The sequence below is a fragment of the Martes martes genome (assembly GCF_963455335.1).
Source record: "Martes martes genome assembly, chromosome: 8".
NCBI classification, from domain to species: Eukaryota; Metazoa; Chordata; class Mammalia; order Carnivora; family Mustelidae; genus Martes; species Martes martes.
Genome location: NC_137895.1, coordinates 34,198,333 through 34,270,421, shown reverse-complemented (window position 1 = coordinate 34,270,421; position 72,089 = coordinate 34,198,333). Strand labels below are relative to the sequence as shown.

General features: G+C 36.8%; 1 protein-coding gene across 1 annotated transcript; it reads right to left on the bottom strand.

Annotated features, from left to right (window-relative positions):
* Nucleotides 1–11,975: 11,975 nt before the first annotated feature.
* On the bottom strand, nucleotides 11,976–55,239 carry SLC6A15 (solute carrier family 6 member 15). The gene is made up of 12 exons (XM_080812200.1): nucleotides 54,982–55,239; nucleotides 35,761–36,234; nucleotides 30,770–30,927; nucleotides 30,284–30,410; nucleotides 28,763–28,944; nucleotides 27,231–27,341; nucleotides 23,529–23,770; nucleotides 23,228–23,420; nucleotides 21,802–21,994; nucleotides 18,787–18,946; nucleotides 14,638–14,800; nucleotides 11,976–13,331 (listed from the first exon to the last, which is right to left on the bottom strand). Exons 2-12 carry the CDS (start codon nucleotides 36,047–36,049, stop codon nucleotides 12,960–12,962), a joined length of 2,190 nt encoding a protein of 729 aa, XP_080668326.1. The 5' UTR covers nucleotides 36,050–36,234; nucleotides 54,982–55,239; the 3' UTR covers nucleotides 11,976–12,959.
* Nucleotides 55,240–72,089: the final 16,850 nt, after the last annotated feature.

Genomic DNA, 72,089 nt, shown 5'->3' with positions numbered 1-72,089 from the left:
TGGTCAGTGGAAAGAATTGGGAAATACATATGTGTATATACATACACACACACACACATATGTGAGCATATATTTGTACACCTACTTCTCTACAATTTATTTTTTAAAAAGCATAATTTCACACTACAATTCTATCCTCCCCTTTCTATGCTGGTAACTCCATTTTTTTAACAGTGTGGAACTTTATTCCCATTATCCTTGATTTAGTTGCTCATTTCTCCTCCCCACTGTACCGTATCTACCTGTCTTCCAGCAGTGTTGGCAAAAGCTCAATGCTTATGAGGGGGAAAAAGGAGGGTGGGGGGAAGAAAGAAAGAGGAAACCTCACCATATCTTTTAACCATTTCTGTATCGTTCTTAGGTCTATAGTTCAAATCCAGCCACCATTTACAATGGTCCTTTTCACACAGGGGCACACTGGTCACAAGTAAAAATATAAAAAGATGGCCTATCTAGTTTTTGTAATCTCTTACTTTTTTTTTTAAAATGCGTAACTTTTTCATGCTTTATTCCAGCCAACTGGTTAAAGTCTCAGGTTCTTGAGATCTGATCTGCCATTTACTAGCATTGTGAACTTGGGCAACCGGTTTTAATCCTTAAGTAGAAAAAGGTGATCATAGTATTAGGATGGCTAACTCAAACAGATATCATGAAGAATAAATGAGATCAGAACTGTAAAATTCTGCTGTGAGCTCTACTTGGCATGTAGCAAGCACTTCATCAAAAAACGCTAGTTATTGTTGCTGAAATATATTTTGGGTAGGATTATTATTGATATTAACTTCAATTCATCTTAATACTAGCATTAACACTCCAGATTTATGTTCTTCAAGAATGTATGTGTCCCTCAAATCATATCATACACAGCCACCATTGAACTATCTATACATTTTTAAAGAAACATTATAAATGTATATCAACATTGCATACTTATCAGCACATTATACAAAATAATGAGAATAGGTTTATTTTCTAGACTATTACAAAGAGGTACTATTTATTTTCAAAGATGTTTCATGGCATTTTACACACTAACACACACACACACGAGTAAATATCCAAACAAGGATGGAAATTGTCTAGTATATTTTAACTAATATTTTGATTTAAAAAAAGTGTTTTCAAGGGGCACCTGGGTGGCTCAGTGGGTTAAGCCGCTGCCTTCGGCTCAGGTCATGATCTCGGGGTCCTGGGATCGAGTCCCGCATCGGGCTCTCTGCTCAGTGGGGAGCCTGCTTCCCTCTCTCTCTCTCTCTCTCTCTGCCTGCCTCTCTGCCTACTTGTGATCTCTCTGTCAAATAAATAAATAAAATCTTTAAAAAAAAAAAAGAATTGTCCCATTAAAAAAAAAAGTGTTTTCAAATATTTTATTAATATCCAGAATTGTTATTGGAATATCAATACATTATGTCAGTTTTCTTGATAGTTTGCTTTCATTGAGGAAAACAAGATTTTTTAATGATTGTTTGTATTTTGTTTTTAAGAATCAATTATGTTGGTCTTTTTATATTTTTAAAAAAGGTTTTATTTCTACATAGAAATAAAAAATATTTTTTTCTTTTAGGTTTACAAGGTAATAGAGGTGTAAAACATAAAGCTTCAAGCCATAAAAAGAAGATTTTTACATAAACATACACCTTCCAAAGCACCAATTATTACTGTCAATTTACGGGGACATAATGTGAATGAAAATATTTGAAACCTATTGATATGGAAATGTACTACTGCCCTCTTATGGAATATCCTTGAATGACAGTCAGTGATTTTACACCTCTCTTGAAGTAGAAATAAAAGATATTTTAAAAATATGATTCAATTCATTATATTCCATTCTACTCATGTAGCGTTTTGTTAGTTTCCTGACCACAACACGTTTCAAAAACTTTATTTGTATGATTTTCTTTTCCCCTAATCAATACAGAATTTCTACAAATTTCCTTCTCACATAGTATCCTTTGAGTTTGTATCAGAATTAGGCTAGTATATTTAATGCAAAACTGAAATATAATACTTGACCATCTAATTTTGAGGGTGGCTGAAAATACTCATTTTAATGTTTAAATCCTAGCTGGTCAAGATGGCTAGTTAATCCAGTTGGAAAATCTGGCACAGTTTTTGTTGAAAATAATAATTATCACTATATAACACATACTGTTTGATATGTATTTTTCTAGGTACAAACCATTCTAAATGTATTAACTCACTGAATTCTCACATCAACCTTGTGAGTTAGTGCTATTGTCATCTGTAATTTACAGGTAAAGAAAAGGATGCAAGGAGATGTGAATTATTCAAGGTCACTTGGGGACTAAGTAACAGGGCTGGCATCTAAACACTGGCAACTTGCTTCCCTGTGTTGAATTTCAAAACTCTACTGGTTCTCTGTGATCAAGATAATTTATATGAAGATCTGATACATTTATCAATGATCCCTGAAATCACCCAGAAATCGTCAGCTCATCTCTGTTTAGATCATTTTAATGAGCTTGAACAAACTGAATGGGTCAATGAGTTGATCCTATTTAATAAGCGTGAGGGCATTCAGGTATGTGTTTATTCTCCTCTAATGCTTCTTCCTCTTTCAATTTCTCCTCCTCTCCTATTCCTCTTTCCTTTAAAAAGGAAAAAAAAATGTGCATGTCGTTTCTGTGCCAAGCACTGTGTAGCTCCAGGAAATATAATTCTAAATAAAACAAACGTCTAGCCTCTGGGAATTTGTAAGCTAATGTGGGAAACAGAGAATTTGAATATAATGTCATGAGCGCTGTTCCAAGGGTAAGCAGAGCACGCAAACAGGGCAAACAAATCCACAAAGGAAAACGCTTTTTCACTGGGAACTGAGATATGTAGACGCTAGCCAAAGACAAAGGGAGAATGGGGAGGAGTGGAGAGCAATCTGGATACACAGAACAATATGTGCAAAGAACTGGGTTCAAAGGGATTTAGAAGACTCAAAGAAGCACAACTATAGCGATTGTATGTGACCACAGGGTAGAATGTGCTAGGGAAGAGACGAGCCAGGGGTAAGGCAGAAACTTATTATGGAAAATCGGGTCTACCATCTTAAGCAGTTTGTAATCTGTCCCAAGTATCCTAAGTACAGAGCCTTAGAAGGATTTTTAAGAGAGTCATCAGACCAGAATCGCACATTAAATGTTCTAGTTATCTGCATTTTTCCCCCAAAATATGAAGGAATATAGTGAAACCTATATTTTAGTATTACTCACAGCCGTGTTAGACTTACATTTCACCTGGGAGGCTGGACCTAAATGAACACCGTTCCACCTTCTCTGTCGTGGACTGAACTGTGTCTCCCGAAAAGGTATGTTGAAGTACTAACCCATGGTACCCATAAATGAGACCTTATTTGGAAATGGGGTTTTCGAAGATCAAATCAAGTTAAGATGATGAATCAGGGTGGGCCTGAATCCAATAGGACTGGTGTCTTTATAAGAAGAGAAGATACACAGACACATGAAGACAGAACATCCTGTGATGGCCGAGATCTCGATGACGCGTCTTTGTCAAGGAGCACCAAGCATTGCCCAACACCACCAGAAAAAGCGTGGGACGGACTCTCCTCTAGAACCGTCAGACTCGGAGCTTCCAGAACTATGAGAGAATACATTTCTGTTGTTTTAAGCCACCCAGTCTGTGGTACTTTGTTTTGGCAGCCCTGGAAAATGAACATACTCTCCTTCCTAGCTCTGCCTTTATACTGACTTCATTCCAGGAGCACACAGAGCCCTACAGAATTCACCAAGGGATAGGCCGTTGACTTAGGAGAAAAGACCCTCGTTGTATCTTGCGAGGCATTTTTACATAGTATTTTCCCTTCTCTGAATTTTCTTTTAAAACTCTAGCTCTTTGACTTTTCCTACCACCAAGCCAGAGGGTTTTTTTGTTTTTGTTTTTGTTTTTTTTTTTTTTAAAGATTCTATTCACTCATCTGACATAAAGAGATCACAAGCAGGCAGAGAGGCAGGCAGAGAGGAGGAAGCAGGCTCCCTGAGCAGAGAGCCCGATGCGGGGCTCGATCCCAGGACCCCGGGACCACGACCTGAGCCGAAGGCAGAGGCTTTAACCCACTGAGCCACCCAGGCGCCCCCTTTCTCTGAATTTTCTATACAGTTTTCTATTTAGGTAAATGCAATTATCCAAGCACTCCTGTTTCATAAGTCTAGTGTCTTCTCATTTGCCTGCAAAGATAATAATAGTGTACAAAGAAGTATTCCCTGGTCATATGATTCTCAAGAGTCTGGAAGGACACAGATGAGATATTGTGGATGGGCGATGTTGCACACTGGCAGCCTGTTTGCGGAATCTGGCGCCCAGACACGTTATTCCATTAACACGTGTGAATCTTATTTTTTTTTAAACAATCCTTTGGAATGAATTTAGACAAGTAGTCCAGTCCCTAGCATTCCCTCCTACTCTCTAGGTTAAAAAATTTGCTTAATTTGAAGTTTCTGAGTTTGTCACCATCCACCTTGCTTTCCATAGATGTATCTGTCATCTGGCTATACTTATGCTAATAGAAGGCAGAGAGGGTTGGCATGGATCTGGTTTTAAGCCATTGCAAAGATGCCATTGTTACTTCCATATGAAGGAGATTTGGTATCCCCGTTCACAAAGTTTTGATCCCTCGGACCTCATTGTCTCCTTTGAGTCTTAGCTCCCGTTTCTTCCCTGGATCTCTGACCTCTATTCAACTTTGAGGCCACATCTCCCATACCCAGCCCTGCATTCATTGGTTGGATCTTATAACTTATTCTGTACCTATAATTTGGTGGTAATTTACACATGGCATAGGCTTGGAAAATGTATTTGGAATGGAATAGAAGTATGTAATGCCTTGGCCATCTCTAAATAAAGAGGCGTAATTTGTTTTGGCATCTCAAGTCTAGTATCAGACATAAGAAAAATAGAGGAAAATGTAATATATGGCTTGATTCTTAAGGATTTTCCAAAGCTTCAAGTTTATAAGGATCATCTTCAGCCTTTGAAGAATGCCTGAGTTCTAAGGCTTGCTGCATCCGGGCCGGCAGGGGTGCTGAACATTGATCTCATTACCTTCTTTCAGTTTCATAATAGCCATATGTGGTGGATATTGTTATCAATCCCACTTTACAGATAAGGGAACTGAGGCTCAAGAATGGCTTGGTAAGCTGTTCAGAGTTATATAACAATAAGTGGTAGAGCTTATAATAAGAAAAAAATTAATCTGACTCCAGGACCAAAGTGTTCTTATTGTGTGTGTGTGTGTGTGTGTGTGTGTGTGTGTGTGAGAGAGAGAGTATCCATCTATCTATCTATATCTATATAAGTATCTATATATCTATATAAATATCTATTATCTATATTACATATAGAGAGAGAGAATTTGCATATAGCCTCTTGTAAACTCGGAATTCATTTTTTTAAAGGAAATGTTACCCAACCTAAAAACAGAAAAAAAGTGGAGCTGCTTTAGTTGAATAGAAGAGGGGGATGGGGTTGAGTAGAAGCTCTATCTACTCCCTCCCTAGGCACTAGGGGCTCCATGGATTAAAAGTGGAACTGATTTAAGACTGTACTCGCCAGTGGAAGCACCTGAGTGGCTCAGTTGGCTAAGTGCCACACTCTTGGTCTCAGTTCAGCTCTTGATCTCAAAGTCATGAGTTCAGCCCTGTGTTGTGCTTCCTGCTGGGCATGGCACCTACGAAAGAAAGAAAGAAAGAAAGAAAGAGGGGAGGGAGGGAGGGAGGGAAGGGAAGGGAAGGGAAGGAAGGAAAGAAAGAAAGGGCTGTATTTTCTAGCAGCTGCCCCTGGGGGTGGAGCTAAAACCTAAAACTTTTCTAATTATTTATTCACTGACTGATGATAAGAGTTAAGGAAAAGAGGACAGAAAAGTGCAGGAGTTCACTACGGCCTCAAAGTGGACAAAGTAAGAGGAAAGACCCTGGGAAAACTTGGTCGGCTTTAAACCTCAGTTAAAACTATACAGATAGTCCCAGAATTATGATGGTTTGACTTATGAGGGTTCAGCTTATGATGGTTCGACTTTATGATGTTGCAAAAGCCATATGCAGTCAGTAGAAACCACACCTCTACTTCTGAGCTTTCTTCAAGCTAGTGATACATAGTATGACACTGTCTCTTGTGATGCTAGGCCGTCACTGTCAGCCACAGCTCCTGGTCAGCCACGTGATCATGAGGGTAAACAGCTGACACACGACCACTCTATACCCCTACAACGGTGTTGTTTTTCAGTTTCAGTGCAGTATTCAATAAACTACATCAGATATTCAAAAGCTTATTGTAAAATAGACTGTGTTAGAAGATTTTGCCCAACTGTAAGTAAATGTAAGTTTAAGTTAGGCTAGGCTTAGCTATGATGTTCAGTAGGTTAGATTTATTAAATGCATTTTTGCCATGATATTTTCAACTTACAATGGGTTTATCAGGATGTAATCCCTTCATAAGTCCATTCATAAATATCTGTAACTACCCAGCTTAAATGGTGTTCATAGAGATTAGGATGCAATAGGTAAGTTCTCTCTACCTAGCTGCCCAGGTCTCTCTATATTAGTGCTCTTACCTGAAATGTTTACACTTCACTGTTCCAAAAGCCTGAACTATAATTTTCAGTAGCTAAGTCTCTAGACTTTCAAATCCATATTACCTAAAATACATTGTGCTTCATGGGACGCCTGGGTGGCTCAGTTAGTTAAGCGGCTGCCTTCGGCTCAGGTCATGATCCCAGTGTCCTGGGATGGAGTCCCACATCGGGCTCCTTGCTTGGTGGGGAGCCTGCTTCTCCCTCTGCCTCTGCCTACCACTCTGTCTGCCTGTGCTCGCTCGCTCTCTCTCTCTAACAAATGAATAAATTTAAAAAAAAATATTGTGCTTCATAAAACATGAGTAATGGGTGGGAGCTACTTTCCCAGAATTCCATAGGTTCTGCTAAGCACTAACCCTGCTCTCAATTAGTTCCCATGTGGTTTTTAAGACGAGGCTGCTGTTAGGGCTACATTCTAATGTGACAGCTCCTAGTTTTCCTTTGTGTGAAACCAGCTGGACAAATCTGAAACCTGGACAGCACAAGGCTCCAAGTCACCTTGAGAGTTAATCAATAAGAGCAGGCAAGGCTGCCATGCCTGGCTGATCAGTGAAGGGTATCACAGCATGGAAAAGGAAAGCAAAGCCCCACAGTCTGTTCATCCATCTAGTGCGCACCAGGAAGCTCTTCTGCCGGAAACATTTCCCTCTTTTCTCTGAAAAGATCAGAGTTGACTGACTTGTCTTTCTTTAATGATATCACATAGGAAATACTTTTTTTCCTATTAAAAGACAAAGACTCATTCACAGATAAATTACTGTTCGCTCTGATGACCGGAACAGTGATATAAAGACAGATTCAGAATTTTCAGACTATTGTCAGATAATTATCGGCATTATTTTTATTCAGAAATAGGACCGTTTAATGCCAAAAAATATTTCCTCCCCATTACAAGAACTTCCTTTGTGCCCTTGACGTCAAGTCCCTGAAATTATGTAATTATAATAACGAAACATTTGTGTCTTAATCATATACAGCTATTGAATTCCCATGAGACAAGCTACTTGTGAAATTCCAAGTACTTTTTCATCTCAATAGTGGCAAAATCTCTCAACCAGAGCTTGTCAGCACTATATGCATTACAAAGTTTACTTCTGTGATAAGAATTAAAAAAAAAAAAATGATGCTTCTGTCCATCCCATTCTGGAGGTGTTTTGCTTACTCTGTCTCAAAATAGAGAAACGAGCAGCAGCTCTTCCTGCCCATGGGTCCTGTCCCCGTGCTTTAATAAACCACCATTTTGCACCCCCCCAAAAATAAATAAATAAATAAATAATAAAAAATAAATAAAAAATAAAAATAGAGAAACGGTCTTAAAAGTCTTATCTGGAAAAGTTAGAAATGCAAAAACTTAAAAAACTTTGAAAAATTCAAGTTTAGGATGTGGACTACTGTATTTTCTAAAACAATACAGAAGGTAAATTAACCACAAAGTGATGGCAAAAAGCGTGTGCTGTTTTGCTGTTGTAATTCACCTGTAAAACTCAAGAGGAAGGCAGCTTCATCTACTTGTTTTGGTTGGGGTTTGTTTGAATATATTTTATGAAGAAGTGGGAAACAATGAAAAGTGGAAGAGTTTGGGATGAGAAAACGCTGTCTATTTTTAATGGATGTGAGTTACAAGCTAAAAAGTAAAAATAAAATAGATAATAAGTTCTGTATCATGATAAAGTATGCATTATGTAAATAATTAGGTTTATCCTGTTAAATCTAAGTCTCGGATTCCGTTATCAGTGACCTCACTTGGCTAAAGTAATGGGGAGTAGACAGTCTTTTCTGGAATGGCTGGTTGGTTGGCTGTTTGGTTGTCCTCATTGACATAGCGCTACTTCATACAGTAACCCAGAAAAAAGGATTGAGGCAATTCAATCTCATATGATTATAAAAGGCTGAACTGAATGGCTGATTCTACCTAAAATTGTATTTAAAAACTATATAATGAATAAACTTTGATTTGATTAGTTAAGCAGAGAGATTGGGCCATCCAGGTCCCCTCTTGCTTAGAGAGGGTATCTTCTTTGTTCAGTTCTGTCAGGTATTGACTTAACTGACCCTAAATGATCTCAGATTGATCCTTTTAATATTTATTCAAATTAAAGCAGAGCTTTAAAATGAAGGGGCGGGGGACATAATCCTGACAAGAGATACCGGCGCTCTAGGGAAAGCGAATCTAGGCCAGGCATCTGCACGCACGAATTCTGTTGACCTGGTCAGTAATGTGGGTGGAAGCCAGTAATGAGCAGATCAAGTGAACACATGGCTGCTATGCTTGAAAATGTTAAGCTTTTCTCAATCTTTACAAATTAGTGTACACTAGAGTATTGTGTTCTGCCTTTTTGCTTTTCATAAGCATCCCCTTAAAGAACAGTAAAATGACATATTTTTGCAACTCTTTGAATGGCTTTTTCTAAAGAAAATTGTATTCTCAGAAACATAAATGCCACTCTCTTCTACAATCTTTATCTTCCTTATGATGTGACGTAAGAATATATTCTGAAAAGGCCACGGGGCGGGGTAGGGACGGGAAGGGAGAGCAGCTGGGCTACCACCACTAATCTCCAGGGCCTGGTTCCTTATACTGACATGGCACCACAGTCCTCATTGCATGGGTCCTACAGCGCATGGTTTTTGCTATTCATGGTGTTTTTATTTTTGTTGCTATTGGTGGTTGTGGTGGAAGTCTGGGTGTGTATCTGAAGGTGGCTCTAGGAATGACAGGGGTGTTAAAGCAAGAGCAGAACCCAGAGGTCACTGACTTTAGGACAAGGTAACATCCCGGTCTTTTTTTCTTCTTTTTACCTCCACATGATAGGCATTCCATAAGCAATGTTTTAGGTGGGAACATATGTCTGAATAAGCAGACAATCAGCCAATTTTGAAGTCAGTCATTTGATGAAAAACAACATATGAAACACTTTACTTCAGTGCTAGTGATGAAAGTAATATGTTATACTCAGTAATGACTAGCTTATGGAAAGTGTTATCTTAAATATTTCCAGTAGTTTTCTAGAGTTTAATGGGGTTTTTTTTTCTGTCAAAACTTTATAGCTTAAAAAATTTACAACTAAAATTTATGGGAAAACCCATATAATTGGTATTATTTTATTCATATTTAATCGACACAGATATGGGTCTTTTGGGGGGAGTGTTCAGGAAGCAGTGACCTGAATAGTCTCAAAAGGAGAAAGATATTTCACTCTTCAAAGCATTTTTTAAATTATGATTTCCAACTTCTATCCACCTAAATTATTTTTCTCCCCAGTTATCACAATTGCAGCATCTTCATTTTCATTCTTCTTGATTGAAGACAATTAGAGTTCATATTTACTTGTCCTTCTTTTCATCTCCTTCATAACCACGGTTCCTAACCAATAATGCACATTAGAATAAGTTAAAAAAAAAAAAAAGTCATGTCCTGCGTCCAATCCCAAAAGAATTCACATTTACTAGGTTGGAAATACGTCTCTAAAAAGGTCACAAGAAACTCTAAAGCATAATTATAGTTAAGAAACACTGCATTTTAATCTAAAACAGTCTGGATCACTTGTCCATCTGAAGATTCAATAATGAAAGTAACTCTTTCCTTTAAAAAATGCACATACACATAAACACATGGAAATGAAAAAATGCTTTCATAAAATCATATCCTAAGACTTTGTTGCCTGAAACTACTAGACTCCCACCTTATGATTCGAATACCTACCAGTGAGTACTTCTTCTCCCCTTACTTTGACCCACTGTGAACACTCTGTTAGCCCTACTGTCACACTCCCCAGCCTCCTTTCCATTTGAAGGTAGACATTGACTATGTTATATCCAGGTACAATTTAGGCCAGAGTTTACAAAAGAAGTGGAAAGTAATACAAAAACAGGGATAGCTCATGTGCACTGCTGTTTATTGATTAAATACTACACTGCCTGGGAAAGGGCGGAAGAGGGGTCTCCCTAACAAAGAGGAGAAAAATAGGGTAAAAATGAATGGTTCATACTAATTACAATAGTGCCCTGGCTTAGTACTCAGAATAGGGTAAATTCTTGGTGGAGAGATACTCAAAGAAAGGGGAGCAAACGAGTGAATGAGTGAAGAGCTGAAGAAATGACTAAGTAAGCAGAAAGGAGAGAAGACCTTGTTCTTTTCACTGTCTCATCCCATTGGCCACGTAAGGGCATTAGAAACAATTTGGCTTCTCTTCCATCACACAGGATTCCTGCATGCTTCACATTACTGTGTGAACAGAAGGAAGGAGATCCATTTGCCAGTGGAGGGCAGGTATCCAATCTGTAGATTAAGAGCCCATGGTGAGAAGGAGCCAAGAGAGATAGTGCTATTTGATAGTCCTTAGACATGATTAGCTAAAGACCAGCGGGTAAAGTAAGTATTTGCTACAGACTTTTTAATATTGGGGAAACTTATAAAAAATATTGCTTCAACCCCAAAATAAAATTTATTCCTTCAACTTCTGAAATAATGAGGCAGATCTATGTGCCTTCACATGAAACAATGTCCAGGATACAGAGATAATAAGTTAGATCCAGAAGACAGAACACAGAATGCCGTTATTTGTGTGATGCGTATACACAGAACATTGCCAAAAGGATACATAAGATACTGGTAATGGTGGTTGCCTTTAAGGATGGAATTGGGTGGCTAGGAGAAATGTTGGGAGGGAAATTCACTCTACACCAAATTGTTATAATTTCTGAGCTTTGTGAAATGTACACACATTGCCTATCAATGAATATTTTTTAATCTTAAATGATACAAAATATAATATTAATATGTAAAAACAAAACCAAAAGTTTTAGTCACCAGTGGAATTATATTTTAAATGCTGTGATGTAGTCTGTTAACATATGTCTCTAGCAGACCAAACATATTTGGCCAAAAACATATTAATGGATATGGTGTGTGTACTACCTCCCCTATTTTGCTGCTGTATTCATTGTGATTTTTTAAATGTGACTAATATAGCAATAGGACAGTTATAAATAAAAGCCTTTTACTGAGATGGGAGTCAGTTGGAGTTCTGCTTCATCCACTTTCATAGATGCCAACAGTTTCATAAAAAAGAAATCATCATAATTTCTTACACTTCAGACACAATACTGACGCCACAAGCAGTCAACTGTACACATAGTCTCCTAGGAGATAACTTTTTCAGGAACTGTGAGACTACGTTAGAACACCATTCAATCACAGTACTCTATTTCCCTTTTGTCTCTGAAGTGGTGGTAACTCTATTAATCAATCTATTAATCCCTCTTGGAATGCGATGATTAATTATTACGCAATGCCTAAGTGCTGGCTGAAATGAAAGATAATCCAACTCAGGTGATACAAGAAAAATCAGTGTGGAAAACAAACATCATTTTTAACTTCATTTATTTGTAGCTTAAAATGTAATGCCATACAATCTTAACAATCACTTAAAAAAGGATTTATATTTGCATAAAACAGAAGCAAAACAGAAAGATATGAAATAAAATGCCATCTTGCTTCAAGTTTTCAAATCAGTACTTAGAGTACTAATATACATCTATATACATTGCAAGTATATATAAATATACTATGAGTAATCTTGAAACCACAATAAATATCAAGTAGGTTTTTAGGCACATGGCATAGGAAAATGCAGAATCTGCATAATTCTTGAGAGTGCTGAGTGACTCATTCTTAGATCATTTTCACACATATATTTTACACAAAATATACAACCATCGCGCACATGATCCCCAGTCACCTTTGAATCTAAACTGTCATCCAGCATTAGTGCCTCCTTATTCTTTGATACTATTGCTCTATACAGCTATTACATAAGAAAATATTTTGCAGTTTTCTTCAGTTAATTGCCTAAGAAGGTATCAATGCTACCAAAATAAGTACAGCCTATCTACACAATATATTCACGGAAGTGTGCTTAGAGGCACCAACTTACAGAACTGTTCATTGTAATACTGGGAGTTACCCTCAAGGCAAACGTAAATTTTAAGTTATGCCATTTTTGAATTGCCAATATTATTAAATCAGAAATTATTAGAAACTGAGGTAACACCTGTTTTTTTTTTTTTCTTTTGAGATAGAAATGCTTGAAAAAACACCAGAAGTATTTTTAAAAATTCTGACAAGCCTGGACCTCAGTCACTATAAGCTCTGTCTGCAACTCTTTCTGCGCAAATGTAAACCGAAGAATCCGAAGGGATGCTCTAGTTGAATGTACATGTACTTAGGATTAAAGATCACAGCCAAGGAACACCTGAGATCGCCCTCTGGTAAGTGAAGCCTAATGCTTCTCTTAGTAGAGCCAATGTTCATTGATAAAAATGAACCAAATAGAGCCCACTGATATTTTCCTCCCAGCTACAAGTCAGATTCTGGCATATCCGGCATATCTGCCATCAAGTACCCTATACCATATCGTCCATTGGGAGCAGTATCCAGAGTAGGTGATCCACTCTGTTTTCGGTAAATATTTTTACCAAAATTTGGAGATGACATCTCGCTGGATATCTTCCCATGAATGAGGCTTGCATCATCTCCCTCTAAGTTTACAGGCTCTTTCAGGACCCTTCCTCTCTTATAGGTCACAGATGCTAAATTACCAGAACTATTGTCTATTAGGTTGCAGTGACGAATGACAAAGACGGCTGGGACAGGGAGTATTGCCAGGACCATCAGCAAGATACAGACAACTAGTCCCCATGTTGGATAGCTCAGAAATTCTTCAGATGCCTGTGAAAGCAAAAAAAAAATATATATATATATATATATGTATATATATTATTGATATATAATATCTATGTATATTATATACATATATATTTTATATATATGTATATATATATTATTGACAATCTTGCTCTGTAAGTACATGAAAAAAATTATATTTGTCTCAGGTCTATAAGCAAAGAGTCTTGTGACATGCTCTGACCAACAGAATGCTGTGAAAGTGACATCAATCAACTTTAAAGGCGAGGCTTTACAGGCCTTATGAGTTCTGCCTCTATTCCGTGGGATGTTGCCCTGAGTCCATTATGCTAGGAAGAAGCCTAGAATGAAAGATTACATAGAGAGTGACCAGCCCTCTAAGTTCAGTCAACTGTAGGAGTTAGCTCAGGTAAAGCCTAGAAAAGAACGATCCAGTTCACCTGCAGAACGCTGAGAAATATAAATGAGCACTGCTCTCAGTCATTAAATTACATGGGCCACGCTGTCTTTCTAAAAATCTGAAAATCCAACACTTGAAGCACACCTCACCCCAAGGGCTATAGTAGGGGTTAACAGACTTGCTAATGCCCCAGTCATGATTTTAGTTGTTATATAGAGTTATTGACCATAGAACAGTTCAAGGTCAGAGATATCTCTGAAAAATAAGCATTCTGGAGGAATGGGGTGGCTGGGTGATGGACACTGGGGAGGGTATGTGCTATGATGAATGCTGTGAATTGTGTGAGACTGATGAATCACAGAGCTGTACCCTGAAACAAATAATACACTGTATGTTAATAAAAATAAATAATTTTTTAAAAATATAAGCATTCTGATTTTATAACAATTAATATGTGTCTTTATTATGATGTAGCTAATGCATCTTGAAAACAGAAATTGAAATCGTCATCGCTAATATATTTTCTTCAATATTTATTTCAGTTATGCCTTCATGGCTAATGCATATGTTCTTGTTATATAGTATCTAGGATATGATTTCATAAGTTTATATAGGAAAAATATTCCTGGTGGTTTGTGCAATATGTTTTCTAGGGTCAAAGGCCCCATAATTATTAGTTCATCTATGGTGACATAAACACAGCTACTTTGGTGAGAACCAAGTCCATGTTTCTCACATATTAAGAAAAAATCTTCAATCTGTAACAAAATCATACATGTCTGGGGCCAAACAAAATATAAATCTCCAGATCTTTGCATTAAAAACAACACCATTCATTAAGCAGCAAAATATAGTGTGAAGAAAGCAAAAGACCCCTAAAATAATATTTTACATATATTTTTCATCTAACTTCCTTATTTTCTATTTTACCTTATCTTCAATCCACGCATTATAGCCAGGAGGACTTAATCCCATATTCACAACACTGGCTATTAGCAGTGATAATAGCATTAGAGGAGAAATATATTTCCACATATAGTAGTAATATCTATTGGGAGCAAAGCCCAGCATATCTTTCAGGTCTTCCACAAATCTAAATAAAAAGAAAGCACTTAATTATGCCTCGAGTCAATTTTTCTATACCTTAAAAATGTGCATTATATCAACAGTTTGACAAGGGTTTAGCTAAGATACTCTACGACATTGTATACAGAATCAAAAAATCATATTGGGAGATGACTTATAAATTAAGAACACTTATAAAGTAAAATGTAAACAGTTAAGTATTGTGAATTTTGTTCAGTGAAAGCCCTCTTAAACCAATTCCTAAAGGGTGTCTGGGTGGCTCAGTGGGTTAAGTGCCTGCTTTCGGTTCAGGTCATGATCCCAGAGTCCTGGGATCGAGTCCTGCATCGGGCCGCCTGCTCAGCAGGAGGTCCTGCTTCTCCCCCTGCCCCTTCCCCACCTCTTGCATCTATGGTCTCTCTCACACAAAAAATAAAATCTTTAAACCAATTTCTGAAAAGCCTCCCACTGATGACTTTCTACTCTATAAACACAATATTTGCAATACATTAAAAATCCCTTGTGTCGGGGCGCCTGGGTGGCTCAGTCATTGGGCGTCTGCCTTGGGCTCAGGTCATGATCCCAGGGTGCTGGGATCAAGCCCTGCATCGGGCTCCCTGCTTGGTGGGAAGCCTGCTTCTCCGTCTCCCACTCCCCCTGCTTGTGTTCCCTCTCTTGCTGTGTCTCTCTCTGTCAAATAAATAAATAAATTCTTTTTAAAAAATTCCTTGTGTCTTTTTTTTTTTTTACTTAGCAATAATTACTTCAAGTCATCCAGTATCCAATCAGTGCTTACATAATGTAAACTTTCACTCCTTGTCATAGTCTGTTTGAATTGAAAGAAAGTCCACACACTGCAACTAACTGATGTATTTCTCAAACTCCTTGTTCATCTCTACGTTCCTTCCACATGTCTTTTTTGTTCCTTCCAATTTTTTTTTTGTTCAGTCGGCTGGACACTTTATACCATAGGAATCCCACAGTCTGGATTTTGCTATTACATCCACAGTGTTGCTTCACAAGCGCATCTGATCCTCCTACTTCTGTAGATTAGTACTTAGACCTAGTAACCGTTGGGCTTATGTTGTTGTTTTAAGTAAGGTTATTATGGTGTTATTTACATGAAATAAAGCTCACCCTTTCAGGTATATTACGTTAATGCTGACAAGGCATAGTCATTACATAGTGGTCTATACCCCCTCATTGTCTAGAGATGATCACCGTCCACCCACCAGTGCTTGCACCAATGTTCCAGTAGATTATTTGGTTGTGTAAAGACAGTTCTCTAGCAGAGACTTCCAAGAGAGCTCATATTAACTATATTTCCTAATTTCTTGTATGTTCATAATTGTCTGTCTCTGGTCACTATACTTGAACGTGGGAGTTGCTGGTTGAAAAGCCTGTGGCTTATATTTCTTTCCTTGAGAGTTATAAACATTTCTAACTACCTAATATTGTTACACAAAGTTTGTTGACTATCAGATTGTTCTCTCATAAATAATTTTGACTGTTTTGTTAGTTAGCATTTTTGCTTGGATGGCCTTTTTTCTTTTTTTTTTGCCTTTTTCTTTTTTCTTTCTTTCTTTCTTTTTTTTTTTTTGTCTTGAAATAAGAGCCTAGACTACATCCTGGTGTTGGCTTATGTCTATTTTACAAAGTGTATCGTGTGCCCTTTCAACATTCAGGTTGTCACTTATTTCAGGCAAGTTTTTCAACTACAGCATTTAGTATTGCTCTGGCCACTGTTTTTAGAGAACTTCACATGTGCAGTCACCTTTAACTCCTGTTCCTATTCCTTTTCTTAGCTCCTTTGTTATTTCTCCTCCTTTTTTAAGATTTTATTTATTTGAGAGAGAGGTAGATAGTGAGAGAGTGTGAGCAAGGGGGAATGGGAGAAGCAGACTCCCTGCTGAGCAGGAAGACTGAGGCGGGACTTGATCCCAGGACTCCGGGCTCACAACCTGAGCCCAAGGCAGACGCCCAACGACTGAGCCACCCAGGCGCCCCTGGTATTTCTTCTTAATTAAAAAAAGTATTTTTTGATTAAAAATTATTCCTCCTTTCTAGCTTCTAATTCTTGTGGAACTAGCCATTGTGCTTATTGTTGTTGTGTTTTTAATCTGATCATCATTTCCGAATATTAGTATTCACATTCTTATTCACATTTCCTGAGTTCTGTCACTTGTTTTCAAATCTTCCTTTTCTCTAATTCTCATATTTCTTGACTTTTAAACAACTGATATATGCTATTCTTTTTCTTCTTGAAAAATATTTTTCAACTCATTTTTGAAATATGGTTTTCCATCTATTTTGCTTGTGTGCTTTTGTTGTCTGCAGGGATCTATTCTGCTCCTTTCCTCTTTTCAAAAAAATTTTTTCTTAAGATTTGACCACATTCAAGGAAAATAAATTTTCCTGTATTTTTAGACACTAAGATATACAATAAAAAATGGCAGAGCAATTTTTTGGCATTTTCAAAAAAGAGATTTCTATCATGGAAGGTTATTGTTAGGCTCATAGGCAATGTATGCAGAGTACATTACCTCACATACAGTAGGAATTTAATAGGTGCACAGATAGTAGGAATTTAATAGATATCAGTTTAATAACTACCATTAGTAGTGGTATCACTTCTGCTGTTGTTAACTGTTATTATTTAGGGACATTAGCTACTAAAAAGAAATAATTTGTACTATGCCTATTGTAAATGACAAACTGTGTAAATGGAAATCTAAATTAGACCTTATTGATCCACAGATCAGTTCAATAATAATATCAAATTCCAACACAGTGCAGGTTAGGAGTTAGGGATATCTTGGTAGAGTATAGAGATACCTAATTTTGAAATTAATATCTAAATTACAATCCTGGCTCTATAACTAATACACTTGTTCTCCTGTACAAGCAAGGCCAATTTTCCACCTATAATATGGGTGATATTAGTTACCACAGGGTATTTTTATGAGGATTCAGATTTAATGTAGGTCAAATAGCTATTACTTCTATTGCCAGATAGTACATGATTATTAAAAGTAAGTCTCCCTCCCCTTCCTTGCCTGGAGCTTTTGACACTAATAAAAACATTCACCAACCTTGTCATGAAGCTCATTCAATACCAGTGACATTCTCTATGTTGTTTAAGAGAACTCTGGTCTCCATGCAACACATTCCTCCTTCACACAGACCTCTAATAAGCTTGCCAATCTTATTGCCTTAGTCCATATATGTTAACTAAAGACAACAATTTTAAAAAATATTGTACAAAACCTCCAGTAACATTTTTCTTCTGAGATTACTCTAATGCCTCATTTCACTCCAAGTATATATACTTTTCACATCAAGCAGGTGTGTAATTTAGAGGTTTAGGTATCTAGTTGTTCAAGTAATGACTCCACATGAACATGAAGTTTGTGCATACTAAATGCCACACATGCCTCAGAGCAGGATAGATCATTTCCCAAAACTGACCTGCTACATAGGATGTTATGCAGCATAATAAAATAAGACATTATGTATCATAATAAAATAAAATTCCTCCCATAAAACAGATTAGCAAAGTAATTAGGAAGGCAGGCTTTAAAGTTAAGCAGAGACAGGGTTCATAAATCCCAGGTGTGCCTCTGACTTGATGAGCAAGTCACACGGGGTGTCTCATAAGCCTGAGAAATGTGAAATATGGACAATAATAATAACCTAAAACAATTTAACAAGGTTTTTGGAGCATAGCCATTACTCACTAGATCCTGGAAGTTACTATTTGATAACAAGGATTAAATCAAAGCTCCAGAATCCTAGATTATATTGCCATCTGCACAATTCTATCTAATCACCTAATAGGGGAATATACTTTATTAAAAAGGATTGAACAAAGAAGAGCATACAAAAGATTTGATTTTGTTGTGAAGATTTTTTCCCTCTAGTCATTTACCTCCTCTTCTAAATGAAAAAGATATTAACAATTGGTCTTCCCAATATAGAGATGAAAAATGAATGCCTAAAAGCAAATATACTTACTTATCTATGCCATAAACAAAGGATACAGCAATATTCTCCAAAATAACTACAATTAGCAGAGGCAGTGTAGCAGAATAATCATCAAACATTGTAACGAAGTAATTTCCAGAGCGTTGCACAAATATCAGGCCGATACAAAATGCCAGAAGACAACAGATAACTGTACAAAAGAAATAGATGAAAAAATTAAGTTTTTATTCAGTCCAGTCTTTTAAATTTAATTATGAGTTATTATATGCAATCATTGTGGTCTTCACTTTTATTACTTGTAATGATGAAAACAGGCAACACCTTTCCTGATACTATGCAATATAATACATTGGGAGTTTCCTGGATTTAGCCCCATATTTACTATGAATCCACTGTAAGAGAGTGACCTTTGACCAGCTACTATTACTGTAATACCTTAAAGAGATTTCTGGGATCCATATAATATTCCCATATTTATATCAGACTCTGTTCTCTCACACACTTTAGTAGAGAAGCTTTCAAAAATAAAAGATTAGGGGTGTCTGGGTGGCTTAGTTGTTGGGCATCTGCCTTTGGTTCAGGTCATGATCCCAGGGTTCTGGGATTGAGCCCCATATCGGGCTCCTTGCTTAGCAGGAAGCCTGCTTTGCCCTCTCCCGCTCCCCCTGTTTGTGTTCCCTCTCTCGCCTTGTCTCTCTCTGTCAAATAAATAAGTAAAATGTTTTTTTTTAAATAAATAAATACAAAATACAAAATGACTGTGTTCCATTTCTCAGCCACCTTCAAGCAGAGATATAAAAGTAGCGGAGCAGGTACTGGCTGTTGGGAGGGGAGAAAACAGACATCCTTGGGTTCAATCACGTGGCGGTTCCCTAATAGTCTCCGTAAGTATGGGTTAAGTGAAGTTATCACCTCCATCTCTTAAGCACAATGCTAGTAGTATGAGTTGCATCATACATAAATGGATGTTATACATAAACATACAATGTAGAGAAGGAAAAGTAACAGTTACTTGGAGTCTGTCACATGTGGAAATATTTAAATGCTTGTCCCAGTATATTGCACGTGAAGTCTCAGGATAGAAGCAGCAGGGCTTGAACCATAGGCTTGTGTTATGTTCACTCTCGCCTACTTACACTGTGGCACATGGTGAACATGAAGAAAGCATATTCTAGGTGGCACAGATAGTAAGAGATTTGCTGGAGATTTGAGAGTAAAAGGTTGTTAAGTAAGTTACTTTATCTAAGTCCTACTGTACTATCAAAGAAGAAAGCACATCTGGCCAGGGTGATGGGGGAACGTTTCATTACAGCGAAATATGACTTTAAGTATAGGCATGATCCCAGAAGACAGATAATGGGAAAAGAGAGGACATTCCCCTTTGCTCTGACCAAACAGGTTCTCCAGTGGGGTTCACCAAATACTACCTTGTGTGTTTTTTCCCACTATGCTGTCGCTGTTCCCTTACTTTTGCAAGCCCTATTATTATAGGAGGGTTTAGATATGGGGCAAAGATGAGGAAAGCAGCAAAGATGTTATGTAGTACACACATCAGGCGGGATACTGGTAGCCTTGCATTCAATAGGAACTTCAGAAGTGGAGACTGCCTTTTTGGGAAGAAGATAAGGAAGTTTCTCATTTATGTCCTGCTGAGTAGAGGATATTAAGACATAAGTATTCAACAAACTGCTGAAATTGTTTTACACATACATGGACAAACTTAGCAGAGTGGTAATTAATAAAGATATGTATTTTGAAGGTTATTTACATAAAATTTACATAAATTTACATAAAATATATTTACATTTATTTATTTAGTAATTTATTACTAAATCTTTCAGAGCTAAAAATAGAACTTTGAGGAGCTATATACTACTGCCTAGCATTCAATATCATAAAGATATAGATACAGATATAGAAATATTTCCCAATTTGTTTTTGCATCACTTGCCAACACTATGCCTGCACTCTGGTCTGGCTGGCTTCCTTAGCTGTTCCCTTTATCTTTGCTTATATATGTTAAACTAAAGCTATTACTAAAGCTCTCCTCTGACCTCTGCAAGACTCTTCCCCTTTCCAATTCAACTGCCATCCTGTTCACTGATAGTTCCATCACATATTCAGATGACCCTCACAGCATCTTAATTCCTGTAACATGTTAAATCGCTACTATGCCATCTATCAGTATATTACATAGTGTAAGTCTTATGTACCAGATTCGGTTTTATTATCAGTACTATTATTTTTGGAGACAAGGCTCTCCTATATCTCTATCTCTTTTATAATTTCTCTTATAATCTTCAAAAGCAAGGGTGGTGCAATACAAAACGGGAACTTCATTTTTTTTTTTTTTAAGATTTTATTTATTTGACAGAGAGAGAGAGAGAGCACAAGCAGGGGGAGCGGCAGGCTGTGGGAGAGGGAGAAGTAGGCTCCCCTGCAGAGCAGGGAGCCTAAAGTGGGGCTTGATCCCAGAACTCTGGGATCATGGCCCAAGCTAAAGGCAGTCACCCAACCAACTGAGCCACGCAGGAGCCCCCCAAACTGGTACTTTAATAATTGCTTCCAGATTGGACTTATAATAACTGTCAATATGGATTATTTTATTTTCTTTCCTACTTAGAGATATTAACTACTAGTAGGCTACAAGAGCTATTTTATATGACAACTGAACTTGGGTTTATCAATTTCAATGATGCACTTTTTGGAAAAGGAATATTGCATCTGAACTTTTAAAAATAATTACTTGTTTCATTTACAAAAGTAGATATGAACATTCTGTGACTTCATTCTATTCATGATAGATTCATGATAGTGACATTACTATTAATAAAAAATAATATAAGTCATCACCAAAAAATAATACAGTCTACCTTGAATCTATCATTTGCATTGTATATAACATAGAAATAAAATAAGAAATAATAATAATACATATTAATAACTGGGCATTAACAAAACACTTTCCATTTCCATCTGTGACCTCTCACCAAGAGAAAATGGCCTGTATCAGTTCAATGAGAAGTCAAATACTTAAAAACTCACCAGTAAGAATTTCTTTTCTCACTTTGAAAGTGTCCACAACAGGCGTGATGATCCCTTCAATGGTTCCAAACATGCTGCCAAGCCCTAGATTTACCAGCATGAGGAAGAACATCACTGACCAGAAGGGGGAGGCAGGGAAATGTGTCATGGCTTCTGTAAAGGCAATGAAAGCTAAACCAGTCCCTTGAACAGCCTGTAAATTACACAAAACAGCAACATTAGTACTGAGCAATATTAAGGGATGGCCATATATATCAGTTACAGAGGGGAGGGAATACTCAGAACAATGCTTGGCAGTTACTGGAAATAGACTGATATCATGCTGTCTCCTGAGAAACTGCCTCTAAAGAAAGGTTGCTTGTGTTATTTCATAAAAACAACAGAGACCAGAATTTAAAAAGGAAAAAAACAAAAACTTTAAAGGCTAAGTTAATAAGTAAATTTTTCTTCACTGAATTCAAAATTTTTATGATAGCTCCATCCATAACTTCCTGCACGTGAGTCTTTATGTTTTGTCTTATGTATAGTGTACGCTATCTTACTGCAAGTGATCAACGGTCGATTTCTCCATTATATTTCCCTTTTTGGCAATAGAGCAAAAGGGCAACAACCAATACAGTAACACTTATTAATGTTCACCTGCTTCATGTTTATTAAAGTAAATTAAAATAAAATTTTTTTAGCTAAAGAAAAGGAGTTAACCGTGACTCCTCAAACATAAATATTAAAATGGCTAAATATCAGTTATGTGTCCGAATAATTGTGCAATATATAAATGATAGTCATAATTTAAATTTTGTATTAAAGATCAGACTAGGGATGCCTGGGTGGCTTAGTCGGTTAAGCGGCTACCTTCGGCTCGTGTCATGATCCCAGCATCCTGGGATCAAGTCCCATATCCGGCTCCTTGCTCGGCAAAGAGCCTGCTTCTCCCTCTGCCTCTGCCTGCCACTCTGCCTGCCTGTCCACTAGCTCCCTCTCTCTCTCTCTCTCTCTCTGACAAATAAATAAATAAATAAATCTTAAAAAAAAAAAAAAAAGATCAGACCAGGAAAAGTATCAGACTAATTTCATTTTCTATGACAAAAATCAATTTATATTCGTATTTTACATTTTTGCAGCTGAATCAGTAAGAAGGCTTTTTAAAGTAAAGCAAATATTTATAATTTAAGTACATTCTTTTGATTTCTCTCATTTTTTCCTCTTTACTTGTTTGTTCTGTTCCTTAAATTCACCACATGTTAACTAACTGGAATTGAAATAAAAACTTTAAAAGTATGTTCTCTGAAATAAAAAAATGTGAATTTTGAAACAGCATAAACTTCCACCAGCATTTGAAAGGTCATTTTCCTAAAAGAAGTCTTCTGGATAATGCGTATTTTACCCGAGTGATAATTACTGTATTGCTTAAACAGAGGCTACTCACTTTATTTAGCTCATCCTCGATTTGACAGGAATTGAGATGAAGAGCAGGAAATTCTTCTTCTTTCACTTTTTGAATGATGTCATAAACTAAATGATAATCTTCTGCAGTAATGGATGAAAGGTTGATATGATGAGGAATAATATCCTTACTAATATTGCCCATTTTCAAAAATTTTACGATCATTTTGGAATTTCTGAAAAATAGAACAACATAATGAATGAACATCTATGGGTCCGGGGAGGGGGGTCATACTTTTTATATAATTATACCATCAAAAGCTAAAGGAAATTAATATCCATACTCTGCTATGCATTTCTCATTTATGACATTTGCTTTAAAGCCCAGAACTGCAAACACCACCAATGTTGCCAGGACGGATGTAAAAAAATTAATGAAGGACACCAGAACAGCATCAAAGTGGCAGTTGTTGTCTCTTTTGTTGTAGCTTGAAAAGGCGATGACGCCACCAAATCCCAGACCTAAGGCAAAGAACACCTGAGTAGCAGCTTCTCTCCAGACCTTGGGTTCCAGCATCATTTCAAGCTGTTTAAAATTAAACATAATAGAAGTCAGCTGCAAAATAGTACTTCAGAAAAATCTATACGGAATTAGTTCTACTGTCTAAATATATCATAATGATATTTATGCACCCAAAGTTTATTTAAACTGGGGGAATAATCCATTCTTAGTAAAAATAACAAAGTTTTCACTTAATAGTGAGACAAGAAATATGAGTAAGAAAAACTAAAGACAATCGTGTAGATGGAGATTTTTCTCAAATGGAGACTTTCTACTTCTATAGGAATTTTTAAGTTATCTTTAAGACAAATCAAAAGGACTATTTTAAAATTAACTATCTTCAAATCATTTCCCATTTAAGTCTTTGTTTTCTTTCCAAAGCAAAATAAGTTAATTACCAATAAAATCTAATTATTTACCTAACAACCTAAGTTTTGTGTTTTCTGGGGGTAGTCTAATAGTCAAGGCAGATAATAAGCAGATTATAAGCTTGGGAGAGTTGACTATTTGTACTTCGCATATTCACATATGTATTAGGCATTCCTTTCAATAGTTTTCTGAAAGCTTTTTCTTTGAAAATTGAAGCACTTCAACTACATCATCTCTAAGACCCTTTTGGAGTCAAACATCTACAGTTCTGAACCTGTGCTGAACATATATCTCAGGGAACTATGCTTTACTTCTTGGACAATTATCACTGTACATAATCCAACTCTTTAAACGGAACAATTAATATTAGCCATATCTGACCCAGATGTCAGTAAACAGGTTTGATTTGAGTAAGTAAGTGTTTAAATTGGCATTTTATCTCTTTTTACTATTGCAACAAGATTGTCTTCACTGGGGGCAATGTCAAATGTGGCTAAGAAGATGAGTTCCACAGTTTCCGATCCTGAGTCTGCCATTTAATTATCTGTAAATGGTGTAATCTCGGATAAGGGGCAGCTCTCCCTGAGTTTCAGCTTCTTCAACTGAAGATGGGCACTCCCAAGCCATATGGCACTCTATCGCATTCTCTACCACACTCTAAGTGCTCAATAATTGTTGATGTATATGGACTGTACTGGTAGGAACACTGATAACCACTTTGTATGGATTATTTCATTTAGTCTTCAAAACAATCAATGAAATTTGTTGCTACCATTATCTGAATCTTAAAAAGGTTAAGTAACCTGCTTAAAGTTACACAACAGTTCTGGGGTAGAGAAGGAAATATGAACCAAAGTGGACTCCAAAATGCACATTTTCTCAAATGTTAGGATTTTTTTTGTTCAAATTTAGTTACTAGGATTTAATTATTTCTGTTACTAGTTACTAGGATATATTGCCCAATTTCAGTTCAATTTATCAATTTTAGTGACTATTACCGACATAGAATATAATAGAATATTATATAATATTATAATAGTGTTATTATAGGCAGACATCAAACATAATCACAACTGTATTTATAATTTCTTAAAATTTAACTGAAATATGCATACTGTTTGTTGATCGCGTTGCTACATTACCATTCTATCATTAATACTGATCTCAAATACACTCAACTATCTATCACTACTTTAACCACTAGATGGCAGGCAACACCCATTTACTAAAGACATTACTCGGCTTCTTTCCAATTTGGGAACTAAATCTCCATTTGCTTTTGGGGATAGTTTGTGTGCTTTACTCTCTCTCTTGGACAAACAATGTAAATTAAAAAGTAATTGATAACTTATCATTATTATGACCTAACACAGAATTTTATCTATAGTCCATGAAAAGTGAGCTGAGGAACGAATTAACTTTAATAGTGATTCCTAGTCCCAAGTTAAAATTTCAATAATGCCACAGTTTTAAATATGGAGCCATGTAAAAGTGTCATATCAAAGTAGCTGAATCCTAAGATAGCTATTTAAATCAAATATTTAGAATTATGTCACAAGCAATTGCCAACTTATATAAGGTGATATTCCGGAAGTTCATACCAAAGCTGGTTGTTTTAAAATCAGCAATCTTTTAGATATTACAATATAAATATTTTTCATCCATAAATATGGCCCATTTGAAGCCAATTTAAATTCCAATGCAAGCTGAAGTCTATATATCTTAACTAGCTATTCACTGAGGAGTTTCAACAACTCTAAAGGCTAACCAGGACTTTTGAATTAGTCAAGAAAATCAGATACCAGTGGTGGCATTTTTGCTACTAGAGAATGAACGCTAAGCTGAAACCTGATACCCAAAGAACACAGCCTCTTTTACATAGTATCCAGGCAGCTGCTAGGAGTGACGAAGAATTCCAGGAAAGCTAATTTCTGCCCAAATCCCACAGCACGATGCTGGCTGCACATTCACCCTTCAGGTAACTTCCAGTTTTCTGAACTAATTTTGAAATCTTATCTTTATAACTCCATGTCTGCCTATAATAGTGTTAGTGAACTAATGAGGTGTTAACTTCATTTCAGTGAGTAACTAAATGTATCTATACCTCAAAACTTGTTTTTGTTTCCAGCCAAATCACTATACCAAGTCCAGGAGGACTGATTAATAAGCAGGTTCAAGGTGCCCAGCATTGAGTTCAGCTCTAAGATGGATGAGAGAACATAAACTCTGAACCTTTTGTGGAGCCTAATGAGAACTTTTCTGAATTGTATATGCATTTACAAAGATTACAAAACTTCCGAAACTCATCACTGTAATTATTATTCTAGGAGGCACAAAACCTCAAAACAAGAACATGGATATTCTCTGAGACAGGATTTAGAGTACAGAAGCCTTCTTAGCCTGGGTTCATGGCTCTTAGGCGTTCTGTCAACCTTCTGAGACATTAAACAAATTAATACGTTCATCATGTTTCTCTGGTAAGAAGATCTTATTATCGTTTTTTTTTCAAAGGGGTCAGTTACTAAAAGTTAAGAACCACTGACATTGAGAAGGAAGCAGAGGAAAGATGGAAAAGTCCTGGGGCTCCTGGGTGGCTCAGTCAGTTAAGTGTCCAACTCTTGATTTGGGCTCACGTCATGATCTCAGGGTTGTGGGACTAAGCATCATGGCGGGCTCCCTGCTCAGCGCTGAGTAGGCTTGTCCCTCACCCTCTGCTACCCCCGCCCCCAGCTCATGTTCTCTCACTCCCTCTCAAATAAATAAAATCAATCAATCAATCAAAAAAAAATCTTTTTTAAAAAGATGGAAAAGTCCTAAAATTTATCAATGTAAAAAATCAGAAGTTAATTTACTATAAAAGGAATTTTTAAAGTTCACATAGTGACTGTCTCACTCTAGAACTAAAATGGGGACATTTAAAATTGGAAATGGATGGATATAATTATGGATATTTAAAAGCCCTGGTTTTTCTAGGCTGGTTAACATAACAGCTATAATTTAAGAGGCTAGTATACATATGTTAGAACGATTATGCTTTAAATCTAACTGTGGGAACATTTGAACAGTAAACAATGCTTTTATGATCATAACCCTTAAACAGAAATGCAGTACATACCTTAGGGGTAAACATGTGGCGGATGCCATCAATTGAACCATTTAAAAGGAGTGCTCTGATTAGGAAGCATATAAGTACCACATATGGGAACAGAGAACTAAAGTACATGATCTACAAAGAAAAAAAAATAGTAAATATAGGTGAGACACACTAACAACTGTATTCCTTTCGATAGTTAAGATTATGTTTTATTCTATATTTTGACAGTCTCTGTTTTCATAGCATGACTAATAGTACTATTAATATGTTGTATGGCCATCATATTAGAGTGGCTTATTAGTCTAAATGGAATGTGACTTATTTAAGATCTTATTTAAGATATAATGAGAAATAGGGAACCTCTGTTACTTACACTGCTTTAAAATAGTCCACAGGTATGATGTAACTTGAACAGTGTTTATATCTTATAGTTCACAAAACAAGCAAAATTTAAGAGAAATAATGGTTACTTTCTCCCTAATTCGTACTTTTGTTTTAGGTAACAGCAACAGCCAAAAAAAAAAAAAAAAAGAGAGTCCTTTTTTTTTCATTAATCAAAATTCCATTATAATTCTGTAAAACTTCTGGAGTAGAGAGCGGCCCCTGTTAAGACTCCTAAGACTCTGAATAATTAACAATGTCAAGATTTAACTTCCTGCTTCACAAGTGTTCATGCTCAAAGTTGCGGGAACGTTTATCATAGAAAAGTAGTTGTCCTGACCAGATATTTACTGCTTCCTTGATATCTCCGCGTGGAAGCCTAACAGGTCTCTAAAACTTTTCAGGTCCAGAAAAAGAACTTCTGACTTTCCCCCAAAGATGTCCCCACCTGTCTCTGTCTCAGCAAATGGCGTGACCATCCATCTAGGTGCTAAAGTCAAACATCCAGACGTAGTCCTGCCCTACTGGTAAAACTCTCTGAGTTTCCAGGCTACCACTCGGGTTATCTTATTCCTGCGTCACGCACTCCAGGGATTTTTAACACAATTGCAATAAAATGTGAATTCCTTTCTCTTAAGCTGCAAAGCCTCTCATTAGAGTGCCTCCCTGTCCACCCCTCCACCCCTCCCCCCAACTGAGCTCTGTCCCCAGGGCCTTGCCAGTGGCCTCAGACCCAGCTCTGCCGCTTCAGGACCCAGCAGGGCTGCACCCTTAATCTGAGGCTCTCATCTCCTGATCTGTAGGACTCGCTCTCCTGCTATTTGTGTCTCACCTTCATCACCAGTGAACTGAAACACGGGGGTCAACAGAATGAACAGCAAAAATACAGGTCTTTTAGGTACTGACATAAAATTTCAAAAAAATTTCTTTGATGAAATAAGGAAAGATTATGAGTGACTTTAGCTTTCACTATAAAACACATCTTTATGTTCCTTCTTTTAATTTAAACACATTTTTTAAAGCACTACTTTTCACCGATCGTTATTTAACTCCCTAGAATGACATGGTCCTTGTAGTTTGCCCACAGACATTTCTAGTGGAGCCTGAGGTGGGTACCACACGCAGGAGTGGTGATTAGCAGAAGCAGGAGGGTCTCCATCTAGCATACTAACTTTGCCAGAAGACTGAATGCCTTTGATCATAGCCAAGCAAACCACAACCCAGGCAGCCAGCAAGCAGACGGTCATCTTCCAGTTTAAGCCCCCACTTTCAGAAATGGAACTGGAAATATTCAGGGCTTCCCTGTACCAGTAATAGGTGGTGGCAGAACTTTTTTCACATTCTGGCTCTACAACTGTAGAAAGAAAGATATTACAATCATTTCAGAGGAGGAAGAGTAATGGCATTTTTCTTCTCCCCAGTAAGCCTATAAATCAGTCCTTAACATTTCCTAGGAAAGTACTATTATTCTAGAGATGCATTTAAATTCACAGTGAAAACTCAATTGAGCAAAGTTGTGAAAAATCTACAGACATATATTCTTGCTGGTGGTTTTTATTACACATTTCTGAAATAAGAATGTGTAAGCTTTTTTTTTTTTTATCAAAGTAAGTGAAGCGCATCAGGTTTATTGCCCCTTCCATGCCCAGAATTATTTGACTGACTTCCTGTGACAGAGCTGTCAGATATGTAGCTGCTGGTCATACGCGACTCATGAAATAAAGCTAGTCTAAAGTGGTATGTGCTGTAAATACAAACTGCGAAGAAGATTTTAGAGACTTAGTCCAAGAAAAATAATGTAAATGAGTACATCAATAATTTTTATATTAACTATTTGTTGAAATGTTAATATTTTAGAAAAACATCTCCCCTACTTCTTACTTGTTTCAATGTGGCTACTAGTAAATTTTAGGCTATATTTGTGAGTTGCATTCTATATTTACCGGATGTCACTACTATAGGGAATTGTCCTTTATTCATATTCTAGGATTTAAAAATAAATGATGGGAAAACTATGAAACAACGGAACTAAAGGCATAAAAACAATTACTTCAATCCAAATTCTTTTTGCCTTATTTTTTATGTTATTTTTATTTTTTTATCTCCTTTATGATTACTTGCAGGTCCTTTAAAAAAAACAAACAAACTTGTGTTACTGAAATATAGTTGACATAGAATGTTATATGCATTTCAGGTGTAAGACATAGTGATTCCACAGTTCTGTACATGACGTTATGCTCACCACAATAAGTATAGTTACTACCTGTCACCATACAATTATTGCAGTATTACTATCTTCCTTATGCTGTACTTTGCATCTCCACGACTTACTTATTTTATAACTGAAAGTTATATTTTATTTATTTTAACCAAAATGTAAGGCATCAAGAAAGATGTACAAAATAAAAACTGTCAAAGTTAACAACTGAAGGGTTATGATATTTTACCCTAATGTCACGCGGCATGATAAAATAACTTAGGAAGAGCTAGTAAAATTAGATTGTGGCATCAGTCTTCACTCTAAGTATGCCAATTCTAAAAGTGAGGAAAGCTTGTTATGACAATTTTGGAAAGATTTTTCCACTTCATGTTTTTTCCCACCTTATTTTTAAAAAAGAAAAAAAAAAACTCAAAATCTCATTAGCAACTTTATGATCATTCTATACCAAAACACTACAAGATACACGTCTTACAAGTGTGTGAAGCATTTTTCACCAAAGGACATTGATCCCAAGGAAGAGGTTGTTGAAAAGACTGAGAAAAATAAAACAGACTCCAGCCAATGATGACATTGTAGTAGAGAGCCACAAAAAAGCACACCTGCAAAACAAAATAGTGAGATTACATTACACCTCCCATGCCCCTTCCTTTGAGACAAGATGAAATGCATAAAACCCCATTTAACCTATTAAAAACCCTCCTCATTTCATTTTTATTTGGGACACATTATTTTTTTCTAAATAGATGTCCCTGTTAGATCTTAACATGCATTATCAAGATGAACTGTATTAATATTTACAGCTTGGTTAGTCTATTAGTGCAAACTCCAATGGTGTTTTTTAAAAACATGATTAAAGCATTGAATGGAAATATACACTCAAAGGTTTCATTTAAATGCAAACTACACAATTACAAACCCTGTAAAAGTTATATGGTATATACCATACTAGGAAACTTACTACACAACTTGCAAATCCAATGCCACCCAGTTTAGGGCTTATGTAATTCCACACACCAATGCTTCCTCGCCGAATTCTTTGACCCACAGAGAGTTCCAGGAAAAAAAGGGGAATACCTATTACCAGTAGCAGTATTAAATATGGCAAAAGATATGCACCTACAGAGACAAGAACAAATAAAATAGATGCTATTTTCAACAGTCACAGTAAAGAATACACTAATTTTGAATATTTCATAAAATATTTGAACTTCTATATAGTATAATTATAAAAGACTTTAAAGAAAATGCAACTTCACTGTTTTAACCTTTCTAGTATTTGAAACCTGAATTTGACTGCTACATAGAATTTCTGATAAAAAATAACTATGATAAAAGTGAAAATATAGGAGCGCCTGGGTGGCTCAGTGGGTTAAAGCCTCTGCCTTCAGCTCAGGTCATGATCCCAAGGTCCTGGGATCGAGCCCCGAATGGGGCCCTCTGTTCGGTAGAGAGCCTCATTCCCTTCCTGTCTCTCTGCCTGCCTCTCCTCCTACTTGTGATCTTTGTCAAAAAAATGAATAAAATCTTTTTTAAAAAAGTGAAAATATAAAGTTTCAATTCCATTTTATTGAAAGGGTAAAATAACTTCATATTCCATTAAAAAAAAAAAAGCCTGATTCCTTAAAATTAATTATTTTCTCAAGTAGGTTCCACAAACTCCTGGAATTCTTACTCACACAATGCTCATGAAGTCATTTATTAAATATTATTCAAACTCACCTAAACATGCATTCCAAACCAGATAAATTAGAATGAATGAGATTTTATAATATTAAAGTTTACTTTTTCCCCTAAATAATAATAGGGGAGAAAAAAATGGCTGCCTAGATTGAAAAAGAAAAAAAAAATAGGAAAAGAAAAAGAATTTCTGCCTCAGACAAATGTAATTTTTTTCCTATATATACTTCATTTAAAAAATACATTTCAGGATTTTTTTTTTTTTTTTTAAAGAGAGAGACAGAGAGCTTGTTTGCATTCTGAGGGGTGCTGAGGGGTTGGGAGGGCAGAGGGAGAAGAAGAGAGTCTTAAGCAGAATCCATGCCCAGTGTGGAGCCTGTCACATGGCTGGATCTCACAACCCTGAGATCATGACCTGAGCCAAAATCAAGAGTCAGAAGCTTAACAGACCAAGCTACCCAGGCACCCCAAAAGGAATTTTTTTAATTTTCAAAAATTCTGCGAAGGGGCAGTGAGGCTGAGTGAGACACTAAATATTTAATAACTATTGTAAAATATATGTGCAAATATATATACCAATGTAGTAAGATTTACATACGTAAGAAAATTATCTTGTAGCCAAATCTCAAATTAAGACCTATGACTAATTATTTTAAAGTGGTTTGACAATGTTAATATTAGGCTCTCTTAACTGATAAAGTTAAATGTGAAATGTATTAATTCCTACATAAGAATACATATGCAAGTTATTCATTAAGTAACCACTAGAATGGACTTCCTACATTCAAATTTCTTATCTGGAGCTTTGTCCAACCAGGGACTGTCAAGTCAGTCATACAACTGATGGTGTCAATGCCCTTTTCAAATAAGAGGCCATTATTGTATTTTCCCATTTTATTTTATTTTATTTTATTTTATTTTATTTTATTTTATTTTATTTTATTTTTTAAAGATTTTATTTATTTATTTGACAGAGAAAACCATAGCAAGAGAGGGAACAGAAGCACGGGGAGTGAGAGAGGGAGAAACAGGCTTCCCACTGAGCAGAGAGTCTGATGTGGGGCTCCATCCCAGGATCTCAGGATTATGATCTGAGCTGAAGGCAGATGTCCAATGACTGAGCCACCCGGGTGCCCCTATTTTTCCATTTTAAAAAAGTGTTTAATGGTATTGAATAGATTTTGGAAGCTGTTCAAATTTTTCTGGTAGTTATTATGTTAAAGAAGTAAACTTTTTTTTTCAAGATATTTATCTCAGTTTCTCTATATAGCTCTGAAATAATGACCACATACAAGAATTTCCCTAATATAATGATCCATAGAAAATCTCTACTTTCTTGCAGTCCTTTGGACTTGAGTTGATTCTACAGATGGGTATGTAATGTAAAGCATGGATGCATGAACTCATAAAACAGAATGATAAAATACCTCATTCTAAAAAGATTAGGAACGTTGGTACTAATGACCTAAAAATGTTTCCCAAAGGAATGAAAGTGCATTTTAATACATGCACCTAATCCTAGAATGTGAATGAGTTTACGTATGTGTGAATGACTAGAGATAGAATGAATTAAAACTGGACTCACTGGGAATCTTTCCTCAGTTATGTGTGCATGGCCTGCTGTTAGATGCTTAGCTTTCTCTTCTAACTCAAATTACTGTTAGCCCCCATATTAAAATAGTCATAATTAAATAATTAAACTAAATAAATAAAAACATCATAAATAAGATATAACTGAGCATTTACTATTTGCCACTCGTATTTCTAAGGATGTTACATGTACTTACAAGAATCCAGTGGGGTAAGTACCATTATTATCACTTTACAGGTGTGGGAACTAAACCGAAAGAAGTAAGTTAACTTGTGAAAGGTCACATGGCTATTGTTGGGAAGAACCAGGCTTCAAGGCCAAATTGAATTCAAAACCTGGGCTGGTGGCTTCTATATTACACTACTTATTAAGTTTAGCCATTGTACTTTTAAGTTTAATATCTTCGGACAAATCAACTCATGTTTGGTCTATCACTTTTTTTTTTTTTTTTTTTTACTTTATTTATTTGAGAAAGAGAGAAAGAGAGCATGAGCCAGGGGGAGGGGTAGAGGGAGACGCAGACCATGCTGAGGAGGTATCCCGAATTGGGACTCAATCCTAGGACCCTGGGATCATGACCTGAGCTGAAGGCAGACCCCCAACTGACTGGACCACTCAGGCGCCTGGGTCTACCACTTTTTAGTTGTATTATTCATGAAGTGCCTCAAGTGACAAATAAGTGAGATTCAAGTTAGTCCGAGGCTATCTGACTAAACAGCCAGAAAACACTACTCAAATACCTGGAAGGCTCAATGCTATACTGCATGTTGGGTAGAGACTTTTGTTCCCTGATGCCATTTTGAAACAATGAATTCTATTAGCATCTTATAACATCACTGTCTAGTATTTGTGATTATAAGGGAGGAAACAATAGTAGGAAGAACATTTTGACTCTTTCTACATATGAAAATGAGGAGGAGCAATTTTTGTCAACGACTACCATTTTAAATATGAAATCCTTTGAGTTCTCCCCAGACAAGAATGGTATGAAATGGAAGGCAAGGTCACTTCAGCCAAGACAGCCTTCTTCCTTAACAGTCTGGCCAGTAAGGCTCATGAGGTGAAAGGCTTAAAAATCAGAATTCATCTTCTGCTAGTCTTGGCAAATGGGCTGGCCCCTGAGAAACAAAAAGCAGGGTAGTACGTAGCTGCTTATTGCTGATTTGATAAATAATTCATACGTAGTGTTAATGACTAGCTAAGGAGCTTCCAGTGTCGGTGGAGGGATGTGTAGCGTATCACAGACTTCCTGTATTGATTTTCACCTCTCAGACAGATTCATCAAACAGGCAACTTTTTCCAAACCTGCTGTTTTGTGCCTGACTGAATAAACTCAACAAGATCTTTAACATAGTTTGTCATCAGAACACCTCACTTTTTATCTCATACTCTAAAAAGAATTTCCACGTATGATTATATTTATTTCATTTGATTTGTACATCAAATATAAAACCATATTTTTGGCCAGTCAACAAAACTATCACAAACTGGAATCAAATACCAAAATATTCTTTCTACCCTTTGTGTGCTGAAATGCAGTTAATATAATACTTAGTTTTTGACGACATTTATTTTAATAGTTTCCATGTATATAGGTAACAAAGTTCAACCCAAATGTTAGTTAACATTACTTGACTTTGGTGTACTATAGAGCCTGTGTCCTACCTGAACAATCCATTCCTTTGTAGATGCTTTTTTTCTGATATTTAAGATAATTTTTGCTAAATAACCGTTACTGGTTATAGGCGAAAATCCAAAAAACTAGTATGTTATGTTAATGGGAGATATTTTTGTTTAAAATTAAGGGTGGGGGTGCCTGGGTGGCTCAGTGTGTTAAGCATCTGCCTATGGCACAGGTTGTAATCCCAGTCCTGGGATGGAGCCTCCGCATGGATTTGGGCTCTCTGTCTGTTTCTCCCTCTCTCTCAGTCCCACCCCCTCGCTCTCTCCTGCTTTTTCTCTCTCCCTCAAATAAATAAATAAAATCTTTAAAACAAATGAAATTAAGGATGCTAACTTCTTTGAAGTTTTCTTTGAAACTAAGCACTGTCCCCAAATACTGCAGCATTAGAAATCAAATATATATTATATGTAAGGATGAAGAATGTCTGGCATTACATTAATTATCTGGTTAAATCCCTTCTCCTGGGATCTACAAAGTTCTGGTCAGCACTTCAACACCATAATTATTCTAAATTATATGTAATTTTTGTTTTTGAAAAGTGAAATATTTAAAATTCAGAGTTAATAAATTGTGGAGAGAACACTCTTTCTGACTTCTTTCGCCAGTACTGACTTATAACGGAAACTTTGGGTTTTTCTCCAAAGAGAATAACTGACAGGCACAAGAGATGCCTCTAACATTTTTGTTAGAAAGGTCAGCAATTTAGCAATGTTTAATAGCATCCACAGAAAGAATCTGAGAATGTATTACCCTCAAGCAATCTTTGAGTATTCATAACAAGCCATCTGCTCCTACGGAAACCTAATCTGAAAACAGAATTGCGCTCACTTCCAACAAAGGAATCTCCCTGGGTTTACAGTGGAATTCGTGGCTTCTGAAATAATGAGGCTGCAGAAACAACACGAGCTATTCAAGACAGTCAATTACGATTTATTCAGCAATGTATCACTTAACAACAGAAACAAAAAACCAAAACAAAAACAGCCCCAAAACTTACCGCCTCCATTCTTCTGACATAGGTATGGGAATCGCCACACGTTTCCTAAACCTACGGAAAATCCAACTTGGGCCAAGATGTACTGTAGCTTACTGTTCCAAGCTGGCCGTTCATCCTCGACTTCGGACTCTTCTTCAACATCTGTATCTTTCTCTTCTTGAACATCAACAATTAGTTCACTCTTCTTAAAAGCATCATCAGCTGAGTCTTCATTGGAAAGAAGGTCTTTAACAGACTCAATAACGTCATCATCTAATTCTCTTTTTACCACCTTGCTATTCTTCGGCATTGGAAAGTGTGGGTAGAACAATTTTTGTTTTAAATTCCCTGATGGTAAATGTGTTAATTCTTTTTTTGAAATATGTTAATTGATATGAATAAAAGATGGACAGGGATATCAAATAAATCCTTGGCTCAAGGTGACAGAGTCTTAATGGATCCTGGATCCCTGTATGTCCAATATCTTAGGGGTACCTGTAAAATTTTAAGTTGAAAAACAATAATATTTAATGAGGAAAAACACTTAAAATACTGAAAACTCTTTATTATTAATTTTTATGACAAAAACTCTTTCTACGGAGTATAACATCTGATCGTCCTTTGCTCTTCAGAGCTTGATATGACCAGAAGTGTAAACAGTAAAAAGTACACATGTGCTTCAGACACACTTTCTTTTAACTAATGTCTTCCTTCTTGCATAAGTCTAATTTGATCTCAGGTATATTCTAATGTCTAATAGATGCTATTTGTCAGTAATTAAAATTTTCTGACTCTTTTTTTCTTAATTCTTCCTTTTTACCTCTGACTAAAACATATCCCACATTTTATTCCTTCTAGAATTATATATACAATTGCATGCCATCCTGTAAATCTGTCTTACACAGAATCTCTTCTGTCCACATATTCATCATTCACTCACTTGATAGTATTTGTAATATGGATAAAATTCAGAGATATAAACAGTAATGCATCATATGCGATCAGCTTTAAAGGAGCTTATCTCTACTGGGGAGAAAGGCACTCCCCAAATAACTACACCACATTACATAATTTATGTGGCCCAACATCATTACAATGCGAGAGATGAGGAAGGGTGGATAAAAGCGGCATTACTGTTGGGCAGGGATGGAGTGGGGCCCCACCAAACATAAATACCATAAACTGAAGCAGGACGTGGTAACCGTTATTATTTGTGTAAACATTCTCTCACACGACCCTGAAAAACCCACTGCCACCACTTTGGCATTTTCCCCTTTCTTTATATCTTTGTATGTTATATCTCATATCCTTTTCTCTGTTCAAATACAGACCAAGTAAGGGTATGTATAGGGTATGTCTACAAGCCAGTGACATTGTCTATTTTAAAAAGTGTTCAAACATATGAATTTTTCTCTTCAAAGCTGGCTTGGGAGCTTTAGGACTAATATCCTAAGAATTCTGTCACTTATGGCTAGAAAAAAAATGGAATTCTTTGATAGAACTGTGTTAGATTTATATTCAAAGTCAGAGAAATAGCCCATCATACTTTAATTCACAATCTTAATGAACAAAACAGGGTGCTGAGTAACTCAATGCAAAAGAAAAAAGGAATTCATTAACTTGACCATGTAGCTTATTTGTTGCTTTTAGGCTTAGAAGTGTTTAGTTGTTTCCAAATTAAAATACATACCCTAAGAGCAAACCCTCATTTTGGATTTGGTGAAGATTAAGAGGTAGGCTGTAAAGGAAATTCTGAAAAAGTAGCACTGCAAAATTCTTAAATAATAGACCCATCTCTAGAATAATGGAACAACTTCTCACAGTGACTACTGTGAAGAGATCACCAAGTTTTTGATGTGGAAATAGTTTCAAGAGGTTAGGGATTATGTCTGTTTAATTTGCTTTCTTTTCCCTGAGAGCTCAGTAAATATTAGTTGAGTAAATGAATAAATACAACCATTGAAAGACTGAAATAAGCTAACTTTCCAAGTAATTTTTACTGTAAGAAAACAATCTGGCATATAGGAAACTGTAATTTGTGAGACATGAATTATGTAAAGATCCACACTTATTCAATTATCTAAAGATAAACTGTTGGCACAGTAATTTAACTGATACATAGATAAGAGCATTGGCTTTAATCTGACAAACTTGGAGCTGTGTCCTAGTTCTTCTATTTATTAGTTGCATAACTTCTGGTAGTTATATCATTCTAAACCTTAGTTTCCTCAATAAGCTAAGGTTATTAGCTATTCTTTTTGCTTTTTCCATACAAATAGAAAGGTAAGGAATGTATCAAACTTTAGAAATGCTTTTACAGTAAAAACACCCACCATTTCATAAGGAAAAAAATTTAAAAAGACAGGGTTACTCATGAGCCTCCCCCAAATTATCTCATAAACTACAGTATTTCTTCTATAAATGTCTAGTCTTTGCAGAAAAAAAAAAAAAAAAACAACACCCAAACAAAAAAAATGAAATGAAAAGTAACAACTGTGGACACTGTGGAATGTTTTATTACATATTTAATGAATAATCGTACAATTGTATGTATGATACCTTTTGGCAAAGTTTACATTTAAAAGTTCCTTTCTATCAGACTGGGGTGCCTGGATGGCACAGCTGATTAAGTGTCCAACTCTTGGTTTCAGCTCAGGTCATGATCTCAGCGTCATAAGATCGAGCCCCATGTGGGGCTCTGGGCTCTAGGCACAGAGTCTACTTAAAACTCCCTCTGGCCCTCCCCACCCTGCACTCATGCTCTCTCTCTCTCAAATCAATAAATAAATCCAAAAAAAAAAAAAAAAAACTTTCTACCAAACTACCCAGATTTTGTATTTTCCACAAAAAAGTGCCAAATGTAAACAAAATTTAAATGCAATGATACAAATGCCTGAAATATACCTAGTATATAAAACATATCTATATATACATATTATATAATGTAATAATCCTAGGTAACATTTATAAAATTAAACATATTTAAAAAGATGGCTAAGTATGTTGTTGCATTTATTTAGAGCTGTCTTCTTAACTAGGCCATAAACTCTGCCTGGAAAAGGACTTTATTTCACTCATTTCACATTTTCAAGGTTTAAAGTTGTTGTCATATGAATGAACCCCAAAAAGAAGGACAGAATAATATTGTATGATATCTACAAGTATTCTGCACTATTGCTTGTTTGGTTGTTTGGGGATTTTTTATTTATTTATTTTTTTATCCTAAGTCCCTATAACTTATTGAGTCAGAGACCTTCCTTTCAGAGGCTGCATAAAGCCAACAGTAAAGTAACTTGTAAAAAGTTAGTAGACAAGACAACAATTTGGAAACCCAATTAATTTCACATCTTCAAGACCCAACTTTTCTAAAAGATGACATTTTTTTTTTATGATGCCAAAAGCTTTCTTGAAGGACTTAGTTCATAAAAGTAGACTATAAGATAAAAAGCGAGGCTGACCATTGCCAAAAATATATTAATCATTGCTACATTTGAGAAAAGAAGAAATGAAGCAGGAATGTCCAGAAAACAAGCGAGGTGGAAAACATCAGTACTCTACAGGTCACAGGCAGTAGGATAATCAGTTTCAAGTTGACTGCACAGCCAAGTTAGCACCCACCATTCCTGCAACAGAAGTAAGCGATCGTCTCCTGCACTTCAGCTGCACCTAGCGGTTGCATCAGCAGTTGACATCATGACCTGGTAAAGTCCTCCTGTCTACCCCTGAGCAACAGACAGTCAAGATCAAGGGTCAACAAAATATTACCCATGGGTTAAATATAACCCATCATGTGATTTTATAAATAAAATTCCATTGGAACATAGCCATGCCCACACATTTACATATATCTATAGCTAATTTTGTGCTGCAACAGCAGAGTCACTTTGTACAGACAGCAAAGCCTAAAATATTTACTGACTGTATTGAAAAAAAATTGACAACCACTGTTCCAGAGAGTATATCTGAACAGAAGATGTGGAGTTCCTCAGACCACTTCATCTAGGCTCCATTTTCATGGCACTAATTTCTTTATCAAACAGTATGACAAGATAAAACTCTCCCCATTTAATGATAATTACTAAGAATGACAAGGTTCTATAGAACTAGGGAGATGGAGTGGTCGTAGTTGAAAGGGGAAGAAACAGAAGCAAAAGACAAATGTAGAAAACAGCTTTAGAGTTTCAAGAGGATTACTTATTTAAGAAAACTCAGATACAATAAAATCAAGATTAAAAAAAAAAGTGCCCCTTTTAAAAAAAAAAACCTCAAAGAAAAGATATAAAAGATGATTGGGAAGAAAAAAGTTAGGTGGATGAATACAGAATACAGATAAGAAATGGGAAAATTCAGTATAGGAATAAAAGGCACATAGAAACAAAGTTTGCTACAAGTACATCCATAGACATGGAGAACAGACCTCAGGAAACTTCTTAAAAAGAATAAGAAGAGTCAAATATCTTAATTCAGAAAAAAAGCTAATGGAAATAGAAGTCAGATAAAGGTGATCCAACAAACTTAGAATTGGATTTTACAAATCCATTGAGAAACTAAATTTATATCTACACTTTTGGCTTTATGCAGCCTCTGAAAGGAAGGCAAGAAAATAGAATTAATATGACACAAAATTCTGAAAGATAAATTAACAGAAGTTTTGCCTAGATTCATATTTTCAAATAATAGTAATATAGAGGGGTGAATACTGAAAAAAAAACTGGGATAAATATTCTTAGGGATTTCAAGCAGAAGTAGAAAGGGGAAATAACAGGACTTCTCAGGATGTTTAATAACCTCTAAAAAAAAAACAGAGAGAGACGCAGCAAGAGCAGGAACAGAAGTGGTGGGGGGCGGGGGGGAGCAGGCTTCCCGCTGAGCTGGGATCCTGATGTGGGGCCTGATCTCAGGACCCTGGGATCTTGATCTGAGCTGAAAGCAGATGCTGAGCCACCCAGGTACACCCTCACTCTCCAATTTTTATACTCAATTATTTTGTATTCCAATTATAAATGCCACAGGCAAATAATCTTATCTGTGAGAGATCTGATGATCCCTTTGAGGAGGGAGAGGAACAGGTTACATTATCATGAAATGTGGCTAACCAAGAGAGAAAACAAAGTACGGACTTCAGTAACAGAGGAGTCATGTTAAAGGATAAAAGTGAACATTAATTTAAACAGGAAATAAGCTTTAAAATCTAAATGAATTATGTTTAAGGGAAAAATATAAGTCAAAAAATGAAATAACTAACAAAATCAGGAATTGAAATGGAAGAAGATAGAAATAAAAGTATGAGAATATCCTCATCTTTCATATGAGGAAGTAATTTAGGATACCAGCTAAATATAAAACTCATAGTCAAAAAAGGGATAATGACCCCAACCTCTTCACGTTTTTGTATAATCTTTCTTATTTACTTTTTATGAGATCTTGTAGAAATTTGTATTTATTGCTGGGAAGAGACATGTATTGATGCCACACACTCTATCTAGTTTCTAGAAACAGAATGAGTTCAAATCCTAGCTCTATCACTTATGGTTTTACGACCTTGGCTAAGTTACTTTGTTATCTAATAATAAAGTGCTTAGATAAATGCCAGCACATCGACAGAACTCAATGTATGTCCTCTTTTGTTATTATAATTATTATCCATCTTATAGTTGTACACTATTACAACTGGTTCATTGCAAATTATTAAGGATAATGTAGGTCTAGAGCCAATGTTATATGTTTAAATTGTTTTAACATCACTTTTTTTCCTGATACTAATTTTCTCTTGCTGCATAACAAATTTACCTCAAAACTTAGTGGCTTAACAAACAAATGTTTTATTTGCTTATGATTCTGTGGGTTTGCAATTTGAACTAGGCTTAGATGATCGGTTGTTTTGCTGGTCTTGACTCAAGTCCCTTCTCCACTAGTCATCTGTCAACTCAACTGGGTATGGATGGGCTAAGATGGTCTTACTCACATTCTGGCAGGAGGCAGCCTATCAGCCAGAGCACTTTTATTCTCCCAAATGTAGTCTCTGCAAATGCTAGCTTCAACTTGTTGACATTATAAGCTCAAGAGTTCCAACCCTACCCAAAGGAAGTAAGCCCAAGATGCAAATGCTAGTAAAGCCTCAGTGTAACATTTGTTAACGTTTCAGTGGCCAAAGCAAGTCACAGCTAAGTCCAGACTGATTTGAGTGGGTAAACTCTACCTTTTGATAGAAGAAGCAACAAAGTCAAATTGCAAAAGGTGTACGTAGAGAGAAAAGAAAAATATTGCCACCACCTTTGAAAATAATCTTCTACACTTGTCCAGTTAGAATTCCCCTCTCTGGATTCTGAATCTTGGGACAGGAACAAAGAGATCAAAAGGTTGGCATCTCACTCAATTCCAAAGGCACTATGCCCAGGCTGTAACTACTACTGTGGTCATGGATTCTGGTTCTTAGTTTTAAGAACTGTTTTCATTCTTGCCCTTTCCATCTCATTGCCAAGCACCCCATTGTTCTTTAGAGCCCCTGAGCCTTGCCAATATTTCTTCTTTTTTTATTTTATCTTATTTTTTATTTTATTTTTCCTCTTAGCCAGCATCAGTTTCTACAGCTTTCAAACAAAGAACCCTAAATAATACAGCTATCATAAATTTACAATAATTGGTGTCCTTCCACTCATTTACTGTGTAAGGACTTATATAAGAAATGTTGGGAACATTACCTTACTTAATTTAGACTTATATTTACATTTTTCTCATTCTCCCATTTTTGTATTGCTTTAATTATCTTCATATGCAACTTTTCAGAAAAAAATCCATTTTAAAGCACTTAAAACTAGATTCAAAACATTTTTAAATCAACATAATAAATTTCTAACTCAGTGTTTCTCATTCCTAACCATTTTTAATGGTTTTTTCTTTTTTGAGACTTTTTTCCTTCCCTTTCCACATAAATTTTGAAGTCAGCTTAATTTCTTTTTTTAATTCTTAATTTTTTAAATTTTGTTTATTTGGAAGAGAAAAAGAGAGAGAGAGTCAAGCATGAGCAGGGGGAGGGGCAGATGGAGAAGCAGACTGCCCACTGAATGGGTAGCCCAATGTGGGGCTTAATCCCAAGACCCCAGGATCATGACTTAAGCTGAAGGCAGATGCTTAACCAACAGAGCCACCAGGTACCCCTAGTTTGTTCATTTCTACCCCAAAAAACCCAGGCCTGTTAGAATTTCGACTGGGATTACATTGATTCTATAACCCCATTTGGAGAACACTGACATCTTCAAACTTTGAGCTTTCCATTCTGTGAACTTGGTATCTTCTTTAAACTGTCTCTGGGAAAAGTTGATTTTTTAATACAAGCTTCCCATCCTGCAACAGTGCTAATTCAAGTTGATGTTGTTTTAGGACACAAAGTATGTCAAAGGTAAATAAAGATAGTTTAAGATTTCTCTAGTTGTTTTGTTTTGTTTTGTTTTAATTTATGAAGTCAACTTCTAATGAGAGACTACCTACAGGTTTTTATGTAAACAGTGTTTACATAAATTTTCTTAAAAATTTCTTTAAAAATTTTCTTAATTTTCTTAAAAAAAATTTCTCTAATTGTTTACCTTTAATTTCTTTTTCTTGACTTACCACACTGGCTTGGACATCCACTAAAATTTTGGACAGAAGTGTTAATTAAGAACAGACATCTTCATCTATGCTGTAGTGCTAATGGGAAAGTATTCAATATTTTACTGAGGACAATGTTAATTATGGTTTTTTTTTCATAGATGCCTTTTGTCAGTTTAAGGAAGTTTCTTTTTATGCCTAGTTCAGTGAGGGTCTTTTTTTTTTTTTTTAATCCTGATTAACTATTGAATTTTGACACATGATTTCCTACCTCCTACCTTTATTAAGATAATCATGTAGCTTCTTTTTTTTTTTTAAGATTTTATTTATTTATTTGACAGATTAAGAGAGAGAGCACAAGCAGGGGGAGCAGCAGAGGGAGAGGGAGAAGCCGGTTCCCTGCTGAGCAAGGAGCCCGATGCAGGACTCGATCCCAGGACCCTGGGATCATAACCTGAGCCAAAAGCAGAGGCTTAACCATCTGAGCCACCCAGGCACCCCAATAATCATGTAACTTCTTAATCTACTAACATACAACATAACATCAACTGGTTTTGTATTTTAGACCAGTCTTTCATTATGAGATAAACGTCACTGGTCAAGATGTATTACCTTTTTAATATATTACTAAAATCAATTTGCTAGTGTTTTGGTAAGGATTTTTTCAACTATATTCATAGGAACATGGACATATAATTTTTTCTTGTATTTCACTTCTCTGGTTGTGGTGGACTCATAAATATAATTTTAAAATGGTCTCTCATTTATTTTCTGAGAAAATACATGTAGAATTAGTTTTATTTCTTCCTTAAATGTTTGGCAGCACTCACCAATAAAGCCATCTGGGCCTGGAGTTTTCTTTCAGAGAATACGTGTAATTAAAAATTCAATTTATTACAAACTTTCAATTTGTTTCATTGATATATAGCTACTGAGACTTTCTCTTTCTTACATTAGTTTTGGTAAGCTGTTTTTTTCAAGGAATTTATCCATTTCATTTAAATTGTCAAATTTGTTTGTAGAAAGTGACTTGTAACATTCTGTAGGGTTTTTTTTTTTTTTTCATCGTGTTAGGATTTGTAGTCATACCACATTTTTTATTCCTGATACTGACAATAGGTGTTTTCTCTGCTTTTGTCTTTGTCTTGCTAATATTTTCACTATGTAACTAACTCAAAATATTATGCAATTCTTACTGTATCTTTCAAGACTTTTTAGCTCTTAAACTATTGTTACAACCTCTTTTGAAACTGTATTAAATTCTAATTAACATTTCCAGTGAAAATATGCAAAGACCTAAAATAACAGGTAGGCACTTGCATCTCAGAGACATGCCTGCACTGGCTAATTACTGGCACTTGCCAAAAGTTTAATATTTTATAATAAAGAACTAGAACAGGAAATTACCTCCTTAACCTGGACAATGACAAATCTTACTGAATAAAATTTTCTTTAAACATCAACCAATTATGAACAGTGAATCTGAACTTCATTGTGGATTCAAATGAAATACATTTTTCTAATTCTTATATATAGGGTAAAAAGTAAAGGCTATCTGAATAAAAACAAAATGTTAAACCATATTGCAACATCCAAGAAAAAATGACATATCTTGAGAAGTTTTTAGTTATGGAATAATTCCAAGAGGAAAAAGATAAGGGATTCTATAACACACTGCAATAATGATCTTGATAAATAGCACAAAAAATCTCAACAATATAGAGTTCAACCTAAACATTTCTTCTGCAAATTATATCCCCTTTACATGAAATGTTTGCATTGTGAGAAAAAAATAACAAAAATCACAGAGCCAATCAAAAGGAGAGAAACATTTTTTTTTTACAAATGACAACAAAGTCACAACTTACACTTTTATGTATTTTGCCCAAAAAGGTGGACTACAACATACCTATGAGGATGGCTAAAACTAAAAACAAATTTTAAAAAGTAAAGACACCAAAAGTTGGTGAGGATGCAAAGACACTAGATCAATCATATATTGCTGATAGAAATACCCAGTACAGCCAGGCTAAAAAAACAGCTGGCAGTTCCTTTTAGCACTAATAATCAAGTTAGCACACAGACCACCAACTTGCACTCTTAGACATATACCCCAGAGAAATAAAGACTTATTTTCAAGCAGGAACTTGTACATAAACGTTCATAACAATTTTATTTACAATAGCCCCCAACTAAATGTCCTTCAGTGGGTGAATGATGAAACAACTAGGGGTGGTTTATATCCCTACTGTGACCTATCAGCACTAGAAAAGAATTACTGACACATGCAATAACTTGGATGAACCTCAAGGAAATGATCCTGCATGGGGAAAAAAGCCAATTTAAAAGGATACATATTGCATAATTCCATTTATATAACATTTGTGAAATAAAAAAATGATGGAGATGAACCACAGAACAATGGTTGCTAGGAGCGAGGATAGGGAAAGGCAGGTGGGTGTGCTATAAAGGACAAGGGAATCTTGTGAGATGGTACAGTTTAGTATCTTCATTATGGTGAAGGGTTACATGAAGCTACACATTTGATTAAACTACAAAGAACTATACACATATACACACACACGCAGGGAGAGAAAATGACTGCATAATCTGAAAAACTCTATGGATTACACCAACAGCAATATGCTGGTATTGATATTGTATTGATACTGTATGCAAAATTGTAAAATGAGAGAAGCTAGGCGAAGGCTGCACAGGACCTCCCTTTGTACCTTCCTTGGAGCCTGTAATTATTTCAAAACCATAAAGTAATTTCCATAAAGGGAAATGTATTTTTTGGTGACTTCTATGAACCACAGACAGATTTTAAGTCTTAATAAAGCATTTCAATAAGTCTTTTAAACATTTTAAAAAGAGACAAAAATTATTTTAAATACTTAAAATTTTGTTAATACATTGAGAACACTTCAGATTTAGATGCTGTATTCATTTCCCAAGAATTCTTAACAAATTACCTCAAATTTAGTGGCTTCAAGTAGTATAAATGAACGCTTTCAAGGCTCTGGAAACCAGAGATACAAAAGATACAAAATAAATTTTAATAAACCAAAATCAAGGTGTGGGCAGGTCCCTCCCTCAGGAGGATCAAAGGGACAGTTTGTTCCTTGCCTTTTCTAGCTTCTGGAGGATGCCAGCATTCCTTCACATATAGGCACATCCCTCCCATCTCTAGCTCCACACTCACACTGCTGCCTCCTCCTCTCTGTGTGTCTGATCTCCCTTTGACTCTTTCATATAAGGACACTGTGATGGCATATAGGTCCCATTTGAATATACCAGGATAATCTCTTCATTAGAGGATTATGTCTACCAAGACTCTTTTTCCAAAGAAGGTAACATTTACAAGTACCAAGAACTAGTAGGTAGAAACATTTTAGGAGCTACTTCAGCGGACTAGAGGCATATAATATTATATTACATTTGTTTATATATTTGTATTATCACGTCAGGAAAAATGAAATTGGAAGCAATTAACATGTTTAACAATTCCACCCAATGCGGTACATGTCTGCTACCCCTCCCATTAGGAAGTGGAATCTATTTCCTCTTCTCTCAATTCTGGGCTGTACTTGAGCTTGAATTTGAATTCTGGGAGTATGGGAAATTGCCTTGACCAGTAGAAGGCAGAAGTGACACTGCAAGTTCCAAGGTTAGGCCTTGAGAAGCCTGGCAGTTCCCGCTTCCACTCTTCTGGAATCCAGACACTATACATAAAAGTCCATCTGCCCTGTTAGAAATCCCACATGGAAGAGAGCGAGCGCCTTATTGACTGAAGCCCTAGGCACAAGAACAAAGGCACTGACATTCTAGTCCCAGTCCCGCTGCTAACACATACTAACTGGAACAGATGAGGTATCCAGCTGAGCCCAGCCAACATGAAGAATAATAAGAAATAATAATTCATTATTGTTTTAAATTATTACAGTACCAAAAAGGCAACAGAGGGTAAAGGGGCTCAATAAACCATTGTTTTGAACCTACTGAAAAAACACAGTGGCGGGGAGGATTTGGTACACAGCAATAGATAACTGAAACATTTGCCTATAGGGGATACAAATTGAATATTCATTGAATTTAACTGTAAGTCTCTACTGAAATTTAAAGTATCATCCAAGGAACTGTGCATAATGAGGCTAGACCTGTGTAAAAATCGTGTAGTTTAGATTTTTAAATGCATGCAGTGATTCTTCTTCTAGCCATAAGGTAAATATTAACTTTGAGAGACACATTTAGTTATTCTTTTTTAAAGTTCCATGAGGTCAGTCTTATATTTAAGGCATTTGTATATCAGAAATGCAATAGAGACTATCACAACAAAACCTACAGACATCAAAATGATCATAGGGACTAACAGCAAAACATTCTACACACATAAATTACCAACTTAGATAAAATGGCCAAGTTCCTCGAAAAACACAAACTACCTCAACTTACCCCATATCAAATCATGTAATAGCTCTATATCTGTTAAATAACTTAAATGCATATTACTTAAAATTCTCACAAAAGAAATCTCTAGGCCTAGCCAGTTTCACTAGGGAATCCTATTAAACATTTAAAGAAGAATTAACACCAGCTCTGCACAACCTCTTCTAGACAATAGAAGATAATGTAGCTCTGCACATTCATTTTATTAAGCTAGTATTACTCTGATACTCTGAAGCAGTACTAAGAAGAAAAACAATACAAAAAACTATAAACCTATATTCCTCATGAACACAGACACAAAATTCCTCAAAACAGTATCAGAAAAGAGAACTCAGCAAAATATAATAAGAATTATATACCATGACCAAATGGGCTTTATTCTAGGTATACAAGGCTGGTTCAGTGTTCAAAATCAATAACGTAATATACCATAACAGGCTAAAGGAAAAAAATCATGACTATATTGATTTTTACAGAAAAGACATTTTGACAAAATTCAATATCCATTTGTAATTTAAAAATTTTCCAAAAAAACCCAAATAGGAATAAAAGGAAACTTTCTCAACTTTACAAAAATCATCTGCAAAAAACATACAGTTGGTATACTTACCAATGAAAGACTGAAGAGACTGAAACCTTTGCCTTAAGATCAGAAACAAAAAGACCCACTTTCATACTTTTAAGAGAGTGGGCAAAGTACTGAAAGTTCTTGCTAGTGCAGTAAGAAAAGAAAAGGAAATATAAAGCATATAGATTGGACAGAAAGAAAGAAAGCTTTCCAGATTTGCAGACATTCTGGTTGTCTATACTGAAAATCCCAAGAATCTACAAAACACGGACAGTACATTTATGCTGAAAACTACAAAGTGCTGATGAAAACAGCAATAAAAGGGGCACCTGGGTGGCTCAGTGGTTTAAGCCTCTGCCTTCAGCTCAGGTCATGATCTCAGGGTCCTGGGATCAAGCCCTGCATAGCTCTCTCTGCTTGACTGAGAGCCTGCGCCCCCCTCTCTCTCTGCTTGCCTCTCTGCCTACTTGTGATCTCTCTCTCTCTCTCTCTGTCAAATAAATAAATAAAATCTTAAAAGAAAAATCTAAATACATAAACAGACATAACTACCAAGTTCATGGTAAATATGTAAATTGGTTTCATAGTAAATAGTAAATTCTCCCTAAATTGATATACAAGTTTAATGCAATTCTTATAAAATCCCAGAAAAAATTATATATAAAATTACTGTAAAATTTATATAAAAAGGCAGAAAACTAAAATACCTACAACAATTTAGAAGGGAAGAATGAAGTGAGAGGAATCATTCTACCTGATTTTAAGACTTAATTTTTTTATCTACAGTAATGAAGACTGTGTTATCTTTGCAGAAGGATAGATACACAGATCAATGAAATGGAAGAGAGTACTCATAAATAGACCCACAAAAATACACCCAACTGATTTTTGACAAAGGTGCAAATGTAATTTCAATGGAGAAAGAAGGACAGTCCTTTTGACAAATGGTTCTGGAATAACTGGATATTTCTAGGCAATAATATAACCTCAACCTAAATCTCACACCTTATACAACACTTAACTCAAACTGGATCATGGACTTACAGGTAAGACAAAAACTATAAAACTTTCAAAAATAAACCATTGGAGACAATCTTTGAGTTCTCGAGCAAGTTCTTAGTTATAACATCAAAGGCAAAATTTAGTAAACTGAACTTCAAAATTAAAAACTTTTGCTTTGTGAAAGAACCTATTAAGAGGATGAAAGAATAAGCTAAAGACTGGAAGAAAAACAGTTGTAGACCACGTATCTGGGGAAGGGCAGGTATTTAGGATCTATAAAAATTCATAAAACACAACAATTAAAAATAATTTTAAGATGGATAAAAAATAAACAGGGGCATTTCACTGAATATGATGTCCGGATGGCCAATGAGCACATGAAATGAGGTTCAACATTATTAGTTATTAAGGAAATGCTAATTAAAACTACAATGAGACATCACTGCATACCTCTCAAAATGGTTAAAACATAGTGACAACAAAATTCTGGCAAGGACAGAGAGAAACCTGATTATTCACACATTGCTGGTGATAATGCAAAAAGGTACAGTAGTGTGGAGAACTAAACATCCATCTACCATATAACCCAGCAATTATACTCCTGGGCATTTATCCTGGAGAAATGAGAATTTATGTTCCATAAAACCTGAAAATGAGTATCCATAGCAGCTTTATTCATAATAACCCTAAACTGGAAACGACCCAGATGTCATTCAGTGGGTGAATAGTTAAACCAACTTTGGTAAATCCATACTATGGAGTAGTACTCAAAAATAAAAATAAACATACTACTGATATACCAACTAACTTGGATGAATTTGTAGACAATTATGCTGAGTGGAAAAAGCCAATTGCAAAATGTTGCATACTATATGATTCCATTTTGGTAACATTCTTGAAATGCAAAATAATAAGGATGAAGAGCAGAGTGACATGGTTATGGTTCTAAAGGGCAACACAGGGATCCTTACAGTGATGGAACTGTTCTGTAACTTGACTTTATCAATGTCAATACTCTGATTATGAAGCTGTAATACAGTTTTGCAAGATGTTACATTTTCAGGAAACTGTGTGACAAGCACACAAAAGCTCCCTGTGTTATTTCTTAACGACTACATGTGAATCTATAGCCATCCCAAAATAGAATTTTTTTTAAAACCCCAGTCAACTCACTAAAAATTTTATTGTAGTTTTATGCTGGTAAAACTGGCTAAATTTAGTGAATCCAGTAAATCTCATCTGCTGCACTAATATAATTTTATTACTAAGATTGTTGAAAGCAGAAGCTTTCTTGTAAATTCAGGAACAATGGAAATCCTGGAGCCAAAATACCCATTGACTTTTATACCTTACTCATTGTACAGCATCTGATGCCTGGATACTCCCAAGGATATTTGCTTCCCAAGGATATTGTCTTCACTTTAGAATATATTTTAATGTATACTTTGAATAAATAGTACAGTAATAGAGTATTAAAAGGTAAAGAGTGAAAAGTATCTTTCCACTCTGTCCCTCAGCATATCGCTCCCACCCCTATTTCCCTTTAAGTCACCCAAGTCCTCCACTGGAATTGGTGTATGTATATTCAAGCTGTTATGTGTTTTCTCCCACCGTGCTGTGTGTTTTTGCCCCACCCACCCAACCTGTTTCTTTTTACACAACCGTCACTACATGCATAATTCTGCATCTCGGTTTTTCACTTCAAAAGCCTTCAAAAGCTTTCGCTCTCAATATAATTTTTTGGTTTTTGTTTTATTTTCTGTTTGTTCTGTTTTGTCTTAATTGTATGATAGACCATGGTATGAGTACATATTTAGGTCATTTCTGATAATCTGCCTCAATTAATCCAAGCAACTGACTCTGTATATCTGGCATTTGCATATCTGTAGAATAAATTCCTAGAAGTGGAACTACCTGATCAAAGGTTACATGCTTCTAGAATTTTGGTAAATACTGCCAAGTGGCCCTTTATAAATGTTGTCCCAACTTGTACTACAACAAGCCATATATGAGAGTGCCTGTTTCCCTCTGTCCTCTTCAATATAGTGAGTAATGTTTTGATCTTTGCCAATCTGATAGGTGAAAAGGGTCCCAGTATAAGCATTTGATTTAAAGATAACAATCAATGAATCCTATGTGAAAGGATACCTTAGTGCATTAATCACAAGGAAATAAAGTGACCTTCAAGACTGAAAACAGTCTTCTATATCAAGTGACATTGTGCATTTAAAACTGTCTTGTAGCCCAGTGTCTAGGGCTTGTTATTGACAGAGAAATATGAGAAAATCATAATTGGTCAAAGTAAATATTTAAGTAGATAAACTTATAAAACATTTACTTAATACAATCAGAAGAGTAGTTAGGACTTATTTTAAGTTATAAGGGAAATTGGAAAAAAAATAAAGATTCCTCCTGCCATGTAACTTTAAATATTTTCATGCATCAGACTATGCCCATGGAATTTTGTTCCATTCTAATATTTTAAAATCTTTAAAATATTTTAAAATTTTGTTCTATTTTAATATTACTCTGCATAGGGGCACCTGGGTGGCTCAGTTGTTTAAACGTCTGCCCTCGACTCAGGTCATGAGACTCAGGTCATGATCGTGGGGTCCTGATATCCAGTCCCTGCTCAGTGGGGAGCCTGCTTCTCCCTCTCCCCACTCTCCACTCATTCTATCTCTATCTCTCAAATAAATAAAATCTTTAATAAATATTACTCTGCATAGAATATATTAACATATTCTATCATGCCTATATATGTAATAACAGTCACACACTACCCAAAAGAAGTTGAGAAGTAAATTGAGAAATAAAATTTTCAGAGCTTTTAATAACCAGCAAGGTCTCTTTCAGGTCTATCATTCTAAGTCAATGATGTTTTTACTACCTGGGTAATAACCCCAGAGTTCAACAGAATGGAAATTTCTTACATATTCATATACCAGCTTTATTTTATGACAGGACAGCATATTTTCTAACATGCACACAGCAAAATCTGAACTCTGATCACTGAGTAAATTAATGATTATAAACATAGAGTGGGATGCCTGCGTGGCTCAGAGGGCTAAAGCCTCTGCCTTCGGCTCAGGTCATGATTTCAGGGTCCTGGGATCGAGCCCCGCATCGGGCTCTGTGCTCAGCGGAGAGCCTGCTTCCTCCTCTCTTCCTGCCTGCCTTTCTGACTACTTGTAATCTCTGTCTATCAAATAATTAAATAAAATCTTTAAAAAAAAAATAAGAGTTTAGGTTTTAGTAATTATTCTAACTTATTTTACTTATTAAGTTAATAACTGGCAAGTAAGGCATATCATTTGATTATTAGTATCTCAAATAGCTATTAGCCAATTAAATTCTTCTACTATTTGCTATGGCTTGAATGTTTGTGACCTCCACTCCAAATTTATATGTTGAAATTCGAACCCTAAGAAGGTATTAGGAGACGGGGCCTTCTGGAGTAATAACAGTAACCCCAGGAAGCTAACTAGCCCCTTCCAACATGTGAGGACACAGTGAAAGGCACCATCTAAGAAGCAGGAAGCAGGCTTTCACCAGACAACAAATCTTCTTGTACCTTGAATTACTCAGCCTCCAAAATACTGAGAAATAAATTTCTGTTGTTTATAAAGCACCCAATTTATGGTATTTTGCTACAGAAGCTTGAACAGAGCAAGAAAGTACTTCTTATTTATGTTATTATTTGGATGACAGAGCACTTACTTTCTAGAAACATGTATAAATATCTTTCTTGATGCAATTAAAATATTATATCTTGAGTTAGCATCTATTGGGAATATAAAATAATTCTTGAATCAAGAATACCGCATGCAATCAGAAAAAAAAAAAAAACTTGTCAACAGAGATTATCATCCTTTCAAAATAGTGTTGATTCCTGCTATCCTGTAAAAAAGAACACATTAAAGTGTTTTGCTTGGCGGAAAATGGTCAATGAATTCAGTAATATATTTTACTCCCATAAATCAACGTGGATCATTGATCATGTGGATACAGAGGATACGCACACAAAAATAAAAATATGACTCTCATCATCGAATACTCCGAATTTAATCAGATAAAAACTCTTCAAGGACAATTCAGTCCGTCATCAAGTACTATTAAGAACCTATTACACAAGTCAAACCTAGGCGCCAAAGAAGTAAGGAGGTTTGTATCTCAGCACCGTTCTTGCGGACATGAAGCTGGGTGGGGTAAGATGCTCTGTGAGGTTGCTTGGTCAGAGAATACCTCAAAACAAGCAAACACATCGTTCTCGGTGTCCCGAGAAAGCCACCAGGCCATGACAGGCATAAAACAGCTTTAAAAACTGGGTGATGAGGCGCTTCAACGCAGGATATATTCTTCAGTCCTCCCGTGTTTCTGGGTAGCGAACCACACAAATGGTGCAGACCAAGTAAGGCTACGTCTACCTTTAAGACCTGGAAGAGCACGGCCAGACTGGGAGAAACGGACGCAGCCTCATTTGCATAAGCACCCAAACACTGCTGACGTCGCCGCGCCCGAGTGCGGACCCCGCCCCGTCTTACTCCAGCCTTTCCCTTGGAAGGAAGAAGATGGAAAGAGGGAAGAGAGCGAGACACGAGAGAGCGCGAGCCTAGGGGCGTCCCTCTCCAACGCGCGGCCAACGCCGCTCCTTGTCTCAACCGAAAAGAATTCCCGCTCCCGCGGCCTCCGCGACTGGGCGGGTCACACCTGTCCCCGGGATGTCTCAGCCGGGCGTTTCGATTCGTTCGTATTTATAAGGCTGGGATGCCTGCGTGTTATGATTTGAAAGCCTCTCCCTTTATTCAGAATCATCCTCTGCCCAGGCCACGCGCAGACAAGCCAAGTGAATGGTGCAGAAAACGATCTGAGTTTCCGATTCCTCCCATCCTCTCCTGAAACCCCCCAGCATCACCATCTCACCGGCACACTCTCAAATTCCTGGATGCGCAGGAACACACGCAGGTTGTGCTTTCCTCAGTAGCCACGTGCCTCGTGCGCGGAAAGGCCCACTTACGGACCTTTTATCGCAGGGTTCCTCGGGCAAAAGGGAACGGGGGTCACGTGAAAACACACGGCCTCCGGCAGTCGCCCTCGGCAGTGGCAAAAGCGACGAGAAGCGAATGAGGAATGAGACTGGCTCCTCTCCCCGCCCCACCGCCCACCGGCGCGGGGGATCGGCTTCCAACTCACCTAGAACCTCGGAAGCGCCTCGCTCCGTCCCGACCCTACCAACTTTCCTCTCGGACTTGCCCCAGTCGGACCCCACCCGTCCAGCCAGCCCTGACTTGACTTGGAAATGACTAGTCTCCCGGGGATGCTGTAGGCGAGTTCCACGACGAGAAGGAAGGATGGCGGCACGTTTCGACCCATGTGCTTCCCCCTACTCGCCACCTCCCCCCCCCCATTGTGCACAGGTGCAGGACCCAGCCTGGAGGGTCGCCCGCCCAGCCCAAGTTCACCCTCAAAAGCTTCGGAGCTGCCCCCCTCCTCTCATCCCAGGACCCAGCCTGAGTCCTTCCCGGGATGCATCCATCAAGTCCGCTCGCGTTCCCGTCCCCTCGGCTCCAGGGTGGCTAACGGTGAGCCCCGCCCTACCCAAAACCGTGCCCTTAGCAGCAGGAGCGTGTCAGTACCGTTCGCGTGTCTCCACCGGGCACCTCTTGGTTCTTCCACGTCCCAACAGTAGCAGCAGTGGCCAAAGGTGGCTGCGACGGAGGCCGCGGCGGAGCTGTTCAGAGAGAAGCAGCTGCTTGCCAAGGGCGGGCCCTGGGGCTGGGCAGAGGGGGTCGCTGCCCTGCGGGCTGCCTGCGAGGGACTCCTGAGCGCCTGTGTGTCGGCCAGGGAAAGAGCACGAGATCCAGGCGCGCGGGTGCGTGCGCGCGGGTGTGTGTGAGGGTGTGAGCGAGGGTGTGACGGAGGCGCCCACGTGCCCGGCCCGCCCGCGCTGCGGCCGCCGACCGGCTGCGGGGGAGAGGGGGAGGCTGCGGGCGCCGCGGGGGAAGGGAGCCAGGTCGCCCGGCTGGGCGCCGCACCTCCCCGCCCCACCGCTCCTTGACGCAGAGGCCGCTGCGGCTGCCCAGCCGCGTCCTCCCTGCGCTCCGGGATGGGCCCGCTGGGGCGGTGTGGACCGGGCAACTCCGCTCCGAAGCAAAAACCAAACGGCTACCCCTGACATCCCAGCCTCCTTTAACCCACCCAGCGCAGAGGACAGGCACCGGTTGCCCGCCCGGCGCCTTTGTCTCGGCGAGGATAACAACACGGTCCTGCCTCGCACCCCCTAATATTCTCCGAGAGTCCGTGACGGGACAAGAAGTGGGTGGGTGACCCAAAGAACCCTTTTCCCTAGCTGTCTCTCAAGCCGGCCATTTACATCTCTTGCAAAAGAAAAGCCATCTGGGCATTCGCTTCTCTGCCGAACGTTGGCCTGATAGCGTTCAGGGATTCTGGGCGGGTTAAGAAAGGGAGCTGGCCCTCACCCTATGCGGGTCCCATAGCGTCGGACTCCTCCCCAAGGGGTCTCAGTACAACACAAATTCTTCTAGCAATCAAGACATGCCCATAATTAAGCCACGTGGAGAATCCCTAACATCTACATCACTGAACACAAAGCTAAGCCTTCTTTTGAAAATGGCTGAATCTTCCCCTAAACAGGGCATATGCTCTAGAGATTAGATTTTATGTCCTTGAAACTTTAAGTCTTTTCGAAATTCAAAAGAAATGCAAAATAAGCCTAAAACAAATTATAGCGGAAAGGTTCAGGGATTTGATGAAGGACATTTTTCACTTCCAGACGATTAATGTTACCATTAAAAAATACCTCCGTGCACTTTTAGGCCTTCCAACAATCCCTCAGATTTTGACGGTTTGTATCCAATTAAGATTGAATTAAATAACAAGGCCATTGCAGACAGGTTTTTCATGCAGTGAAAAATCTCCTGGAAAGAAATCACAAGACCTAAATTTCAGGTCAGAACATTGCAACTAATCCTTAGCTTTTAACGCAGCCAAGAGAGTTTTTCTCAGTCTCTTCCAATCTCACCTTTAAAATATATACATATTTTTAATTTAAATGAGATTTGATTCCCTGGATGCCCCTCCCCTGCCATGAGTAAATAAATACTCTGACAGATGGGGGTGGGGGGGAAGAACAGTTCCAATAAACCTCTTACAGAACATTGTGTATAATTTGTTTTTTTACTTCACATACTGGTGACAGGCAAATATTTATGTTGAAATATATCGTTTTTTCTGCACTGAAAGTGATATACTGTAGAAATAATACCAATAACAACTGAGAAGAATTTAAGAAAATAAATAAAGCTATGTCTTCCATAATCAGGATTGGGTTTATCTGTGGGAAACAAAGTTTCCTGTATGCACACAAGAATGGTTTATAGCAGTACAAAAAAGGCCTACTTGCCTACAAGTGTTCCCTCCTCACACTCATTCACTGACATTTGACACCTATCTCAAATACATGTACAAAGCTACAAGTCACAGAATATTTGTGGAGTGGTACCTCAGAAATGACTAATACTAATACATGTCTTGAAGCCAATGAGAAGAAATAAGAAAAAAACAGCTATTGAGTTTCCCACTAAGTACCTAGAGCTTTAAAATAGCTCATTTAATCTCAATTAATTAAAGAAGTGATTTTAGAGATTAGATATAGGTGATACTCAAGAGAAAAAATTTTGCAAAAAGCTGCATAGCTGGTTCATGACAGAATGGAGATTTTAACCCAGATCTGGCTGACTTCAGAGTTCATGTTTTTTATTTTATTTTTATATTTTTGAAGATTTTATTTATTTGAGAGAGAAAGAGTGCACAGATAGAGAAGCAGGCTCCCCACTGAGGGGAGATTCCTGATGCAGGGCTTCATCCCAGGGTCCCAGGATCATGACCTGAGCCCAAAGAAGATGCTTAACTGGCCGAGCCACCCAGGTGCCCCAGAATTCATTTTTTTTTAATGCTATCTTGTAAACCTTTAGTGAATGTATAAATTTTAACAGGAAGAAAATGTAGAACTAACACAAGGGCTAGTCACCTTTGGAAATAAGAAGGGGAGTTGGGGGATGGTGCATGTGGAAAGATCCAAAAAGGAGAACATAGAAACTCTAGTCATAGAGGTGAAAAGTATCTATTTTTAATTTTAACAATAAAGACCTTACAATCTAATGTCCCATCACTAATATCTTTTAGCCAACAATTATTGAGTGCTTTCTTTGTCACACAGGGAAAATGATCACATGGATGGTGCTGGTATAGCAGAAGGGAAAGTGTAGGACTTAGATGATTTCAACCTACAAGTGAAGGAAGGCTCGTCTTTTTGGCCACACTGTATTTAATATTAGCAAGTATTGATTCAAAGTTAGGTATGTGCCTTGGCAATGTGTAGAATAATTTAAATGACTTATTTTTCCTAGTTCTTATACCAGCTCTATACAATAATTACAGTTATTAGCCACACATTGCAGAAAAAGATGAAACTGTAGTTGTTGTGTTTATAGTAAGGAGGCATCTGTTAGATACTGTAAATAAATACCTACCTCTATCTAAATCACTTTCTGAATTTGATATGTACTTTTAAGCATCTAATCCCTCAAGATGACAACATTATGCAAAAACTCCCAAAAATATAGCACCAGAGTTCAGAAAAGCAATGCAAAAATACACCAAAAAAAAAAAAAAAAAGATTTAAAAGTCACAGTACTAAAGGAAAATGTTTAAATCAATTCACACCATGAGATTATGTTAATTTATTCTCCTATTTGTTATACATGTAGTACCTTGTGGAAAATCTTTCTTTTTCTGATAAATATTTTATTATATTATTCTCCATATTAAAGGTTATTTGATATACAGTTTCAAAATTTTTATGACACCAAAGACTGTACAAACCCAAAATACCTAGTGAATATCCTATTCAACCTACATTTTCTTGATTTATCAAGGGGTGAGAGGTAGAAGCAAGGCAAATAACTATATTATTTGATCTCTCTATAGGTAGAGGATGGGTTAACTGAATTCACAAATGTCAAAGCAATCAAATCAACTGGTATGGTTTAAATTCATAATGTTGTTCCAACAGTTTCCACTATTGTTTGAGGAAAACAGGACAAATTCAAGGTTCTTTTTCTTTGATTTTTGTGAAAATAAAATGCTTGCAAGTTTTCTCTGATCTGTAGTAACTCTATACATCTTTTATTTTTCTCTTTCTAAATGCTAATGGCTTTGGGGCTCTGTCCTTGGTCCTTAGGTCTTTTTTTTTTTCTTTTTTTTTCCTCTTCATACTCTCTTAGGTGATTTCATTCTATGTTTTCTTTCATGTTTGATTTAAGTAATGGCAATGTTAAAAATATTCAGTTTTCTGTAACTAATAACTGTAATTGTACTGACCAAAGGAAATTGAGCGTAGAGAAGACCAGCATCCCAGGAAGGGAGCCAGAGTGAATAAAGTAGCAGAAAGGAGGCACTTGGGGACTAAGGCACAGCTATTTTTCCAGCAGTACAAAAATATTTCAATATTCCAACCACTGGTTTAGCTGAGCAATGTGTGGTAACTGAAAACTGTTCTTCATATTAAAGTGTGTTTTTGGTATATGCTATTTCTGATACTAAAGAAATGTCATTACTAATTTACTGAGTTTTTAAATCATGAACTCTTTCATTCAACAAATATTTATTGGGTACTTATTGTATAACAAGCACAGTCCTAGGTGCCTTGAAATATATCAGTGAAAAAAATAGACAAATATTCCTACCCTTGTCGAATTTATAAGCCAGTGGAGTGGGAAAGGGAAGACAAAAATTTATAGTAAATGTAAGTAAATCATATAGTATGTTTAAAAGAGCTAAGTGCTATAAAATTTAAAAAAAAAAAAAGATAAAGTAGGCTAAGGGGGTTAGAAGATTCAGGGGAAGGAAGGTACACTTCAATTTTAAATTGAGCTGTCAGGATAAGCCTCTGAGATTTTATTGGAACAGTGACTTAAAGGTCACTTAAAGTCTAACTTAAAGTTAGACTTGCAGATGTTCCAAGTAGAGAAGTCAGTAAAAGACCCTAACAGGAGTTTACAGGACATGTCTGAGGAACAGAGGAGACCCAGATACAGCAAATTTTTGCCTTACACTTGCCTTACACTATAAAGGCAAGTCTAAAAACTTTAATTTCTTTTATAAAATTTACAGTCATCATTTTTTTGGTGTTCACACATGCTTTTATTTCTGGAATAAATCCCACTTGACTATGATATACTATTATTTTTTATTTAAATTGATGACCCAACTTTTCCATATTTCATTTAGAGTTTTTTTCTATATACAAAAATGAAATTATTTGGTTTTTGTTTATGTTCCCCTTACAATTTTTTTAAAATCAGGGCTATTCTAGCATTGTAAAATGAGATCCAAAGTTCACACTCTCTCAAATACTCTTTTTTTTTTTAAATTTTATTTATTTATTTATTTGACAGAGAGAGAGAGAGAGAGAAATCACAAGTAGGCAGAGAGACAGGTAGAGAGAGAGAGAAGCAGGCTCTCTAGCTGAGGAGGGAGCCCGATGCGGGGCTTGATCCCAGGAACCTGAGATCATGGCCCGAGCCGAAGAGAGAGGCTTAACCCACTGAGCCACTCAGGCGCCCCTCTCTCAGGTACTCTTACATAAGATAAAAATTGTTCATTACTTGCCTGGGAAACTGAGGAAAGTAGGAAGAAGATATTACATAGAGATATTTATTAATAATTGAATCTATTATTATTATTTTACTTATGAATTTTTTATTATGAATTGAATTTTTCTATTGGTCTAACTTTTTAATTGAGTAAATTTTGATAATCTTTTTTAAAAAAATTGTTCATTTCGTCTAATTTTTTAGAGTGTTGCAATAAATTTGGTAGTACTTTTTTATTTTAAATCCTAGACTATGCTTGTAGAAACATGCACTGGTAGATAATGCTGCTTATTTTGACCTCATTTCTCTCTTTTCTATCAGTCTTGCTAAATATTTGTCTATTAGTCTGTCCAAAGGATCAACTTTAGATATTGTTAGTAATGTATTTTTGCTTTTTTGTGAGTTTCTTTTCTCATGTTATTTATACATTTCTTCTAGTTATCTTTTCTACCTTTTGGATTTGAACAACTGTTATTATATTCCTTCAACATTATAATTTTCTCCCTGAGTACAACATTAGTTGTAAACTATAAATTAATTAAGCAATCCTTTTAAATAATTTCAATTCTTAGTTACATAATTTATAAGTGTATTTTTTCATTTTATTTTTACTGTTGATCTTTTATGTTGACATTGTAATGAGATAACTTGATCTTTGTAATATGAGTTCCTTTGGAAGTTTTGAGATCTTTTGTGGTCCAGTATTTGTTCATTTTTTAAAAAATCATTTATGTTGAACTCAAAAGAGTGTATATGTTTTATTTATTAGATAAAGCTCATTAATTATGAATTTTAAATCTTCCAATATGTAGCATAAACTTTGATGTCCACATGGTTATATAATCCTACTCCAACCAGATTATTTTTTTAATTTTTTTAAAATTTATTTGAAGAAATCACAAGTAGGCAGAAAGGCAGGGGCGGGGGGGTAGGCAGGCTCCCTGCTGAGCAGAGAGCCCAACATGGGGCTCGATCCCAGAACCTTGGGATAATGACCTGAGCCGAAGGCAGAGGCTTTAACCCACTGAGCCACCCAGGTGCCCCTCCAACTAGATTTTTTAAAAACTGTGTGTTTTGTTTGTTTTTGTTTGGCTATTCTGGGTCACGTTTTTATATCTGAACCAAGTAACATAGCTCTGGAAATGAGATTCATAGTTCCATAATGATCACATTGAGTAGAAGAAACTTCTCCCAATGAAAGAAGACACTATTAACAGAAAAGGGGCATGAATGAAAAAACATTATAAGTAGCTAAAAATATGGGCCAGTGGAAGAACCCCTACAAAGCATCATATGAATATACCTTCTACAGGCAGTATAAGTACATTGGATTTTAGGAACTGGATGTTGGAGGAGGTCATCGAGAGGATGTGCCTGCTGATAGATAATCAGAGACTCCTTACTTCCAACCCTTTCCTTGGAATGTATGTTCTTTCTACTATTTCCATAACTGGAGACATTTCAAGAAAGCAACCTTGAGAGAGTATGTGTTGTTGAGACCATTTGGACCATAAATGTGACTGAAGATTCTATAGAAACTATAAGATTCTATAGAAACTTTTAAGATTCTGGTGAGCAAGTGCAGAGATTTACTCATCTTGAAGCAGCCTGAAACAAATCTCGTAGGTACATTTCCTTGCTTATTACACATTCCACCTACCAATCTGGAGTGGTCTGTCTCTTTCTTGGGTCTCCCCTTGCCCTCTGTGTATGGGACCTAGTTTCAGATTTCACCTAGGGAGCTCCTGAGGTTTCAAATCAACAATTGGTGAGCCAGCCAGAGTCTGACCTATGGGCCACCCACCCTCCACCACCACAGAGAGGTCGACGGCTAACCCCAGACTTCCCCCACAATACCTCTTTCCCAAGTTGCAGGAAGGGTAAGTAAGAAAAGTTGCATTGTAACAATCTTCTAGAAAGAATTGTCTGAGCCTTCCAATGGCAACTTTTTAAAAATAATAAAATGATTATGACAATCTCTGTTGTATGAGGAATCCCAAAACAAACACAGGCAAAATTACTCACTAGAAGAGAATGAGAGATAAAGGGGGAAAACTTATAGTGAGAAAGAGGATATATCATTCATGGGCAACTTAAGTAAGGGGGAAAAACAATTGAAATCTAGATCAAACCAAATATCGTAAATGTATAACCCCTACAGCTTGAGTTCCTACTTCTTATGGTTCTCAGACTCAGTTTTATCACTGTTCTCTAGTTTCTTTCCTAGTATTAGAGAGATCATCAGAAACTCTTTTACCAGTTGCAAGGGTTTCATGGAGCCTTTTTATTTTTTATTTATTTATTTTTTCCAAAGATTTTTATTTATTTATTTGACAGACAGAGATCACAAGTAGGCAGAGAGGCAGGCAGAGAGAGAGAGAGGGGAGGAGCAGGCTCCCTGTGGAGCAGAGAGCCCCATGTGGGGCTCCATCCCAGGACCCTGGAACCATGACCTGAGCCGAAGGCAGAGGCTTTAACCCACTGAGCCACCCAGGCGCCCCTCATGGAGCCTTTTTAAACATGAACAAATTCCAGACTTCCTTCCTTAAGGTTCCGTTCCCTTAGATCCACTCTGGTATGAACATTTTTATTAGTCTTGTTTTGGTCAGCAGAGCAGAGCTGTTATGAATGTACAAGAATAAGAATTTAATATAGGAAATGGGAGTTTAAAAATGTGGAAGGAATTGGGGCAGGGCAGTGAAGGTCTAGATCACTATAACCAGAGAGTCAGAGGAACATTCACTAACAATTCAGCCTGAAGCTATGTAGCCGGAGATTTCCAAGATCACAAGGAATTCCAAGAGGCCACTGTGTCTGGCCCCGTGACCTTGGGAGAGTGGTGACTTCCACTTCACTTCTGTTTTCCAAATTACACATGTGTTCCTTTTATTGGCAAACCCTCAGAGTCTTCGAAGAAGGGGATTCTTAGAAATGCAGTGCCCACCTTAGAGGGAAGAAATGAAGGGGTCAGACTGACAACAGGCAATCTACCATCTAACACCTCTGCCATTAGTGAGGGGTGTGTGTGAGAGAGAGAGAGAGAGAGAGAGAGAGATCGATCTTCAGTGTTATTGTGGCTGTGCTGGCTTTACAAAATGAAATGAGAAGATTTTGTTTTACTAAACCATTGAATAGTGTGTATATATCTTCTTGGAAGTATCTCTTCTTTAAAGATTGAAATGAATTAGCTTGTAAAACCATCTGGGCCTAGTAATCTTGCAGAGGTAATTCATGTTTTTTCCAAAAGCTTCTAAAAAATCTGCCTATTTAGGTTTTCTTCTTCCTTTTTAGTCATTTTGGAAAAAAAATTTTTTTTTTTTCCAGAGCCTATTCTTTATCTCAACCAAATGTCAAACCTAGAATTGGGCATAATATCATATTAAACTTTAAAAATATGTTTCCTAGCTATGTTGTATTAGTCAACCTTGCTGTACAACTAACTACCCAAGAACAACAGCTGGTACAATGAGCATTTATTTTTTACTTATATGACATTCAACAACTACAGTTAGCTCAGTTTTCACTTCTCTAAAGCTTCATATAAATGAAATCATACAGCAGTCTATCTTATTAAGTCTTCCTTCATTCAGAATAATACTTTAAAATTCATCCATGTTATGGAAGTACTTCATTCCTTTTTATTACTGAGTAGTATTCTTTAGTATGAATATAAATAGACAATATTTATTGATACTCCTACTGATGGGTACCTGGGCTACTTCCAGTTTGGGCTATTATGGCTACAGTACTATAAATATCCTTTCATATTTCTTTTCCTTGGTATATATTCTCATTTTTCTTGGGTAAATTCCTAGGAATAAACTTTCTGTGCCATGTAGCAGATATATGTTTAGTTTTATAGGAAACTGAATAATATTTTCCAAAGGAATCTGACTTCCAAGTCTGTGTTCTTAATTATGTAATAGAGTTGAAATGAAACTTGGAAGAAAAATGAGACTTTTCCAGATAGGAAATTTAGGGGGAAATACTTCAGATTAAGAGAATAGCATTAGCAAAAGCACATGGTTGTGAGAATGAAGTTTATTCATGTGAGAGAAATGAAATATGGGTCTGATACAGTTAAGAGATAAGACTGCAAAGGTAATTAAGTCATGTCTTGGTGATCTGCTTGATCATAATGCTAAAGATTTGTGGCTTAAGTACAGAAAGAAATGGGAAATCTTGAATTTTTTGTGGAAAGCATAATTATTCATTCATTCATTCATTCATTCTCTACAGTAAACATTTTCTGAATGCTAAGCATATTCAAGCATCACAATGACAGTCGCAGTGTTTTTTTGTTTTGTTTTTTAAAGATTTTATTTATTTATTTGACAGAGAGAGACACAGTGAGAGAGGGAACACAAGCAGGGGGAGCAGGAGAGGGAGAAGCAGGCTTCCTGCCCAGCAGGGAGCCCACTCGATCCCAGGACCCTGGGATGACCTGAGTAGAAGGCAGATGCTTAATGACTGAGCCACCCAGGTGCCCCATGTTTGCAGTGTTTTAAGAAGTGCTGAAGGTTGGAAGTAGCGCAATGTCAGGAGAGGGAAGAACATCTCTGAGAAATACTGAAAAGAACAATTCCAAAGGTTTCTGTGGTTAGTTAGATACAGTTTCCTGAAGGGGAGTAAGGGCTTCCTATTGGCCACAACTTGAATAATCGGGAAATTGATATTGAGCTTCACCACAATAGAGAATTTAAAAGACAACCGAGTTAAGGCTAAGAAGCTGAAAGCAGAATGTTTTTTGAAGACATAGCTTCCAGGAAACACAGTAGTTCTGCTACAGTACTAAGTATCTTATAATAAAAAGTTCTAAATTTAACAGAGCTTAAGTATCGTAGGTTTTTACATTAAAAAAAAAAACAACTGTAAACTACTCTGTAATAAACAGAGTGTAATTTTAATTCTAAGCTGGTATGCTATAGTCCAATTACATTTATAAGTTCTGTCAAATAATTTCTTAGAATAGTTTCCTTTGTTGTAGGAAATAAAGCCAAGAAGATTATATTTCCTTTGAAAATAACAATATCCAGGGATTAAAAAATTGATTTCAGGGCTTTTTAAATTAAATAATACAAAAGTATTGGTGCTCTTTTGGATTCAAGCCAAACTAATTTGCAAAACTTAAAAGTAAAGGGAGATATAATAGCATATCTTTCAAGAAACAGCAGTGTGCAATCATATTTAATAATAGGTTCATCTAATGTTATGCCTATAAGGATTTGGGGACATGTGTAAAACATGAGTGAGTCAGAAGAGAATCTATAGTCTAATAAAAACTCTAACAGCAATTTTTTCTCTTCTATTATTTCCACACACCCTTACCCCCATGTTGTAATCTCTTAGTTATTTGTTCATACTTCTCTTGTGAGTAATATTTGAAAATTATATTTCCCACCCGGCCAGGTAGATTCTTAACCTAAATTCTTCTTCCCCCCACTCCCCTCATCTTTATATTCTCTCTGCATTTGATAATGCCAGGGACCACCATTTGACAGTCCCTCCCCACCTATCTGCACAGATCTGTCGATTTCTGATTATGAAAGGAAGGAAAAGACTCATAATTCAAAATAATAGCATAATAATGTAACAGAAGAAAGTGAGAGGGACTGGGCCAACTCAATGGAAAGATAGTACTAATTCAAAAATAAGTGAGGAGTACTGAATAAGTCAATTATTGCTGCAATAATGCTGCAAAAACAAATCATTCTCAAACTCAGTGGGTTAAAAATACAATTATTAACCTCATCACATATCTATGGGGTGGTTGGGAATTACCTTATGTAGACTGACTTGGATATATTGGTTCTAAACTTTTTTTTTTAAGGTTTTATTTATTTATTTGAGAGAGAGAATGAGAGCATGAGAGGGGAGAAGGTCAGATGGAGAGGCAGACTCCCCATGGAGCCAGGATCCCAAGATGGGACTTGATCTCCAGACTCCAGGACTAAGACCTGAGCCAAAGGGAGTCACCTAACCAACTGAGCCACCCAAGCACTGGGTTCTAAGCTTCATTCAAGCCTTCTTCACATGTCTCTCACACACCTCAGACCATTAATTTCCAAGGCATGTTCTTCTTATGGCAAAAGGCAGGAGTGCAAAAAAGGTCCAATAAAAACTAGATGCCTCGTAGAGCCAGAATTAGAACTGGCACACTATCAAAACTTCCTACTTTCTAACAGCCAAAGCAAGTCGCTTGGTCAAGCTCCATTTAATGGGACAGGGAAGTATATTTCTCCCATAAGGTGAAGGAAAGGACTGAATATTATCAACAATAATCTAATACAACCCAAGCATGTAAGTAATCTAAGCTATCTTCTGTAGCTAGATTTCTCTCTTTTGTTTCACGACTATATATTTCCCTATCCAGCTGTCCCGTAGGTAGCTCAACTTTGCAGTCCCTGAAGATTCCAATCTTGCCCGATGGCGTGTTTTAAAGACCTTCCATTTGTAGGTGCAGTCTCACCCAGCCCTCGAGTCAGCATAATGAAGCAGGCAGTTGGTTAGCATTCCATTCCTATTCAGTCTTGCTGGAGAAAGTATCTATCATTGTGCCTGGGTGAAGACCTACAGGCTTACTGAGCATTGACCTCTTTTTCTCTAAAAAAGGTTTGCAGGTGTGCAGTAAAACTGTGTAGGTGACTGATGTCAGCCTTCTGTGACCATCTCAAGTGACCTCAAGGAGATATCGAAAACAGGAAGAGCCGGAAAATCAGTTTAGTGGAGGCATGCAAGCAAGGCTTTGAACGATCAGATATGATGAAACGTAACGTATTAAGATGACCCTTGGGTCTCTCACATGTCTATGTGGAAATCAGTAAACCTTAATTTTTACAACTGAACGAATTGTGCCTTGTGACACCCAAATATTTGGGGAACTGCTTTGCAAGTACATACACTTCTTTTCCCTCTTTATGTCTACGATCCCTGACAGCTAACAAGTTTCCGAGCAGTTCTTCAGAGTCATCTCAGACTGTCTCTGGGCTATCCTCCTTAGTAAGACAACAAATGAAGCATTTATTAACCCACTTTGAGGTTGGCTTTCTATGAGTCGACGCAGGGAGGTGGGTGGCTTTTAAACCAGGACTCTGTATCAATTTTCTTAAGCACCAAGAAGGAGGTAACAATAATTTGTCTTAAAGAATGTATTGCGTGGGGGCGCCTGTGTGGTTCAGTGGGTTAAAGCCTCTGCCTTCAGCTCAGGTCGTGACCTCAGGGTCCTGGGATCAAGGCCCGCATCAGGCTCTCTGCTCAGCAGGCAGCCTGCTTCCCTTCCTCTCCTTCTGCCTGCCTCTCTGCCTACCCGTGATCTCTGTCTGTCAAATAAACAAAAAAATAAATTAAAAAAAAAAAAGAATGTATTGTGTGGTATTGACAATTTAACTCTATTAATTCCAATTCCAGTCCATGATCATGGAATAACTTTTCATTTATTTATTCTTCTTAATTTCTTTCATCAATAGTTTTCAATTGTACAGATTGTCCAATTTCTTGGTTAAATTTACTCTTAAGTTTTTGTCTTGTTTTATTTTGTTTGATGCTATTAAATGGGATTGTTTTCTTAATTTCTTTTTGGGAATGTTTGTTCTTAGTGTATATAAACACAACTGATTTTTGGATGTTAATTTTATATCCCTCAACTTTACTGAATTCATTTATTAATTTCAATACTCTTTTTGGAGGAATCTTCAGGATTTTCTTTATATAAGATCATTTCATTTAAAAATAGAGACTACTTCTTCCTTTCCTATTTGGATGCCTTTTCGTGGATGCCTTTTTGTTCCTTTTTTTTTTGGTCTAATTGCTCGGACCTGAATTTCCAGTACTCTATTGAACGGAAGTACTAACAGAAAGGATCTTTATCTTGTTCCTGATCTTAGAGGAAAAGCTTTCAGCTTCTTACCATTGAGTATGATGTTAGCCATTTGTCTGCCATATATGGCCTTTATTATGCTGGGATACATTCTTTCTATACTTAATTTGTTGAGAGTTTTTGCTGTGAATGAATGTTGAATTTTTGTCAAGTGCTTTTTGTGCATCTATTGAGATGATGATATGATATTTTTATCCTTCATTTCCTTAATGTAGTTTATCACCTCTATTGATTTGCATTTGCTGAAATATTTTTGCATCCCAAGGATAAATCACTGTTGATTATGGTATATGATCCTTTTAATGTGCTATTAGATTCAGTTCGCTAGTATTTTGTTGAGGCTTTTTGCATCTATGTTCATCAGGGAAACTGATATCAGTACAGCTGAAAAAAAAGATAAAAATACACTTTTCTTGGGGCACCTGGGTGGCTCAGTGGGTTAAGCCTCTGCCTTCAGCTCGGGTCATGATCTCAGGGTCCTGGGATCGAGCCCCACATCAGGCTCTTTGCTCGGTGAGGAGCCTGCTTCCTCCTCTCTCTCTGTCTGCCTCTCTGCCTACTTGTGATCTCTCTCTCTCTCTGTAAAATAGATAAATAAAATCTTTTAAAAAAAATACACTTTTCTATACACCAAAATGACATATACAAACCTGAAAATCAATGAACATTGTTAATACAATGACAAGGAAAGATACCGTTTTCATTCATTTAATTGTTAAAAATATATTAAGAATCTAGCTTGTTGGGCACCTGGGTGGCTCAGTGGGTTAAGCCTCTGCCTTCGGCTCAGGTCATGATCTCAGGGTCCTGGGATCAAGTCCCATATCGGGCTCTCTGCTCAGCAGGGAGCCTGCTTCCCTTCCTCTCTCTGCCTGCCTCTCTGCCTACTTGTGATCTCTCTCTGTCAAATAAATAAATAAATAAAATATTTAAAAAAAAAAAAAAAAAGAATCTAGCTTGTTCCAGGCGGTCTTCTAAATCTTCTAGATTTCAGAGGCTGAAAACTAACATTGGACAAAATTTGGATCTTCAAATTGAGAACATGTGGAAAAACAAATGATAGTGTCATTCAGAAAATACTTATTTGTTTTGGTTTTGAACTCTAACACACTTTGATCTGTAGCAAGCTATATATTATTCCATACCCAAATTTAGCAAGTCAAAGTGCAGATTTTAAAAAATAATACCTACCAAAAATACCAGTCAAACCCATGCTCTTTTTTAAAATCTCACCTTTGAATATTAGGAATTCAATTAATTATTTAAATTGATGAAATGGTAATGAATTGATAAAATGATAAAAATTGAGAATTTAGAATATTGGTGTTTCACAATATGCTCAGTACATTTTTGAAGGGCCTATGATATTGAATCCTAGATCATTTTTTAATTTTTTTAAGATTTTATTTATCCAGAGAGAGCAAGAGAGAGAGACTGCATAAAAGCAGGGAGAGCAGCAGGCAGAGAGAAGCAGACTCTCTGCAGAGCAAGAAGCCCAATGCGGTACAGGATCCCAGGATCCTGGGAATCATGACCTGAGCCAAAGGCAGACACTTAACTGACTGAGCCACCCAGGTGTCCCAAACCTTCAATAAATCTGTATCCTTGAATTTTCAGAGTCAAAAGTTATCTCTGATTACTTTAGAAATAATTGAATTCAAAGGTACAACCAGTTGTGTTTTACAAAAACATGTATACTGTTTAGATAAAATATAAATAGAACAAATTATACATGTATAAAATAAAAATAGAACAATGAACTTTTTTCCGTGTTCTGTGGAAAAGTTTCAGTACATTTTCCCCCTCATGTCTGAGGACACTACTATACTCCAGGGTCTTAAACTGGGAAAGTAGGTCCATGTGCACAAAAATACAGTCAGAGAACAAAAAGTTCATGAGTGGTATTACTCTTTATTCTCAAAAGAATGGTCATTTCATGGGATAATAATAAAGAAACTTGTACTTTGTTAATAACTGGATACATTTAATAGTTGCTTAGTTTGTGGTTTGAAAAATGTTGGCTCTTGCAATTAATAAGAATAATTAGCTGCAGGACCAAAAGTAGCATTTTTATTTTGTAGTGCTTTGCCTTTCTAAAGAAATGATGGGTAAAAATACACTGCTTTTAAAGTGGTAGTGCAATCTAGTCATAAAGAAACGGAGCCATCCATTATCTCTATGGAATACACTTTGGTTTTTAAAAGTGCGATTTGGAGACACTTGAGCCTCTGCCTTCCAATCCAGTCCCACATTGGGTTCCCCGCTCAGCAGGAAGCCCGCTTCTCCCTCTGCCTGCCCATCCTCCTGCTTTATTCTCCCTGAAGCAAGTCTTCTCCCATTTACCAGTGATCCTTTGTAATTAGGATATTGTTAAAGCTGGACCTCAAACAAAAAGGGCTTCTTGATGGTTTTATCCCACATAGTCTTTTATTCTAGAAGCCACCTCTATTGACAATACAGTTGCAAACAAGGGTTTTCACCAAGCATACAACAGCTCTCCTGGTAAAAACAGCCTCAAAGCTCACTATGGGACTTCCAGGACTTATGACAGGACTGTGATATAAAATAAGCAAAACAGTATGCTTGCTCAGCAGGACTCCAAATGGTGCATCCCAGGCACTGGATGCATTCAGCCAAGAACTAAATGAAGTCAGAGAAGGACTTCCCGAAAACTGCGCCACTATTGACTGTCTACTATTGCTACACCATGTGGGGTGTGAGCAATTTCCTCACATGTATTGTTTTAACATTACAGTTGACTCCTGCAAGGTATCCCAATTCATAGGGTACATTTATGATCAATCAAAGAAGATCAAGAGATCCACTGATCTATTTGTCAAAATTGGTAATTGGGGATCTTATCTAAGGGATGTGATCATAATTTGGGGCCTAATACTTGTCTTATGTTCATGTTTTTGCATGTGCTGATGCATGTACCGTTTGCTGCCCATCGTGACCCGCCAGAGCCATACCACAAGCCCCTGGACCAACCCCTGCATAGATTCTAACTGCCAGACAGCCCGCGACCCCATTTCAGCAGGAAGCAGCCAGAGCTGTCAACGCCCCATTCCCTAATGGCAGTTAGGGTTCCTGTTCCAGGGGGAGGACTGAGGAAGGGCTAGGTAGGGAAGATAGGTAAGGGCGATGTGATCAGGCTCACAGAAATCCCCCAAATGTGGAGGTGTGGGGAAACCAGAGATAAGGGGACAAATCAGACCACCTTAACCTTGGCAGGTGGGGTGGGTCATGTGGGGCGGGTGTCTTTATGATAATCACCTGTGACCAACAAAGAATAACCAGATCCTAAAAAGGAAGTAAGCCATTGAAGGTGTTATCAGAGAGATGTTAAAAGGATTTAAGTTCCTTGGGGGCTTTCTATAAAAGACCAACCCTAAAGGCCCTCCTTGGCAACCCTGTCGTGACCCCTCTCACACTTGAGAGCTCTTTCTGCACCGTCACTTAACAAACTTCTTTCACTTTACTCACAGAAAAATAAATAGATAGATAAATAAATACATAAAGAAAGTGGTAATGCAAGACTATGCTAACCTCACTACCTTTAATTAATAAAAATGTATTATTTCACAATAATATTAAGTTAAAAGAAAAAGTAAAATGTACCTTTAATATATCACACCTTTAAAAACTAGAGTTCTGGCAGAAAAAAATTTTTCCCTTTCATAGAAATGTTTATTAAAATTAGAGACTGAATGAAAAGCAAGCTAAATAAATAGATTTGGTGAAGTGTTTTACCATTAAAAAATTTACTCAAAAATTTTTAAAATTTTAATTTTGTAGTTAAAAATTGATTAGGAAGATTACTAATTTACATAAAAACTGGCTTATTATCATACCAGCTGCTGAAAAATTTGTGAAACAAGTTTCATATTGCCAAGCAGAACTGCAGGCTGTCTTAGATATAAAAATATCTGCAGGCATGAAAGATGTTCTAAGCAATTAGAGTAGAAGTACAGATCCAAATTTCTGAGGATTTCTCTTATGGATGATTTTCATTCTCAGTGAAAATGAGAAGTTATAAGGAAAGGTTACCTGAAAAATGTGCACATCCTGCAACTAAATTGACCTGTTCTTAAATGAAAGTATTATTATAGACAAAAGATAATATAAACGTAATATAAAAATCATAAGCTTTATGAATTGGCTTGCTACCAGGTGTAAATGTGCATTAAAC

Coding starts and splice junctions, on each gene's coding strand:
- SLC6A15 (XM_080812200.1), bottom strand. CDS start 36,049: ATGCCGAAGAATAGCAAGGTGGTAAAAAGAGAATTAGATGATGACGTT. Junction 18,947..21,801: donor GAGAAAAGAAATTCTTACTG/GTGAGTTTTTAA, acceptor TCTTTTGTACAG/TTATCTGTTGTCTTCTGGCA. Junction 13,332..14,637: donor ATGCGTGGATTGAAGATAAG/GTAAAATAGAAA, acceptor TTGCTTTCACAG/GCATCTGAAGAATTTCTGAG.